This window comes from Ixodes scapularis, unplaced genomic scaffold, assembly GCF_016920785.2.
Source record: "Ixodes scapularis isolate PalLabHiFi unplaced genomic scaffold, ASM1692078v2 PGA_scaffold2__306_contigs__length_199485367, whole genome shotgun sequence".
NCBI lineage: Eukaryota > Metazoa > Arthropoda > Arachnida > Ixodida > Ixodidae > Ixodes > Ixodes scapularis.
The window spans coordinates 119,363,962-119,436,050 of record NW_024609857.1 but is presented as its reverse complement, the minus strand read 5'-3'; the positions used below and the strand labels follow the sequence as shown (position 1 = coordinate 119,436,050).

The window sequence follows — 72,089 nt, the reverse complement described above, 5'->3', positions numbered from 1 at the left end:
CAGTAAGTGGTTCGAACACATTTTATTGGATCACATTCATGTATACATGATTTACTTCAGAGGCTCTGCAAAAATACTCCAAAAGCCGGGAGACGTCATAACTAAAACAAGAACACCGACTTGACATAACAGAAAAAACAACTTCATTAGACGTTTCGCCTCCCATGCGGGAGGCATCATCAGTAGTTACACAGCAAATGCAGGGTTCAACCTAAACTCAACGCTATTTATCACGAATGTCCGTGTAAGCTTCGTGGAGAGGGCCGCGGTTTTTGTTGCACACGGATGTGTCCCTGCGAAGAAACCACGGTTCTATAGAAGCTTTCGGGGCCCCCATCTGTCCTCTCTCGCCAAGGTCGTCGCGGCCGGAAAATAGAAAGAATGCCCCATTGTCCACGGATGGTCCACCAGTTCAGTCTTCAGTCGCGTCGCGTGGGATGCGTACGTGACGGCACGCTTGTGTTCTTTGAGTCTGGTATCTCTCCTCCGTCCGGTTTCACCAATGTAGGACGCTGGGCAGTCACTGCAGGGGATCTTGTAGATAACGCCTCTTTGGACGTTCGCCGGGGTTGGGTCCTTTGGTTTGGAAACGGAATTTCCAATAGTTCTGTATGGCTTGAAAACAGTTCGGATGCCAAGGGGCCTCAAAGCGCGACTAAGAGGTTCGGAGACTCCTTTGACATAGGGGATGCACACTACCATCTTATCTCTTTCCCTTTCGCACGGTTCCACATTTTGTTTCATTTTGTTTTTGACCTCGTCAACAAAACGCCTCGGGTAGTGACGTTTCACCAAAGCTCTCTGTAAATGAGTCATCTCATTTGCGCCATGGAGCTCATTAGATGACACGGTATTTGATCTCTGTACAGACGATCGCACTACTGATTTCTTGTGTTGCACTGGGTGACGGGACAAAAAATCCAAAAAATTATCTGTTTCACATGGTTTGCGGTACACCCCCGTTTCAATCCTGTGGTTCGGCTCGCCTGTCCTTATTACAGATACATCTAGGAAGGGAAATTTGCCCTGCTGTTCTGCCTCGCAAGAAAACTGTATCGCGGGGTGAACACTGTTTAGCTCCCGGTGGAAATCATTAGCATGACTTTTATCTAAAATGACGAAAGTGTCATCCACATATCGGCGGTAAAATTTGACCGGGAACAGAACTTTTTTCAGCACTTTCTCCTCAATATGCTCCATAACGAGATTGGCAACACTGACGGATACCGGGCTCCCCATCGGACACCCGTTCACCTGATGATACGTCTCCCCACGGAAGGCGAAAAAACATTGGTTTAAGCAAAAACGCCAAAGTAAAATTATATCATCAACGTGAAGTGACGTGCGTGCTCTTAGGCTTTGATCATCAAGTAGACGCTCGCGTGCGACATCAATGGCAACATCGTTAGGAACATTAGTGAAAAGGGAAACTACATCAAAAGAAAACATGCCTTCATTCGGAAGGAGGGTCTGGGCGCGGACTAACTGAACGAATTCTTGGGAGTTCTGCACACAAAGACCATTTTTCCCTGTCACCGGCGCCAGTAGCTCTACCAAATATTTTGACACTTCGTACGTGGGGCTACCGTCCCATCACCCAGTGCAACACAAGAAATCAGTAGTGCGATCGTTTGTACAGAGATCAAATACCGTGTCATCTAATGAGCTCCATGGCGCAAATGAGATGACTCATTTACAGAGAGCTTTGGTGAAACGTCACTACCCGAGGCGTTTTGTTGACGAGGTCAAAAACAAAATGAAACAAAATGTGGAACCGTGCGAAAGGGAAAGAGATAAGAATGTAGTGTGCATCTCCTATGCCAAAGGAGTCTCCGAACCTCTTAGTCGCGCTTTGAGGCCCCTTGGCATCCGAACTGTTTTCAAGCCATACAGAACTATTCGAAATTCCGTTTCGAAACCAAAGGACCCAACCCCGGCGAACGTCCAAAGAGGCGTTATCTACAAGATCCCCTGCAGTGACTGCCCAGCGTCCTACATTGGTGAAACAGGACGGAGGAGAGATACCAGACTCAAAGAACACAAGCGTGACGTCACGTACGCATCCCACGCGACGCGACTGAAGACTGAACTGGTGGACCATGCGTGGACAATGGGGCATTCTTTCTACTTTCCGGCCGCGACGACCTTGGCGAGAGAGGACAGATGGGGGCCCCGAAAGCTTCTAGAATCGTGGTTTCTTCGCAGGGACACATCCGTGTGCAACAAAAACCGCGGCCCTCTCCACGAAGCTTACACGGACATTCGTGATAAATAGCGTTGAGTTTAAGTTGAACCCTGCATTTGCTGTGTAACTACTGATGATGCCTCCCGCATGGGAGGTGAAACGTCTAATGAAGTTGTTTTTTCTGTTATGTCGAGTCGGTGTTCTTGTTTTAATTATTCAGAAGCTCTGTATGTTTTATACGAAAGAGATCGATACTCACAAAAATAAATGAATATGAAGGACTTCGGCATATCGTACGCTTCGTAATAGATTCTTAGCGGAACCAAGTTAACAAAACCTTTCCAAGGAGAACATACATTCACTTTCACGCCGACTCGGGTACGGGAAGTAAGTGAAAAAATAAATAAGACGTCGCTATCATTACCAGTCATAAGAGTATAATAACAGTGCGAAGCACACGCCGGATAGTACGAATTCCCGATTTCCGGCAAATATAAAAAAAAACACCAATTTGCATAGCCTCAAATTCACTGCGGGCGAGCCATTACCAAACAATGAGAACTCTATTCGAAATCTGACAAGATTCAACGTCCCTAAACATTCCCCAAAATCGTTCAGAAAAGAAATATGGCTTAAAAAAAAGCGGCTAAAAAACTATGGACAGTGGATACAAAAGTGGGTTCCCGGACATTTCATCGAACGCCGTTTCGTCGAACACCGTTTCATCGAAAAAATGGACGTTTCATCGAACGCCGTTTCATCGAAAGCCGTTTCATCGAATCGCTGTCGGCCGTTTCATCGAATGTCTTTTACATAAAAAATGCGAAAGATGCTCTTTTCTGCACGGATCGAGTGCATTTTCGTGTCATTCTCCCATTTCATCTGCAGGTTTTTTGATGTCCAAACTTATAGCTGTTGCAATTTATTTTGATGCAAGTAACCTATGAGGATATTTGTACCGATTTTTATGTTTGTTTCGCATATTGTGCTTATCTGTTCACCCCTTCTGTATTACTCGATGAGCCTTGAGGGTGTTGTAACAAATGAATAAAAAGTCGCACTCCCGGTAAGAGCGCACTCCAACTCATGGAGGCCAGAAAGCGACCTAGGTTTTGTGCAGGCGCAACAACTTAAGCCATGTGAGCCTCCTAGCCTCTCATGTCTTGCTATTGATACTTTTTTACTTCCCGAAGCTTGCAGTAGCTAAAGCTGAGGTGCTATTTATGAAACTACAACGAAACACTTTTTTTAAGACTCAATGAAGTCAAAAATAAGTACGTCACTTCAAATTTTATTTTAAAACTTTAAGGGGGTCATGTGTTCGTGCGACAGCCATTCACCGTTTCAAATAATGAGCAATTGCTCTCAAAAAGTCCCCCACAGCCATGCTCCGTCGGTTCTCATAAAAAAGGCGGACCTTCTAATTTCCTGCCGCTATGGCCTTCTTCTGGCGAGGAGGCTCTTGGGAACTCAGCATCGCGTCCAGCTTGTCTTCCGTCAGTTGATGTTCTGCGGCAATGCAAGCCAAAAACTTCCAGAACCCCGGATGGGCACCTCCGACCAGCTTCAGGAAGCGGGAATGTCACCCTGGCGTTAGATAAGACGGCGTTCAATAAAACGGCATTCGATGAAACGGCTTCGATGAAACGGTGTTCGATGAAACGGCGTTCGATGAAACGGCATTCGATGAAACGGCTTCGATGAAACGGCGTTCGACGAAACGGCGTTCGATGAAATGTCCGGTCCCAACAAAGGTGGATACATTTTCTTTCAAATATTTTTTACCTCTATACACTATTTTCTATCGAAATTTTGTAGAAGGTGGACAAATATTTTTGTTAGGAAGCCGTGATAAACATTCGCTGGAAAAAGGGGAAACAAATGTTTGGATAGCAAGCTGCACCGCCCACTTAATAAGCACTTTTTGTTTTTGGTTTGTCAACCGCCTCTGCTTGTTAATACACTATTAAGAGTTAAACCTGTCTCGTTCTTACTAGCCACTGAAGAGTGCAACCGAACTTTGTCCAAATTCCGGTTAAGAAATCAAACATGTCAACACAAGCGTATTCTGCAAAACAATTTTAAAAACCCTTTGTGATACTCCTTTAGGCAAAGGCTAAAAACACCCAGACCGCGAAGTGTGCTATACAAGGCGGCACACACTCCTCTAACATGTGTCACACTCTCTGTTATGGGAAGAAAGTGATTTTCTAGTTGCTGAATGAAATGAAAGGCAGCCTGTGATGGTACTACTAAGTTCCCGAAGAATTTTCCAGGCACGTGGTATGCTTTAGGAACAAGACAATGCTGGTGAGGCCTGGTCAAGTTATTACACTCATCCGATAGTAGCTGAGAACAGCCACAGCTGTAAGTTGTCTGTTCAAGCAAAAGCTTGATCAAATAGCCCCAAACGTAATAAAAAAGTGGACGAGTCATCAATTATGTTAGACCTGATGTTTGATGCCAGCTCAGAAATATCCTCTAGTGGCGGGAAGTTATCAATTGGAAGATATTCCACAATGTCTGAAATTAAACTTTCATGGTGCGAAGATATTTGCAACTCCTTTAGGAGGTCAGCCTTGTCATCCTCTACGTTTTCATTGTCCGACAGTTTGAACAGTTTCTTTATCCAGAGGTGTTTTAGTCCTGAGGCGAACTGATGCACATTTGGGTTTGTGTTGCAGCCCAGCATTTGTCGTATATAGCTCCAAAAGCATTCTCAAGTGTGTCTTGCTGCAGGCGTCTTGTAAGTAAGAACTTAAAGTCATGGCTGCTTGAAAGCTCATCCCAGAGCATGAGGACACTTTTTATAGTAACTTGCCACCCAATGATGGCTTATAGCTGCCTCCTACTTTGGAACTGCCATGCTGAAATCCATCGGAGTTACTGGCGGAGAAAATCAAGTATTTCAGATTCCCCCTTCAGAATGGCATGACGCAACTTCTGCCCTGTCTTCTTGAATTTTTTAGCTATTTAGACAGTCAAAAAGTATGCACATCCTATCACAGAAATAGGCTGTAGCCATGGCTGCCTCAGGAAGTTCCTTGGCATAAACAAGGGATATGATTGCAAGAAAGAGTGAGGCACTCAGTACCTGTTGGGCACAATTTTCTTCCATTTTACAGAAAGGTTCTTGAAAACATGTGTCTCTCAGTAAGCTTCCGAGCCAATTGCAAGCTCATCTCATGGATAGAACAATAAAATTCAACAATAGAACACCACTCAATGACCTCATTTCCAATGCAAAGTTTGTGGGCTTCGAGATTGCTCTTGGTTGTTTTGGGAGGTGCGGAACATCAAAGACAAAGTAAACGTGTTCGTTGTCAACTTCAACAAATGGCTTATCCCCACACACACCAAGCTTACGTTTGAAGCCCCCTAACCACAGACCACAGCCTTTACTGTGAAGCCAACAGTCTTAAAGGGGCGATGCAAATCTGTTTCTCGCTACCACCGCTAGGGGATTCTTTTCAGATTCTAGTTGGCCAAGAGACCATGCCAAGCCCACTTTCTGCGTCTGGTGGACGCCCTGGCTCTGCCCGCGCCTCCCATTGACCAAAATTTGTCTATACACGGCTCTGGGGCTTTTGCATAACCACTGCGATTGTATATATGGTTTTCCCCTAGGATTAATTTAAATATTAAGTGTAAAACTATAGAAACAAAATGTGTTTGTGGAAATATTTAAAGCAGATAAAATAGTCCTCGCTGTTATTGTATCTTTCAGTTAAATATAAAAAAAAAACACGTGCAATTAGATTTGTAATTGAATATATTTTTTGATGCACTTTGCATTTGCATTTCAATACATCTTTTTATGTATTTTGCCCATCCCTGAAAACGCGTAACGCTATTTGGTGACTCGTTTTCTGCACTGAGATCAACATAAGTATAGACATTTGCAGTGTTTATGATGGTAACAAGCCAAAAAGCAAGCATTGGTTTACCGAAAGTGAGATTGGAGTCCTTCTGGAGTGGCAGAAGCTCTCCCAAGAGCGGGCCTGCATGTAATCAGTTATAAATAACGCAGTTGCTTGTTCTGCCGTATATTTAATCTTAAACTAGCAACAAAATGGATTACATATTTCTAGAGTAATTCTAGTTGATCTTTTTTTACTTATTTAGCTCACGAATTTATTGTAAAATCACTTCTAAAAAAACTACAAAGACATTTAAGATTGCTAGCGTGTCAAAATGCGAAAGCATTCGTATACGTAGTGTATCGCTCTAAGCCGCGCGCCGCGCCAGGCCCTGCCGGGCGGCCTGTACAGATGCTGCCCAGAGAGAAGGTGGCTAGGCGGGTGGCCAGGCGGGCTCTGCGCCCGGCCACCCGTCTCTCTCTTTCCGGCGGCCCGGTCGTTGCGCCATGGCAGTGGGGTGGCGTTCTTTGGAATTATGCCGCGTACCAGCCAATGCGAGTCTATCCATCAATTCGCTGCTATAGACCACAGGCTTCGCGCCATTGGACAGGGGGATTTAGGGGCCATTTGGCAAGGCTTCAAAAGCTGATAACGCCGGTCCGCTCCACGGGACTGTTAATTATTTTGCATTAAAAAGGTCTTATTCGGTTAAGATCGACCTCAATCACTCTATCACGCAGAATCACAAACGCAAAAAGAGCCCTGGCATTCATCAGACGCTCAAAACCTTTCTTCACGTCGCCTGGCGCCCTAGCCTCTCAAATTGTTTTTCTTTCTGTTTCGTAGCTTTCGATGTTTGCAAACATCCAAATGTAAAAAAAAAAAAAAAGTGATAGTCAAAGTGTAGGCAATATGTGTAGCGGATCTATGCCGCTCTTTTTCTTTGTCTGCTCTGCCACTGCTATCGCAAACGGGGAGAAGGGGACACCGGGAGATTGTACGCCCTCCCAAAGCTCGAGTTTCTAAACCGGCAGATAAAAAATGTAACAACCTTTTCCTCTGTTTTAGTCAGTATAGGACAATACACTTTTGATAATGTCACAAGAGGAGTAATTGTTTCTCGTCTTCCGCTGTATTAAAGTTCAACCAAAAAATCGACTAAACGCGATATGCGAATGACTGGATCTGTTATCATGACGAGCATCCTCGGTCGTTGCTCCTCGAAAGATGTTGGAGCACTTCTGATCTTCTTTTAAAGAAGTGGATATTTTGTGCGTGCGTGCGTGCGTGCGTGCGTGCGTGCGTGCGTGTTTTTCGCTGTTCTTAAAATAATATTTTAAAAGCTGCTAGGTTTTATGTGTTGTCGGTTTCACTTTAATTCTGAACACAGCCGGCTATAGTTTTTGATACAGTTGATCCAGCAGCGCCAAAAGCAAATCTACACTGCGCTCGCCGAACTTGTGGTTTTGTTTTCACCGGTTAAACAAATCACGCGCATAAAATTCAAACAAGGATCACGTTTCATTTGCTCTTTGTGATTGGTTTATTGGGTGATTGCGAACGCACAAAAACGACAGAGCGCCGTGACGATGTTCTTGTGGCGCCACTGGACAGGCTTCATTAAAGTCGCCAGATAAGAGCTTGCTACAAGTAGCGACATTCTTTAAAGCGCCGACCGCGTGACGGTGGAGGTCTTAGAAAGCGAATGGCGGCGCGCAGCAGAAATCTGTAATTAATGACGCCCTTTTGTCCCAGCGGAATGTGCTTTGTCATTTGTATTGGTTGTCGTTACTTGCAAAATAAGTATCGAGGGACTTTAGGCTTCATCGGAGCGTTGCGGCGGCTGCGGTCAGACTTGGAGTGAAACAGAGTAGAGCGAAAACCTAAAAGCGGACCTTACCTCATTTGTGAATGGCCACGCACGCTTTAAACTCGTTAAACACGAAGCATGGACCGAAGTTGACGAAGCGCACCGATTGGCGTATCATGACGATGACTTCGCGCTTTTGTCGCCAGCGTCCAATCGGCGCTGCGCGAACTTTCGGCTCCATCTTTGTGTTTGACGAGTTTAGGGACCCTGATCGTTCCAACTTAACTACACTGTCTGTATCACCCTTTTTGTGCGTCAGCTTTTTTGCGAACGCTTTGGAGAATATAATGATCTTTCCTCTTTTTTTACCGTAAAAGGCGCATGTTCACTCGAAGGCAGATTTTCGACGCAAAAGGTATTGAGTCTCGTTTTGGACTTTGTAAACCAACTTATTAAAAAAAGTTAACCGACGTGGATCAGAAACAATGTTACGATCCAGCATTTTTAGAATTTCCGATTTGCATTTGCACTTCAAAGTACTTGAAGCACAAAGTAAATTAGAGGCTGTGTCCCTCAGGTAGAGTAGTAGGCATACGCCGGGCGCAATGTAGTACTTGAAGTAAATCACTATAAATACAATGCAATTTGAAAGTGAAGTAAAGGTACATTTAACGCTATCTTTCATGGTGCCCTTTCATTCCTCAATACAGTGTCTTTCTGAAGCTGCTACGCATTGCCCCTGGGGTAATTGGGGGTGCATCAGTTATTTTCGGAAGTGTCGGCGAATATTGGATAAAGTCAAGACCACAATCAACTTCTAAGGAACGTATCAGTGTCTGTTTCATAGCCGCATGTATTTCGCTCAGAGAAATGACCAGATGACGTTCGGAAAGACTATAACGCACTTTCACGTAACAATACTTCTTTTTTTTTTTTTGATAGAGTGATTGAGAAATAGCGAGAGTTCAACATGCTGCAGGAAATACGCTCCAGTACAAATGGAGCGATGCGTGGTCTGCTGGCATTTTTGTTGAGAGTAGACTATCCTTCTCAGTATTTCCTCAGAGTTAACAATGCATCATTTTGTTATACAAACTTAAGAAAACCAAATTTGGGGAATTCACTTCGAAGCGGTAAAGTACGAGAAAAAATACTTTAAGTAAAGTATATGTACATACTCAAATAATGTACTTCAAGTAATATACAAGTTTTCTAAACCTACCTTAAGTAGTACTTTAAGTAGAATGTACCTAATGTACACCCGCCGGCGATATGAAGGTGAACGTCGGACCGTCGACCGGTGAGTGCTATCAGCGCCATGACGCGGCTGCCGTGGCGGCTCGCTTTCTTATCACTCGCTTCGCTTGGATCGAGCGCTGTTCTCAGCTCTGCTGCTACTCCCCGTAGAAAGCCTTCAGTGGGTTTCGATATCGGCATCGCTTTTTGTGCGCGCCGTGCCCACGTCATTGCCGGCAAATGATTTGCTCATTGCACGTGAACTAGAGCGGACGTTGTTCGGCATAGTTTATCAGTGACTCAACCGCTTTTTTCATTCATAAGCGAACGCTAATAACTGTTCTTAAGAAACGGAAGGTATAAGTTATTTTTTTATTTGTTCTGCAGCCTTCCGGCTTAGCACAAATCACAACGAAAAAAGAACTACTAAATCACATTGTCTACCGATGGCGTCTGAAAGGCTCCTTCCACAATCATTGCGCTTTCTGCGGGGAGTATAGCAGAAGAGCTGAGAACGGCGCGCGATCCAAGCGCTTAATCTCGGCGAAGCGCGCGATAAGAAAGCGAGCCGCCATGGCAGCCGCGTCATGGCGCTGATAGCACGGACCGGGAGCCAGAGTTGCGCGTTCATGCATAGCATGTGGATACAGCTCCTCACGTGACTGAATTCGGCGAATAGCAGCGCCGCGCGTTCGAGGCGCGCGGCGAGCTCAAAAGCCGGGGAACGTACGCCGGGGCGCGTGCAACGTCTACTTTGCTGCACGACACTTGATACGGCTCCTCACGTGATCGGATATCGGCGAATAGCGGCGAGGGCGGCACGCGGCACGTGGAATCAAACGCGCAACTCTGGCTCCCGTAGGGAGCCTATACAGGGACTCTAGGACCGGTTAAAGTTCCTCGATATGCTCCCCCAAAGGGGGAGCAGAGTTGCGCATTTGTTTTCCCCGCGCCGCCACGCCACTATTCGCCGAGATCCATCACGTGAGGAGCAAAGCATCCGGCGCCGTGGAAGAAAGCCACTTTTACGGTCGTTCCGCCGACGTTCCTCGCGCCCCGGCCTATGTTCCCCTGCTTTCCGCCTCCTTTTCCTCCTCTCCTGTTTTCCATGCGCGGCGGTGCGCGCGGCGCCGCTATTCGCCAAATTTTGTCACGTGATGAGCAAAGCATCCAGGGCGTGCAGGAAAGCCGGCGCTAAGGCCACCCGCTGAGGCTGAATGCGCAACTCTGCTACCGTACAGGAACTCTAGGACCGGTCGACGGTCCGGCGTTCAACTTCGTATCGCCGGCGGGTGTACTTCCCAAGACTGCTGGTTCATTCTTTCAAGTGATGACGCTAGGTAGGTCCTGTTGGCTCCATTAAGATACGGTGACTTAGACTGAGCTCCCGAAACGTCGCTTTCGTGACCTTTGTGGCTTATCAAGTCCATAAAAAAAAAAAAAAATTATATTATCTTTATTGAGCCTTTGTTTAGTCGAGTTTCTTGCGGAGACATCCTCGAACCAAGTCTCCGACAGTGGGCCTCTGTTCTGCCGAAAGAGGTGAAATGGAGATTCTGTACTTGGGGACGGAGTTCTACTGATTCTACTCTAAGCTGGAGGGACTTTAGTTCATTGTCGTTCGCTTTTGCTATGGAGAAACTCCGACCGGTTCCACAACTGATATCTACCTAGAGAGACACTGGGGTGAAACACCGCCGAGCCGAGCCCCGTGCGTTCTGGAATGGCATAAAGAAAATATAGGGGAGAGTAGGGAGGAATGGGAAAGTTTTTCTACTATATTATTGTGTAGTTTAATGGACCCATAAAAATAAGTATCATGGGCCTAAAGGAAGGATGAAAAATTGTTGACATCAGCTGAACGCACATTGTACTAACTCTTCTAAAAATGTAAAAAAAAAAAAAAAAAAAAAACAGGGTGGAATGGGACACATGCAAGATTGCGGTAAAATTGTACTGCTGAATATCATAAGCAGGCTGGCCTTCATTAGACATGAATCCCGATTGCAGTCATCTTTTTTCCTGCAGTTGTCTGTGGTTTTCGAACGAGGATTAAGAGTGCGGTAACATTTCACACAAAACGAATAAGTGTTGGCCTGATTGCAATATGAACTAAAATCACGTGATTCACCATTATTACCGGTGAACCTCAGCGTTGCTCTACCAGTCAAAGCACCAATATTTATAAAGAAAAAACTGAGCCACTGTCCCATTCTTCTCATCATCTCACTGTCCACCCATACCTCCCAAACTACCTCTCAGACGGTAAGTTGGCAGTTGTGGCAATAGGTGCGATGTAAAGCTTAATATAGCGGTAGTTAAAAGCAACTTATTAACAGATCCTTTTAATGTTAATTTTCTGCAGTCGTTGACTAAACCGTTTTGGTTAAATTATCGAGCAAAACGAATGTTTTCTACTTACGTTTTAGTGTCGAAGAAGCAACCACTGACTCAAGTCGTGTACACCACGCCAAGCTGGGACTCCGTTAGTGTTGAAAGTACCGCTACCAGGGCGTCGTCAATCTAGCAGATTATTCATTGAGTTCTTCAAAATACCCCTGAAAACCCTCTGTAGGAGGGCATTACATAAAGGGGGGGGGGGGGGGGGGGGGGCAAGCAAATATATTATAGTACACACAAAAAAGCACAAAAAGCATACAAAGACAATATAATAAGAATAAAAAATAGTGCTAAGTATTAGTATACTGGCGCACGAGCACTTGGAAGTTACACATATCTAGATGCAGTTGAATGTGAGCCGGTAGGTTGATCCGGTCGATTATGGTTTTGTGGTTGAATGATCGTGCATAACTAGATGAGTGTAATGTGATGTGCGTTAATTTGAATGAATGATCGCGACGTGGAAAGATAATGGGCGGTGTTTTAAAAAAAACATCATCGTGAAGCGATGCACGATGAGAGAGCTTGTCAAGTAATGACTGACGAGCATGTTTACGGCGGTGTGATAGGTCTTGCAACTTTGCAGCTTGATTTCTTGATTCGATGACACTGGAAAATGGAGAGTAGTCAGAACGAATGAAACGAGCAGCATGGTTCTGAAGGGACTGGACGTTACTTATAATGTAGGCTTGCTTGGATCCCACATGAGAAGCATATTCAATTTTTGGGCGGATTAGAGTGAGATAAGCAAGTATTCGTTCATCAACTTCATAGAATTATTCACTGAAGAGATATGTTGACTGTTTCACTCCTCACGCCGTCCTATTGCTCCCCACTCTCCCCTATGTACTGCATACTCGCGTCTAATTTTCCTTGTTTAAACCGTAATTCATTGTTTTGCTGGAGCGCCATGATATTTTTATCGGTTGAATCTAAAAAGTTTCATCCTTTTATTCATCAACGTCTCGACTGGTGTTTTAGGTGTGTTCAAAGCCAAGAGAAGATTAATATTAAAACTTCATTCATATTTGAATTGGCATACGTAATTACAGTCCCTTACGGCTTTTATATACAGTCACGAACGATATGACAAAGCCCAAGCGAGCCTGTGGCTCCGTATCTAGCGGAACACAACTTTGAAATCGCGTTTTACGGGATTTCAAAAAACAAGACTGAGATTGCTCGCAACGATGAGTTTACGACCCAGATGGTGGCAGTGTCGTTACCCCGAAGCTTGCTTACTAGCAGCGCCCGTGAAGAGACATCTCCAACGTACATGCGTCGGTGCTCGCGTGTGACGGTGCACGCAGCCCAGCGTCCGGGATCACTATACATACGCTACGCTTCAGATCAACTACACTTTGGCTATCTTGGCAGTAAAAATAATCGATGCCAGTTATCTGGAAGCTTATCTGAAACAGCGGGAAGTGGTGCTCCGTCCTTCACGAGTGTTAAAACGGTCCGCGACAGAGATAAACCATATCGCCCCAGCTTCTTGAAACCGCATCTATAAGAAGAGGTCACATTTTCAAATCGCGACTATCGCCCCTGGGATTATTATAATGTAAGCTATAGAGGGGGTTGGTTAATGGTGAATTCCGCTCGCAGATCTCGAGCGCTCCAAAAGCGCTCCATTTGGAGCGCGCATATTCCGCTCGCAGATCTGGCTCAAGTTGGTCATCTTCCGCTCGTAGATCTCTGGCAGCGCCCGCTCCACGGAGCGCCCCAAACTCCGCCGAACTTGCTCTGCGGGATTTCACAGATCTCTCCGGAACTTGACAGAGCGGCCCACGTGATTTCCGTCTAAATCGGCGGTGCGCATGCGCGGCGAGGTTGGAGAGATCGGCGGGCCGGTCGGCGGTCGGGCTGGTCGGGGCACGGTCGGGTGGTCGGGTCGTGGAGTTGGATCTGTTCGGGTGCGTCGGTTGTTTACTCTAGATTGTGACGGCTCGAACGCTTCTACCTCGCGTAGATCAGGGATACAAAGCCGGGACTGTGGAGCGTGGCAAATCGTAAGCGCTGACATCTGTGATCGTGAGAGGAAGAACGACAGAAAAGCCGGAGGCAGACGCAAGGTTAGGCCTATTCATTCTGCAGCCAGTGATTGTTTACCTTTTTACATTGCTATCCGTCGGCGTTTTCCCGTGAAATAAAGCAAGAAGTGGTTAGGCAACGACCGCGCAAGTGATGGCTTGTTACCTCTGTGTTATTAAAGTCGTAGTAGAAATCTGAACTCCACCGCTGGCAATCGCTGTCCGTGCACCGCCGCTTCGAGGCGGCCGAAATGTATGTGACGGTGCCGAACGCGGACGTCTTCGTTATTTGTGACATGGGCGCCGTGGTACGTATAATTTCGCCCGGCCTGTGTCGCGTGTTACTACTGGAGCTAAGCAGTGACAGTCGTCACTGGTCGTCGGAAAGATCAGCCGGCTGAGGCGTTGATGGGCTGGTCAAGTTCCAGCAGCGGCCATTTTGTACGGCGGAGGGAGAAGGGGTGAGGAGGGGTGTGGGGGAGATCGCTCCAAAAATGCAAGTTTATCTTCCCCTCGTCGATTCGGAGCGGGTCCCACGGAGCGGAATTTTGCCACCCCCGCGGATTTCGGAAAGCGCTCCAGATCTACGAGTGGAATTCACCATAAGAAAAGTTTTCTGGCAGGGGAGGAGGAAGCAGACGGAATGCTGAAGAGAGGAGGAGGTTTCCTCATCTCCTTTCCAGCATTCCGTCTGCTTCCTCCTCCCCTGCCAGAAAATTTTTCTTAACGGGACTTTCAGTTTCAGGATTGAAGCAGACACCAAGCAGTTCATTTTCGTGGTGGAAAACGAGCCTGCAATTGTTTTTCTTTTTTTTTTTTTTTCCTTGCCGGAGAATAACAGGAATTAGCTTTGTTATTCGGGTCGCAGAGAATGGTAGGTCACTTTACTAACACTATAAAAGTGAAATTTTTTTTAGTCGCAGTGTTTTTCCGATCAGAGAGCGATGGTTCGACTTCTCAATGTTCCGGATCCAGTCCTATTTCACGGCAAGTGTGTAAAGACAAACGGCAAATCTAAACAGAAATAACACCATAAAAAAAAAAAAAAACGTAGGTTTTCTTTAAAGGGGCCCTGCAAGGAGTTTTTAGAGCGCAGCTCTTAGGCGCCCGTCTCCGGCTTGAGCGGCGTCGCCGTCGGCGTCGGCGTCGCCGTCGGCGTAACCGCGCGGTGCATTATGGGTAAATTTCCCCGCTAAATTTAGCGGAAAAATTTTACTACTAAATCTAGCGGAAAAATTTCCCCGCTAAATCTAGCGGAAACATTTCCCCGCTAGATCTAACGGGAAAATTTCCCCACTAAATCTAGCGGAAAAATTTCCCCGCTAAATCTAGCGGAAACATTTCCCCGCTAAATCTAGCAGAAACGTTTCTCCGCCAAATCTAGCGGAAAATTTCCCTGTTAGATTTAGCGGAAAAATTTCCCCGCTAAGTCTAGCGGAAACATTTCCCCGCTAAATCTAACGGAAAAGTTTCTCCGCCAAATCTAGCGGAAAATTTCCCGGTTAGATTTAGCGGAAAAATTTTCCCACTAAATCTAGCGGAAAAATTTCCCCGCTAAATCTAGCGGAAACATTTCCCCGCTAAATCTAGCGGAAAAGTTTCTCCGCCAAATCTAGCGGAAAAATTTCCCTGTTAGATTTAGCGGAAAAATTTCCCCGCTAAATCTAGCGGAAATATTTCCCCACTAAATCTAGCGAAAAAATTTCTCTGGGGGTTCACGTGACCCATTCCCCTCCCCGAGGTCACGTGATACCCCCAAGGTCACGTGACACCCCCCCCCCCCCCCACCCGAGAACACGTGACGCTCAGTACCCTTCCCCCTTCCTCCTCAAGAGCTGCGCTCTAATTCGGCGTTACAGGGAGTTGTAAACGGCTTTCATTTTTTTTTACTGGTATTTAATTTGCACCGAACCTGAGCGCACTGAACGTAGTAACTTAATGAAACTTTTTTTTTCTCAAATTACGCTTTATTTTAAAAGTTATAGGCAAATCAGAATTACAAAAACAAGCAAAAAATAACCCCCTTGATGACGTCCTTGGTTGCTTGGGTGGCCGTGAACTAGACAAGAGGTAGTGAGCTCAGCGAGCGGTCACGGCTGCCGCACTCCTTGTCGACGGCTCGAGAGGGTGACTAAAGCGTGTTTTGGATAGGCTGTATGAAGCGGGCAGCCAAAGCGGCTCACATTGCATTTGCTGCGCGATTAAACACTGATTCGGCATGACCCTTCATTGGCCACAAACGACAGCAAACACGGGCTAAAGATCAGTTGAGAACGGGAGCCACTTCGCGCTGCCATACCGCTAAAAGGCCAAACCGCAAGCCAAAGCTGCTTGCCGAAGGCCTTAGGAACGCTCGAAACCGGTCGGATCCTCTAGTCCGTACGACCGCAGCGCCACCGCGTACATCAGGAACCTTTCTACGATCGCCGTTCGTAGGTGCCTAATCCCACTACACCTATCTAGTATGCGCCGCCTTTTCCATCGCTTGGTGGCAGGTAAGTGGACGGGTCATTTCTTCTTTCTGTACTTTATAACCTTCATTTGTTTATTTTCTGATCAAAAATAGTGAACAAAAGCTGCTTTTATAAATAATACAATATTCATAGCCCCTAATTTTAATAAAGCACTTGATGATCATCCTTTTTAGGTATTGCCATTGTGCTCTTGTGTTGTGAACCTTTTTGAACATATGTTGTACAAACTTTTTTCCCCGTTGATTGTTAGTTATGAGAGTGTTAATTACTAAACATTATGAAAGCCATGTGTAATGATGGTTTACAAGTCTTTTGTACCCCACACCTGCAAGGGCCTATCTAAAGGCCTGCAGTATGTAATAAATAAAATAAATAAATTGAAACGGTTCGCGCCACTTAAATTTTGTATTTCGACAAAAAAGAAGCTTTTAGCGGCTCTGACCAGTAGTAAGCCCAGGACCTAAAACGTCACATATCGCGCGCTTTCGGCACCGCGGGGCGCGGGTTGCCTTCATAGGTGGAGGAGGTTTCCCCGTCGTCCGGTTAAAATATGACGCACTAATATTTAGTCACTCTCTCCGTGCCCGCTGGCTTGCCCGAACCCCGAGGGACGTGGAAACCGCAAAAAGGGTAGACGCTTAAATATGATTGCTGAGCCCCTTTAAGAAAATCAAAATACCTCATCTTTCTCCCAAAGCAAGTCTCGTCGAATTCAAATGAAGAACTTACCTTTGTTCCCTGCATGAATGACCGAGCGAATAAAACGGATCTGATTTATTGCAACTTGCAGTTTTATTACTTGCCTTTAGTTTATTTTGGTCTCCTACGTGAGTAGCTAGCTACTGACTCAGTGTTAATGTACTAAAACTCCGCACTGTCCTAAAAAGTCTCCTCCGAGCACGCATCTCATGCGCTCAAACAGTGATTCCCACACAAAGGTGAAAAAAAACGGTGCACTTTGCAAATCTCACTTTGTGACCACGGTCTGCTGCGTCGCATAAGCCACCGCGTGCGGCGTGAAGAAAACCGAGGAACAGCTGGTGGCAGCGTATCAACGTCTTTATTCGGTTGTGTTCCGCTATATATAGTTTTCTGAGTGGGAGGAGGATACTGATAGGGGGAGGGAAAGGGGGGAGGAGGAACGACGGGGTACCGACTATCTCTTGTGTCGGCTAAAGTCACTGGATCCTTTAGTGTCGGCGAACGGAAGAAACGAAGTCAGCATGCGCGGGAGTGACAATGCAGAAATAAAAAGCTAGTGACAATACAACAATTCCCACTTGGGCCAGATGCCATGTGGCTGAAAAAAAAAAAACAACAAACAGCATTGTGTACAAAAGCCCGAGGAGACAGAGGCATCTGCCTACCGTGCCACTCTACCCGCTTATTCACACTGGAAGCGGATCCGCGTTCGCGAACCGGTTGCGAACGCGGTTGTATAAAGATCCAATACAATTGCACGGGCACTCGATGACATCGAGTGCGCGTGAAATTGCACTGGATCTTTATACAACCGCGTTCGCAACCGCTTTGCGAACGAGGATCCGCTTCCAGTGGGAATGAGCGGTAATACTTTGACATTTAGACGGTTCAGGTCAATTCCACCACGTCCCGTGCTGAGACGCTCAGGGTTCAAATTCACGCCTAATAGTTTGTGACAGTGTCCGCAAAACTTCTACCAAGAAATTGTTCCGCCTTAGAGTCCCATACGCCGAGCCACGCTTCCTTTGACTGCCCAGCGTTCATTTGGGCACCGGAGGCAGTGCAGAAGGCGCCGATATGTTGTACCGCCGCCTGCCCTTGACTTCTCGAAGAGCACAGCACTGTTAAATCGTCCGCATACGCAAGTACCTCTACGGCAACGTTACTGGAGCAAGCTCAGTTTCACAGCTCCGCCTGAGACGTGGGCTCAGTGGTGGTCACGAGGAGTAGCAGTGCTGCAGTCGAGCCTTGCTTCCGGATTGTCTAGCCCGCCAAGTTTGAATAGCAATACTTGAGCTTGGGCGAATTGTTGATTCATACTAACACTTCACAGCGCAAGAAAACAGACGCAGACAAAACTAAATTTCAAACACTCAAACAAAGAACACTCACAATGCGCTGACTTTGATCTCTGTGGTGTATTACACTCCACCTTCCTCATCTTTTTTCTTTGTTGCTATTATACACATGGAAGAAAAAAAGGAAGAAAAGAAAAAGAAAAGGAAGCTCTCAACGCGGTGTTAGTAGACGACGTGCGAGACAGGGAAGCAAGATCCGACTGCAGTGCCGCTAGTTCTCGTGACCGCCACCACTCGCCTCTGCAGGCGAGTGGTGGCTGCGAAACTGAGCTTGCTCCAGTAACGTTGCTTTACGGCGCCTCCCGGCAGAGTTAGTCCACAGATGTTCACGTCACCCGCGATAGCTCTGCACAGAAATTCGAGGTAGACTCGGCCACTTCCTCCCCGTAAGTACCAATTCGTGATATTTGCTCTTATAATGAAGCTCAGGGAAAAAAAAATGCACTCACTTTTTTCCATAGAAATGCGCATTACCGGAAGTCAAATTCAGGCTGGTTACCATATGCTTCAATTTGAAACTGCACACTAGCGCCAGTTGAACCTCTAGCGTACATTATAATAACTGTATGCTACCGCCAATATACCTTTCTCAAAAGCCCATCAAGCAACACTGATGGTCGTAATATATTGGCTAGGTGGCGCAAGCTACCGCCCGTTGCAAAGGGTATTAGCGGCGAGATGTTTCGGTGGCGCCCTCCTATGGTTCCCCCTTATGACGTCATTACCTTGCGAACAACAAGTTCGATGGTGTTTGTAAATAGCATGGTAGAAGGCTGAAATCATTGCGCTCTCAAAGCAACACTGCCAACACCGTCAAAATTAGAGTTCTTTCATTCCTCTTATTTCCGTCGATGGTATACCCTTTCCGACGTCATAGTCAGCTTTTGGGCCAATCGTGGAAGGCCGACCACAGCGATGCTTTCGGTCGCGCACGTCGCCAATAGCTATTAACATTCATCCTTGGGAATCGCATCCAGCGCGAAGCGCGTGATTGTATCCCCGTTCATGCCAAGCGCTGAGGCAGCGCTCGTGCCCAATACATTGGGACCCGACTATACTCACCGAATGCTGACGTCGTACTCATGTTCAATGCTTACTCAATGTGCATGCCCAAAATATGGCGATCTCGGACAATCGACGCAGCACCTTACGGAGGGTGCGCCCTCCTGAAAAGGGTCTATTACAGGGGTGGTGAGGCTGACCCGGCTTGAGAGCCGCAAACAAAACCAAGTAACCTTTTAGAGCCGCGGGGGGGGGGGGGGGGGGGGGGGGGGGGCAATAAACGAAACTCGAACTAATTTCAATCTATCCGAGTGAAAAACAGTCCAACTGCACGTAAGGTAGCAGTAGCACAAGAGTACCACACCACTACCTGTCTTTCGATTAAAAACGCGTTCCATTTCTCTTTTGGGAGAAGTGCTCGTGTGACCGGGAAAGGGGGGTGGGGGGGGGGGGGGGGGGGGGGGAATCCGCGAGCCGCACTTTGACACGCGAAGAGCTGCAGCTTGGCCACCCCTGGTCTATTGCCACCGCTGTTTGCGCAGTGCTTCCAATAGAAACGGAATAATTTCAGTGGAGATCGAACAAAGAATGGCTGGTCGACCTTTTTAATTCGCATGCTTCTGTTAATGGCATTGCTCAAGGTACACTAAAAAGGAATTCGAATTGATGCAATAGATTAAAAAAAAAGTTAGAATACAGCAATATTGCCGCGCGCATGATCGAAAAGATAGCTTCTCCGTTCCTCTGGGGGCTTCGCGTACACTCTTACCCCGAGCTTAAAAGATAAGGAGGCCAGAATGATGCCTAGTCAGTCTCGACCTAGCTCTTCCCCGAACATTCTGGGTCGTAGGTCGAATACTCCGGATGACCAGGATAGTAGATATGGAGCCGTGCGCCGCATTGACGATTCATTCACCGATCATCTCTCGCGATAGCCAGCTGTTACGCCGACGGACCTTCGCTTACTGCTGCCACCGCCAACGCTCGCTGCTGCTTTCTCGACGTGTGTTGTTCTTTATTTCGTTTCTGGCACAAGCTCGATCGCATTAAAACTTTAGTTCTTTCCGTTTTCTTCTGCCTCGTCGTCTGTTATTCGTGACAATACTTTCGCCCTAAAACAAATCTCGAAAAAAAAAAAACATTAGTTGGTTCGGAAGCGGTGGTCACCAAGGAGGTTATATTATAACTTCTGGAGTGGCAGTCTCCCACACTCACCCATAGAAACCGTGAGCATCTAATTCGGATGGGTGGATGGATGAATACGGCTGAGCCCTTTGGATCGGGCGGTAGCTTACGCCACCTAGCCATTTTGTTTTTTCAAGCCCCAACCAGGGCGCCCCTAGCGGCAAACGAGTCCATTGCATCGGGAAGCTTCAACCAGTCGCTGCGTTGGTTGTGCGTTGTAGTGGGTTAGCGCTGTAATTTCTGAGATGGCTATTCCGCACCAAGAAAGCCGCAAAAATTGCTGCGTGGTCGGCTGCAACAGTACGTCGAAGATCGCGCACGGCACACTACATCGTCCCTTCGAAGCCGTACGAGGCGGAGTACTGCGCGATCTGGGTGCGACTTGTGCGTCCACAGGTTAGTGGCGTTTCTTACCTTCCAGTTCGCGCTTTGTTTAAGCTGCTGACGAATAATACAATTAACTTTTTTTCTATTCTAGGGGGGGGGGGGGGGGGGTGGCATTGGCACATAAACATTCGGAATTTATCGGATAAATCCAAATTAACGAAATATTTACCGGCGGGTGTTTTTCGGAGTTCTTCAGATTTATCCGAAAACACGGAGCCCTAATGATTACGTATTGGCGTGAGTCGTGACCATCTTGCAGGCACAACGCCGCCGCTTTTTGCGCGTTAATGAGACAAATAAGATTTTTGCCCTAATAACTTCCACTTCTAATTGCGCACAACTTCGGTCGCTTTTAGACATACGCGTTAAGTATTATTTTCAGGTAATTAACTATGTCAATGCCACAATATTGCCCAGAATATTGCCTAAGTGAGAGCTCTGTCACAACGCACTACAGGTGAGTTTCAAGTTTCAATTGCAGTCACACAATCCAAACACTATATATCAGTGGTGGCCAGGCTGACCCGGCCTTAGAGCCGCAAACAAAACCACGAAACTTCCAAGAGCCGCGGGAAGGGGGGGGGGGGGGGGGGGGGGGGAGGAGTGCAGGCCGAAGAGCCGCAGCTTGGCCACCCCTCATATATATGTTCTATTTACATTTTCTGATACAACACGATCATACGTTGTTACTAGTAAAACACGAAGCAAATAAAAGAGGTGTTCTTTTAAGAAAATAGGTTTTAAATTTGCTAGGTTTTTGAAACGTTTGCTCATTCAAATATACACCGTGAGCCCCCCAAATATTTACTTCTTTATCGCTAAAATGAACTACGTGTTGCCGAAAGCTTATTCTCCGCCCAAATGTAGCGCTAGCGCTCCTACCAGGCGCCAAAGTTTCAGCACTAACCGTTATCTTATTCAGAGATTAAAATTGTTTTTCTGAAAACTTTAATGGGAACATATATGGGGCCTATTTCCGCCCGTTTTCGGTAACTGGCGCCATAAGATGTATTCGAGAGCTCTGTCGGTCGGTATTTTTCCATTAAAAATTATAGCAATTACGTAATTATAGTACCTTTATTTTTTCCGACAAAAACAATGTTGAAAAGGTGACACGGGAAAAAACCTGTAAAAACAGTTTAACGAGCCCCGAGCCACCTAAGCCAGGAGTCGCGATGCACGCACCAAATAAATTATACAAAAATAAAACATGACATGTGCACAACATGTGTGAGAAACTTAAAAAAAAAAAAAAAAACTAACGCTATGCAAGATAAGTAGTATATTGATACAATTTACACAATAGTGAAAACTTACACAAAACTTAGAGCATCACCGACATAAACGCGAAAGAAAACACCGATTCCAGAGATTTTGGCGCTTATTGCGGACAATTTGGCCCGTAGAACTGTCGAATAAAGTAACTGCCTCTTCTGGAACTTTGGCATCTGGTTCGGATCGCTAGCGCTACATTTGAGCGCAAATTAGCATTCGGCAATGCTAAGTGTATTTTTGCGGTGCAGAAACCCTGCTAATCTTTTTTGGGGATACCCTGTATATATAAAATTTTCTTTTGTGCATATATTACCGAATTTATATGCACTTAAAGAGCTAAGTTTAAATCTTTTGGTGATATCAAGTTTCTTAAAATACTTTATGTAGGTCACATGTAAGAACTTGTCAAACTTTGCCGAAATTCATCAAAGGGAGAAAGTTCGACTTTTCTTTTTCAAATTTATTATACAATACTAGCTGTATAAATTTATTTTAATGCTGTTTACTTGTAATGCTGAGAGTCAGGTCCATCAAGCCCCTGCTGGCTCGGATCTGACTCGATAATCAACTTGGAGATCGATGCCATTGTCAATAAATTATTATAATTATTATTATTATTATTATTTGATATGACTATGAACTTACCCAGAGAACGCTGCGAGAAGCAAAGAAGAATTGCAATCGTTGGCTCACGTCACCTTGATAGACTAATTGCAGCTTATGACTGGATTTCATTTCTGGAGAATACAAACTACCAGGATACCTACTCTAAACCTGTCGCTATTTTAAACACTTCAGAAGAGCGTATACGAAAGTGATTCAAGTAAAAAAGCACAAACCAAATCAGCCTTGGCTCACGGCGGATGTTCTTTCGGCCATTAAAGAAAAAGAACTTGTGGGCTCGATGTCGTCGACACCCAAAAGATAAAGAGTTAAAAATAGACTTTCAAAGTAAATGAAATTACGTCAATTCACTTGCTCAGTGTAAGAGGCGCCAACACATCCAGGAATAATTTTATAAGTCACGTTTTGAAATGTCAAATACATGGGCTTAGTGAAAGATGGGAAGGGATGAGCTTCCATACAATCTCTCGATGACGCTATCCTACAAAATGTTGGGTTTGATTCTAAATCAATTGCCGAAAGCGTCAATTGATTTTGTGCTTCGGTCTCAGGCATTTCACGTGATGAGAATATCATTCCCACTAATCTTGAACATCCTTGTGAGCACTCCGCGTTTTTTCCCAATATGACTCTCGAAGATATTCGTATATTGCTATTCGGTTTCGAGTTGAACAAGGCAATAGGGGCGGACAACATCCATTTGTGCGACTTACGCCGAAATTTCACTACTTTGAGTATTGCAGTGCATCATATATTTAATGCAATTATGAGAACTGGGGTTATTCCTGACGGCCTGAAAAGCGCCATAGTCAGACCACTCTCCAAAGGTGTAATGTAGTTGAAGGTTATAAGCCGATGTCCATTCTACCACGCTTAGCCCTAATTCCAGGAAAACACATCCCAAGGACAATGACGTCTTTTCTTGATAGGTTTGATCTCTTTTCTTCGTCTCAGTATGGGTTTATCACGGGGCGCGGCACCGATTGTTTACTTGGAAATATTGAAGACACGTTGAATTCTTCTTTTGAGATGAACAAATTTGCATGCACACTGTCTTTAGATGTGGCAAAAAAGTTTGACTCTATCTCACATAAAATACAGTTGACGAAAATGTACAGCTACGGTTTTAGAGGCCCCTTTTTCCGGTTAATCCAAAGTTTTCTATCAAATCGTACACAACAAGTTTCTACTCGTAGTATCTGTAGCACGGCAGTGAATTTGAAAGCTGGTAGTCCTCAGGGTTCTGTGTTGTCGTCGCTTTTATTTAATCTGTATGCAAATGATATGGTGAAAATATGTTCTGGATGTGACTTATATCAGTACGCTGATGATACGTTGTTAGCGTCATATCACATAAATTTGCGCAGTGCAATTATTTAATTGCGATCTACTGCTGCCAATGTGATGAATTGGTTAGATGCCATTCTCATCAAAATTAACACCAAGAAAACAAAGCTGTATGTTTCAGAAATCCTTTGAAACATAAATGTCTGGATATTTCATTTTCGCTTCATTCGTCAAATGGTGTTGATTGCCGTCGTACACCCATTGAGTATATTAATGCAATGAAATACTTAGGTACACCTTTGGAGAGTGATCGATCTTGGTACTCCCATCTTACCTACATTGCTAAAAAAACTCAGAAGTGTATCCTGCCTTTTATATTCCGCGAAAATGTTTCTGCTTCTCTGAGTACAAAGAATGGTTGCCTATGCTTTGGCATAATATGGTGTACTGCGTTATGGTATCGCTGTATATGCAAATTGTTCGCACATGTGGAAAACCAAAATTGACAATATTCTAAAAGTAATTTTACGTGGAGTTGGGTACACCACCAATGATGCACCCAACGAGGATTTATTCCAGTGGTTAGATCTCCCGCGTTTTTTTACCCTTTTTGAAAGATGTGTGATAACGAAACACTATTGGGCTAGCTCTCTTAAAATAAATCGTTTGTTCAGCGCTCGCGAAGAAACGGCGAGCATTTTTTAATGCCTCGAATGGATACCAAATATGGAAAGAGAAGGCGATATTTTTATGTTCCGGACATTTTTAATAGATTTCCATAGTCGTTCCTTGGGCTGGACTCCAAACGAAAGATGAAGAGAAGCTTGCAAACGTTGCGCTAAATCTCTTTGCTTTTTGATCTATTACTGAACTACTTCTGTTGTGAATGTTTGTACGGTATATCTTTTTTTTTTTGTATCTGGCGTGTGTCGTGCTTGTAGTGGTTACAGCAAGTTTTCTGCTATCCTAAGTTGTGCTACGCCTACTAGTACTTTCTCTCAGCAAGACAAACAAGCTTTTACTTCGCAATTCACTTTGACTGTGTACTGTTGGTAACTTTGTAGTTATATTTTTGCTTGCATTTTTTTGTTTTGATAGTAGATTTATGTGTACTTGCGTTTTGTTTTCTTCGTCTTTCTTTCAGTGTGTTGTCTGCGGTTCGCACGTTTCTCTTGTGTGATTTATATATATTGTGCGGCCTCTTCATTTCTCTGACTCGCTGTTCATTGTTAATGTCATCACTATCTGTCATCATATTGGGATTACTTAATTCATTTGCGGGGTCCAACTCCCACAAGCCATTAGAGGCTTTGATGGACACGTAAAACCTTTTCAGCACTAAACACATGTCAAAAAATTACTACTATTATTATTATCATTATTATCATTCATAGTAATATTAATGATATTATTAAGCGACATAAACTCTTTTTGAGAGTGTCACAAAAGGGTTTTAGTGCAGCAGTGTGAGAGGTGGAAGCACAGCGAGCGGTCAAACATGCGATTTCTAACAGGTGGAAGAAAGGTCAGTTTTCGCCTTGATTGTTGCATTAATCAATAACTTAATAAAAGAAAAAATCAACCAAGCTTGATCTTTGCGCTGTATTTTATCTCCAAATTACCCTGAAAACCCTAAAACCTTTTTAAATAAAAATGTACCCCGAATTCGGGTTTGCACTGAGATAAACAAAAAAAATCATCTTCTGAAGTTGTTTTATGACGATAAATATTTATAAATATTCCTCTCTGAAAGTGTTATGCGGGATATAAGGGCGCTTGGGACAAACAAGTTATTATCGACGCGAAGAAAAACCTAGCTCAGAATTTCGCACTTTTCCAGCTGCCCCATCTCCAGGCACGCTAAGGCTAATGGCTTGTTTAAGACTTCTTAAATTTGTTTCATTTTTTTTTGTAAATAAAAACATGCATGGACCCTGGGAAAGCACAGTGCTCGCTTAATTTAACGCCGACACAAGATGGTTCAGTTTTGGTACTTGTTTGTGCTATTCCTGGGCCCATACTGATCGAATTGCGTGGTGAAGACTTGGCTCATCGATCACAACCCAGCCTGTGACCTGTCGAGTTATCTATGCCTAACATCCCTGAAAGAAAGACAACTTTTTTCCGAACAATGTCGGCGTGTGAATGCGGTAGGTTTGGGCGGATACACGCTAAATCTTAACAACACTGAAGTTAGTTTTATGCAGCACTGCATGCGAGAACCGTCTTCCTCTCGCCGCCATGTAGCTCTCATGGTGAAGCTTCTAGTTGTGTATTCACACGACGGAGATTTGTCCCATAGAGAAGCAAACATCACCGCACTTCGAGGTCACGTGTGTTACATCACGGATGCTTACTCATCCCCGTACTTCGCTGAGAGGCGAGTATTGCACCATCGTTCCGGCAAGAAAAGAAGATGACGAGTTCGATTGCGCATGTAAAAAGCATGTGGGAAGCTTGAAGTCGTCGCGTTCTTACACCAACAGCCTCAAAGTTGACAGTCTCATATTGCTATTGAGGTGTAATCATACGGCGCATATTTTCTTCAAATAGAGGAATATACATCACCACGTTTTGAAGTTACGTGGATCTCGTCGCCGACGCTTGTTAATTCCCGTACACTGCAGGGAGCCGAGGAAAACTGTTCCTTTTCTACAAATTGTTCCATCGCTCCGGTGAGATAGGAAGATGGCGTCGAACGACAAGTTCAATGGCGTGTACAAAAATAACGTGAGAAGCTTGAAGTCGTCGCATACTTACACCAACAGCGTCAAAGTGGACAGCATAGGCGTAGACTACGGGGGGAGGCATCGGGGCTCGTGCCCCCCCCCCCTAATAATATCCGAAGGGAGGGGCACAGCCCCCTCCCCCCCCCCCTCCCCACTTCCCCCCCACGGGCCATGATCCTTACCGAGACGCTAGTTGTTAACGTAAATTACTGCTTCAGAAGCGCAGGGGCCTGGGTTCTATCCCCACAACTTTGAAGCTGGCACAAGCATTTTGTTTTTCAGCTTTGTGCTCGCCGGTGCATGCACCGTGGTACCGGCGAGGAACACACGGCAACGCTTGCGCGGGGATTGACATTGACACACAGCGACGGACACATTTCGGTATACATACGATGCAAAATGTACTCCCTATAATAAACTACTGATAATTGCCGGCGTAAAAAAACTTCCGCGGAAAAGCACCCCCCCGGGAGAATGGAAAGTCTACGCCGCTGGTTGACAGTGACATATTGCTCTTGTGGTGTACTCAAACGACGTAGATGTTCTCCAGGTAGAGTAATGTACATTACCGTCTTTTGACGTTACGTGGCTCACGTCACCGACGCTTGGTAATACCGGTACTCTGCAGGGAGGCCAAGGACAAGCTGTTTATTCATACAGATTGTCCCATCGCTTCGGCGAGAAAGGAAGATGGCGTCGAACGTTGCGTTTGATTAGTTGTTATTGTTTCTGAAAAGCATGGTGGATGCATGAAGTCGCTGCATTCTCAACAAACAACGTCAAAGTTTACAGCTGGACGGTGCTCGTATTAACGTCGATTAAAGAAAAATTAATCCCAATATCAGACTGTCAACTTTAGCGCGCGGGGACTGTCCACCATGTGTTTTACACACTTGATCGAACTTGTTCGACGCGCTATTATTTTCTCGCCGGAACGGTGGGACAATCCCCAGCTCTCGGCGGAGTGACGTAGTACGAGGATTAGCAAGCATTTGTGACGTGGCGCACGCGACCTCGAAACACAACGATGTCTGCTCCTTTCTTTGCAAAGAAAACCACCTTTGTGCGAATACATGTTAAGTAATTTGTTAGTTGTTTAGGCATCACAAAGCTAAACTACCCCAAAAGCTGTACTTGGGCGAGAAGTTTAGCACGCCGGTAAGATGCTCATCGAGATCGAAACGGGTGGTGGCGTGGTTCGTGTCGATGATTCCATGGTTCTGCGGCGCAAGCTTTCGCTCCGCGTTATTGTCCTGCGGATTTTAGGTTTGAAGCCAGGTGTGCTAATAAACAAACGCTTTCCTCGTTCAGCAGTTGGAAGAACCATGGCCGGGCTAGAGCGAGCAAGCGCGATCTTTTATGGCCTTTGCACGGAAAGTAGTTACTCCCAGCAGCGGCAGCTCGAGGGTGTCGCTGTAACCCTACCGCTCCTACAGCGCTTTAATTCCTTCTGAGAGGCACCTCCTTCCCACCTTGTTGTCCTCTTTGCTGCAGAGTTGAGTTGGAGATGAGTAATTAGACCCACAGGTCATGGGACCGGCTGTCTGCAGGGACTTTTGCGGAAGACCCCTTTCTCTTCGTCTTCTCAAGAACTGAGTTTGTATTGACAAGCATCTAATTATAGTAAGCCGAAACTTCTTTCAGTCGGCTCGAGACAGTTATTATTTCCAACAAGAATAATGGCACACATTTTTAATCGCAGTGGTCGGGGAGCAGTTTTTCAGGGTTGCTCAGGCAGTGTTGGTCATGGTAGTGTGGCCGCATCCCCACGCGGCTGAAGAAGTTCCATTGCACCTAGGTGAGAGTGAAGGCCGCAAGGGAAACCGAGCACGGTCATAGAAGATCATGGCAGTGCAGCACTGAGCATTTCGCTCGATTTTATTTTCGCAACACTGATTGCGGGAGCTTGCAAGAACTAAAGAGAAGTGCGAGGAAACTTCACGAGTTGTGATCCTGGGCCGGCTTGCTAGAACAGCGTCTCAGCTGAGTCTGGGTGAAAAAAAGCAGTGCAAAGAGTGGGGCGTGCGAGCGTCTTGAGACGCGGCTTGATCACTCTCACCTCGTGTGCTGGCTTTGACAATGCTTTCTTTCCCACAGTCTCAGCTCAGACGCTTTTTCTAGCAAGTCGGCCCCGGCTGCTTACCATTAGTTGCAAAGAACAAGATTCATGGTTTGTGTAAAGCGCAAAGTGGAAGCTTGGAGTCTCTGCATTATTAAACCAACAGTTTAAAAGTTAATAGTTTTACATTAATATTATTTCAATAAATGAAATAAAAGTTAATCCAAAGAAAGGCGACCTAGGGAGGGCTTTGCCCATGTGCAACGCGTTTGATAGCGCACTTCGGGGGAAGGGGTTTATTAGACCCTTTTCCTGAGCCTCAGATTTGAGTTACGATGACTGGCTGTTTGTTGCCTTACCATAAAAAAATTAGGTTATGTGTATGTTTATACAGCGTAGAACTTGGTCTGCCTCAACGGGCGACGAGTCACCCAGCTGTGAGACATTTATTTATCCAGTGCATGCAGTACAACCGCTAGCCTGGTGTTTTTAACGTACACCTCATATATACACGACCGCACGCCGGTACGATGCTCATCCAGATCGAAACGGGTAGGAGTGAGGATTGAATCCTTGCCTTACCGTGAAGCCCAGTCACAGCGTTTTGGACATAACACTCTACGCAAGTTGTCTACGAGTAAAGTAACATTAAAACTGAGAATCTCAAATCCCTGCACGAGGGCGGACTGGACAGAGCCGGCGCGGTTAGAAAGCTGGGGGGTTATGTTGCACGTTTTGGACTCCCAAGCGACTAGGGAGAAGGAAGTGACGTCAACAACGCTCTTTGGATGTTGATTGGTGAAGTCGCTGATGACGCGATGCGTGGTGCTGCTAAGATGCGTTCATTCACACCTACGTCACTTCCTTCTTCCTAGTCGCCTGGGAGTCCAAAACGTGCAACATAGCCCCCTGGAACCTTAAAAAAATGTTTGTTTGTTTGTTCATTCATTCATTCATTCATTTGCTGTATTTTCAGTGCCACACAAACAGCTATACGCCTTCTTAGTGGTGCACTATGTCTATATAAAGAGAATTCGCATCTCAAGAACAAATGTCGACATGTCAGAACGAAAGGAAGACATCGAAGAACTTTCTAAATGTTCGTTGGCATCCAAAAATCGTAATACCAAGTTCATCTAAGTTGGATTCGAATTTGTTAAAAACCAGTTGCAGTCGGGTAATAGGGACAGCGCTGTGTAAAATGGAAGGATGGAACAATGAGCGTACGCGAATAGACCGTTGAGGAACACGCAAGTATACACTGTTCAGTAACGCTGTGCAGTCAACAACACCATTAACAACTTTATGCAAGAACATAAAATCACGCGTCATTCGCCTATTACACAAGGAGCGTAAGCCAATTTGTTTACATATTCTCTGAGACATAAAATACCTTGGACTGCAAGTAACGATCATAAAAAACACGTATAAATTTTCTTTGCACTCGCTCAATACTAGATGAATTAGATTCTCTAATGCTGTTCCATACAACTGAAGAAAACTCGAGGCGGCTCAGCAGAAGAGAGAGAAATAACATTAAAAAAACACTGTGGATTTCTAAAATTTCTTGATATACGCGTTATGATACCAAAAACATTTAGAGACGAGATTACAATATTCATAACCTAATTATTAAACGAAATTTTAGTGTCTAAATATACAGCCAAATTCTTAATCAGAGACACACGGCTGATAACAGTTGTGTCTAAAGAATAGCAAGATTGCAAAACGTCACGTTTCCTGCTGAGAGAAATCATATTTGTTTTCGATTCGTTTAATACAAGGTCATTGGTCAAGCACCACAAAGAAATAGAGCATACGTCACGCTGAAGCAAAACACAGTCCTCCACAGTATTTGTCCGTCGATACAATTTTATGTCGTCGGCAAATAACAACATTTTTGAGTATTTTACACAAGAAGTGAGGTCATTTACGAAAATTAAAAAAAGAAGAGGCCCAAGATTGCTTCCCTGTGGAACGCCCGACGTAGCCAAGAAAGGATTCGATGAGCAACTGGACACACGTACCAAGTTCTCGCGTTTAGACGAGTAACTCTCAAAAAGCTTGCAATACTTGGGGCATAAATCATACATATCTAACTTCGCCAATAAATGCCGGTGATCGACTTTGTCAAATGCCTTCGTCATGTCCAAGTAGACCAGATCAACTTGCTCCCGGTTATGAACAATGGGCACAACATCATGCAGAAAAGAACACAAATTCGTCTCCACCGAACGACCTTTCGAAAATCCGTGCTGTTCGGGTACAATTTTCTGACGAAAATACGCACGTTGGAATGAAGAGTAATAAATCTCACTTCGTCGTCGCAATCATATGTAGTTCAATATTTGCACTTTTCGTGATGTCAGAATATGGCGGGAAGCATTGAATTGCTTATTTTTAGGCACTAGATGTTTTCGAGAACTTGCTCGTAACCCCATTGTGACGCGCTTCTCGCTTTTTTTTTTTTTTTTTTCACAAGGCTAACTGTGATTTACTGCAAGAACGAGGAAGAAGCGGGGGGATCGGTGGCCGAATGGCCAAGCGCACACCAGTTCGGAGCACGTGGAGCGAAAGCTCGCGCTGCAGAACCCAGGAACCCTGGGTTCAATCCCCACCCCTGCCCACTTCGATCTGGATAAGCATCGTACCGGCGTGCGGTCGTGTATCACTACTACGCGGTGCACGTTAAATGCCCCGGGCTAGCGGTTGTACCGCACTGGCTAAATTTTTCATTTACAGCTGGAGACACCAGACGCCCATTATAGGCAAACTAATTTCTGGCTGTATAAATATACACACGACAATTTCTTTTGAGTAAGAAGCGCGAGAAAATATTTGAGACAAGAATTTTCAGCGTCAGGGACCAGAATAAGCGCCCCTTTTCCTAAACTTCTCGACCTCGAATTTCAGTCGCCTTTTAAAAGATGTCGCAAGTGCGCGCCGTCTGCTACGACATTAGTAATTTTAAATATTTAGGACAATTAGCACGCTTTATGAAAATTACATTAATAAAAAGTGATTTTAATTAGAAAGACCGAGAAATTGTATAAATAAAGAATCGTTGTTTAAATAGCTGCTTTCTTCTCTGAAACCGGTTTCTTGCGTATAGAGTCGGGCTTCGAAATGGTCCAATAATTTAAAATAATCTTAAACAAATCTGAATTTGAATACAACCAAACCAGCCCTAGAGAAAACCAGCCTGGTTCTTCTAGTGCACAATTAAAAAAAAACATATAAAATGCTATAATGCACTTTGAGAAAACCAGGAACGCGTGAAGGAAATTCTTTGAAATTTTGTCATAATCAAGTGATGTTTACGAAAAAAAAAATGCTGGCGTTTCATTTTTAATATTTTTATGCTGAGTTCCTATGTTTACCAGGATCATGCCCTTAAATGTCGTTGCTGCTTTATGATGTGAACCTGAGTTACGAAACTTCAAAATCGTATAATAAAACCACCTTTTGAAGAAATATAAAAAAAATATGAGTGCACTAATTAAAAACAAAAAAAAAAGTCAGTATGCAAGCACACGAGTCATTTACCTAGTAAAAAAAATACGAACGCGACTTGGATGCGTTACAAGTCTAGAAACTTGGAATGGGTAGAGGCATGTCTTTGAAAATATCAAACTTTGCACTTTTTATCTTTATTGTTCGATAAGTTTTGAAAAATTCAAATCACTTTCTGCACTAAGACACTGATGATGAATTGGCCATTTATTTGCAAAGAATGTGAACGCGCACAGAGGCGGTATTTGAACTACAAACAGGAGCGTTAGCACTGGTGCCACCCGTATTATTATCGTTGGGGCCGTGGGACTGCCGCCTTAAAGGGGCGATGCAACGATATTCTATACAAATGTTTTTCACTCTACACGAGCTTACTGGCACTAGTGGGACACATGGATACTCGCACGCAACGCCACTGGCCAAGAAACTCCTTTGTTGCGGTGTAATTTCAAGGACAAAAGCAATCATTTTCATTTAATCTCTCCTTTGCAAAATTTCATGACGTAACGTGGGAATAGCAGTACACCCAATGACGATATTTGAATGCGGCTCATAGATTGGACCCGAGCATTGCGTGGGCAGTCGATTTGGGCTCGTGATAATTACCAGCTCGAGAACCATTCGGGTAGTGGCCCGTGTCCAATCGCTGCAACGACGACAATAGCCGAGCCATAACAATGTCCGGAACTCAGCGCGTGTCCTGTGCTTTGCCAACCCCGGCGCGTGGCTATGATCAACATTGGCGGCATATAATCGGCTCCAGATCACGTGGCCGCTTGTTCTGGCTGCGAGTTGAAAAGGTGAACGCTGCTCGTTTTTTTTTTTTTAATTTTTTTCTGGGACTTCTATTGCGTGGGGTGAAAAACGAACGCGTGTTTCATAGGTCATTAGCGTCAGGGATCCGTTCTTAACGGTATTTGCACAAAGTACAAAAATTGTTGCATCGCCCCTTTAAAAAAAACCTGAGAAAAAAATTAACAAACTGGTTGGCACACGCGTGTCAAAAACATAATTTTACACGAAAAAAAAAATATGTAGAGCATTACTGACGGTGCGAGACGCAATTTGGTCGGTAGTCACCTCCTTTCCACTTGTTTTTCTCTCGAAATTTCGGGCGCGTGGAGGGGAGGTTTATCGGCCTGAGGCTTCACGTTGAAGTGGTAAGAGCGAATGACCACTCCGTGACGTCATGAACTTTGCGCGCAAAATTTCAAAGAAATCTCTCGCCGTCAATATTGCTCTCAATTTTTTTTCGCGTGAAATTTGCTTTTTAACTCGCGTGTCCCAACCAAACTGTTTAAAAAACATTTTATTTTTATTTTCAGGAGCCTTTTATTAAGTTCAAAGCTGCACTGCAGTGACTAAAAAAACAATGACCTCGTAAAAAAAAAAAAAAAAGATAAGACAAGGCCTCATAGAGAAGCTATAACCGGAGTGCGAATAAGTTTTAATCACATTTGTAGTTCAAGCATGTGCATAAAAAATACAGTAAATTAAACATTTCCAAGTGTCAACGTGCTCACAATCTTTCTTTTTAGAAATCACCGTTTTTTAACGCAACGGAGCTGTACGTTGTATTAAAATTTTGTATTTATTTTTTTTTACTTTTCCAATGGCAATTAAGTATTTATTTGGCTATGAACAACTTCGATAAAATAAGAGTTTAATAGAATAAAACGTGTACTAATGGGATATAACTATAGAAGTTCCGATTCCTTCCTGTGTTGGTCACTGCCATGAGCACACTAAAAAGAAACGGCTCCGTAAAGGGCCGGCCCTGCGTCCCCTGCATGCACTAAGCACATGCGATATGTTTCGAGCGTGAATGAACGTCCCTACAAAAATAGAATAAAAAAACTGTGTACAAGAAATTTATTTCTTTTGTCTGCGTATTAAATAATTATTTTTCGGTGTTGAACCTTGTGTTTGCGTGCTATTATCATGGCAGCCTGAGCATGCCAATATTTGCGTTTTTTTTATGCATTTGTGTAGAAACAGTACACTTTAAATATATTGCATATTGTCGCGAAGTTGTGATCGCCCGCGTGTTTAGTCCAACTTTACTTTATGTTTTTATCTCCCTCTAGGATTCGCTCGTCTCCACTGCATGGCTCGTGATTTCTGCCGGAGTCGGGAGGCCCCAAGTGGGGGCGAACGTGAACTGTAAAAGGTACGCTTAGATTATAGAACCCTGCGTCGCAGTTGTTTTGTCTTGTGCACATCTGCTTTTAGGATCTTCACTTCGGAGGCGCTTTTGCTCCTTTTATAACTTCTCTGTCTACGAATGTGCTTCTTATTGTTCATGGCTGCTCTTTTGAGCTTCGTTCGGAATGTGTTCTTACTTGGTTATGCACTTGTTTTGGGGACGTTAATATTTGCTCTGGTCTCCGAGCCTTTTGATTGGCTCTAAGAAACCCTTCTGTGATTGGATGCCAAGGTGGCGCCAAAATGCTGCTAAAACGCAACATAAGCCGCCGCCAAAGGCCCGCAGTCACCCTGCCTCTGGAGGCCAACCTGCACGTCCATGGAAAACTCCCTAACCCTTCGGCTGTAGAGTATTCCGCCCGCTAACTTGCCAACTTGGGAGCCCTTGCGGCTGCGGAGCAGTTCGGCTCGCACGCCTTCGTGTTGATTTTTGTTTGTTGAATTCGGCTGTGGTCGGGGCACCCGCTGAAGGTCTGGTTGAGGAGGACGGCAGGGGAAGTCACCAGAGGTTAGGAGCCATGCCCCCAAATGTTTTGTCTCAAATTATATAATGTGCAAATTGATGTAAAAGAGTAATTTGCCTCTTCTTCTTAAATAAAAAAGTTGCTAATTAGATATCAGAATCATCACCAAGAAAAAGTACCACTATTTTCTTCGTTACAAAATAATCCAGATATGATATAACATACAGAACTGCAAATTTCGCTATTAATAGCTCGAGCGCCACGTTTATATATTTTTAATAAAAATAGGCATGATACAACGAACATATAATATTCCTTTGTCGACTTAACTGAACACATACATCATGATAAAAAAATTACTGCACTTCTTCCAATATTATTTTTTAAGTTATTTACAGCAAAATATGATCACTTCGACGGTGCGCGTAAATTCGAGCATTGACGTTTTCACGATCTGCAATTTTTCTGCACACCGAGGTTGTTCTTTTAACAGAAAGGGCAGATTTGTTGGAACTATATATTAAGGAATGAGATATGGAAATAGCATGTGAATTTTAAAATCTAGTCCAGTCATCCGTTCTTTTTATCTCCTTCGAAATCTCGCAGCGAATGCCGCGACAGCCTCGACGATTGAGAGAGGCGTGGGAGGCGAATTCGGGGAAGGCGTCCTCGTGCAAATGGCGGCCTCAATCACAAGCCTGTGGAGAAGAGGCGCGCGTCGGTCTCCGGGTTCATATCGCCTTTCGAGCCGCACCGCAACAAGCAAAGTCTCTCGAGTCGTGGCGCGGGTCACGTTGCAGCCATGAGGAGTCCCCGCGGCAGTTCTGCCATCTTGGAAACCGAAGCGGTGCGACCGTCATTGGCCGGACGCAGAAGGTCGTCCTTCCCCCTCGCCATCTTGATCGGGGCGCTCATAAAGCGCGCCAGGAAGGCCGTCGACGTGTTTGTCTCGAGCGCAGTCGCCAAGTTCGCACACGCCGCGTCCCGATCTCGCCACAGTCGCCGTCCACCCTCGCCCACAGACCGTGCCAGCCGTGCCCGCTTCCGAGCGCCCAGAGTCGTCGGGCAGCCCGCAGTACCCCCGAGCCCTTAGCCCAGCCCAGGCAGCCAGCCCAGAGTCTCGGCGTTCGGCGCTCCCACTGACCCAACGAAGCCCACCAAGGTTCGGATGCGCAGCAAGGCCGTCGCCTTTGCAGTCATTGACCAGCTGTTCGAAACCATTCTCACCCGGCGAGGAAGCCGTCTGGGTAACAGTGGAAACGTCCTGGAGCTACAGGTGCTCACGCAGTTGCACCACGTTCCTTGAGGTGAGTTGCTCGGACCCGGCCAGTCCTCAGGGTGGGGATCCCGCTGTCGCGCGGTTCGCAACAGCACCATGCTGGCATCGTGAGTTCACGACGACAGAGACGTTGATGACGACTGGGAGTTGAATTCCTCTAGTGGAGCAGCCAGATTTGTTTTTCGGAAGGGGGCTTGGGATGGGTGGGGTCTTTATGAGTTGGGAAGTTGCATATGCATATTCTATGGTCGGCTCCGTTATGTGTGAGTGTCGGGGGCGGGGGGTGGGGGGGGGGGGGGAGGAAAAAAGGGTTAGGTTTACGCCACTGGTATCTCCGCGATCTGTTCCCAAATATTCTTACTGTGTGACCAAGCGACATCTTAGTGGTCGACCATAACGAGAGGATCGTATTAGTCATCCTTCTCGATTAGTGGTTTATCCTGGATTGGCAGTTTCAGGGGTGGGAGGGGCTCTGAGGTGTGTATACCATAAATTTGTGTACTTTGGCAAAAAAAAAAAAGAAATATATATATATATATTTTTGGGTGTCCAACTTAGCCTGGGAGTGTGTTAGGCCGAAAGGGTTGGGGAGTTGGAATCATTGTCTCGAGCTCTCCGTGATTCGAACCCCCTGGGGATTCCGGAACTCTTTTCAGCCGGTCTCGGAGAAGCGGGTGCCAGGCGGTTCGGTTGCCTGCTCTCGCAGCCTTCGTGCTCGTTCGCGTTACCGGGCTGCGAAAAACAGGTTTGCTTCTCCTCCAGACGGACGTGCAATAAACCGCTCGCTCCTCTATATATACCTGCCCGAAGCGAGACGAGGGCACCAGCCTCCGTCCCCGTGCCTCGCCACGACGATATGGAGACTCGTTTCAAAAGACTTCCCAGCTGGTAGAGGAAACGTGTGTCGAAAGGTAGCCATCACGTGCCTTGCTCGTGGGGGGCAACGCCCCAACGAGTTGGAAAATTCCTGTTGCAACCTTGATTGGGAACCGGCGTCCTCTCTCGCTTCAAGATATTCAACTTACCCTACCACATTGCGTATCATGTGACCTTTTTTTTCTTTTTATTCTTTTTATGGGTCCCTTCTTGGCCTCAGTCTAAGCGAAGAACGATTCATTGCCATCTACCTTTTATTCGAAAATGCGCAGACGACGCGCCAGTGTTGGAGAGCGCGTTATAAAGACATGCACGCCCTTGTGCGCGTGCTGCACGAGATCCTCGATAGCGTATCCCTCTCGGTCGCGCTAGGTCGTGCTAGCCAAGCGCGTCGAACCAAGCCCACTCCGAGGCTACCTCCAGCAACGTTAGTCTCCAGCACGACCTGATCCTTGTCGGTGCTGCGAGCGGACTGTGAACTGTGAGGCCGCTGGCTCCCAAGATTATAATCTTCAAAAATCCAAAAATAGCTCCTTCTTTTCTTTTTTTCTTGCGCCGAGCTTTTGTTTGAGCCAAACCGTTCAGCAACAAGAAAGAGGAAAGCCAACCTCTGCAAGATGTTAAAGGAAGGATAGTGCCACTAAATATGCTGTGCTTCGGAGTAACGACCCTTACCCATTTTGTGGCTTAAAATTATAGTTTCCAGATATCTCAAGCTTTGTCCAAAATCACAGGAAACACTTTTCGTGCTCCATAAATGTCCAAAAATGTTCAGACACTTCGCGACAGAGCAAGGCAATATTACTTGAGCTTCCTATCACCGAATCTAAGACTGAGGAAGTCGCACTTTTGAATCATGACGATCGGAAGTTGCGTCTCCTCTGCACAAGCACCTAGATGGCGGCGCACACAACAATATCGGGGAAAACAGTGCCGATACACTAGGCGTAGCACATTTGGTGTCTCTAAGGAAGACAATATTTCGCTTACCTTATAGAATGGATTAACTGCAAAGGCTCTGCAAGCGTGAACGGGTAGGTTTGATTGCCGTGACTGGAGCACTCTCTGCACGAGCGCTCGTGCATCCGCCGAGGCTTCGAGGACAAAGCTAATGGCTGGCACTTTTATCATGCGCGGCTAACAATAGTCCATTCTAAAGTGAGACAAAATATAGGAGGCACTTAAGTATGTCAACAAGACGAAACGTACTAACTTTTTCAGATTTTCAACATCTTCAATTATTTTGGCATACAAATGAATCTGAATCCCGAGAGTGCAAAATGGCAGTAACACGTTTGAAATACCGAACACCTCGCCTGGTCCTTTACATTGCCACCCTCCGTCATGCGTTTACCGTTCGGAATTTGAATCCACAGAGCATTTCTCCCTACCTCGTCCAAGGTATGCGGACCTACGCCAGCGGCTGCTGGAGCCGCCCCTCTCGCAGATCGCTGTTCCCTTCACTGTTACAAGCCTACTTTTTTTTTATTGAGAAATTCCTTTGGATTATGCTCACACTGGTACACGTAACCTTGTGCACAAATTAAGTACAAGATCAACGGGATTACTTTGCTTAGCCTTTCCGAACTCATTAATAAAATACAACGGGTTCACGAAAACAATGGAACTTTTTTCCCATAACGAGCGTTGTCTAGTGGTTTTTCGGAGAACTACAATCCCATGGCACTGAGGGCAGCTGTGGATGTGATCCGAAGGCTTTCAGCCGGGGTGCTGAGCACGTGAATCTCCTTCTTGGCGCTCCGATTATCCAATCGCCCTGGCAAGTCGCAAGCGCTTGCACACCTCGGGTTTCTCAGAATAAGTAGCTAAACTGCACGTGACATGGTAATAACCCCAGTGCAATACGAGCGAATTGAAGAAACCTCGAGCCGTAATCAAGTCTCATTACCAAAACAGACTAGCTTTCGAACGACGTTGAACTCCTTCAAATTGTTTTAGGTGTTCGGATAAGACATATAGGTCAAAAAACGCAGTTTTTCCGGAAAGGAAAAAAAAAAGTTTTACCGCAATATTTAAGTCGCAATAATCATTTCAGCGATTCCGTGACGTGCCTCTGTATCGCGATCAACATCTCGATATGGAAGAGTGCTTCGGAAGCACCCCCGAATCAAAATTAGTGTTGCAACGCAAGCAATACGCCATTTTTCTTCCTTTCGGAGAGAGCTTATTTAGTGACTAATGTGTTATTGCCAGGCATGTGAGAAATGTTCGAGGCAGTTCTTCCAAAACATGCTATTTTTTTTTTTGCTGTGTGTGTGTGTGTGTGGGGGGGGGGGGGGGGGTGACGTCTCCAAATGAAAGCGTTTTTGATTCAGTCGTATCTAAAACCGGGTCTCGCGACGCGAAATACTTCACTATATCTTCTGGTGACTGACGAGGCGGGAACTGCAGAGCTTCAGTTGTCCCACCTCCAGCGCGAGCTTTTTACCTTCGACAACGCTTCGGCATATCGTGCACCCGAAACGCGCGCTCGGAGCCAAGGCTCGGCGGAAGGCGTGGAGCGCGCGCAGGAGACCCGGTGTCCGATGGACACGGCATGTCGTTCTCACTCTGTCAGTGAGTATAGTAAGATCATGTTATGACATCTTTGTCCTGTTCAAGCATTTAAAACCCCTTTTTTTCGCGATTTTGTCTCTTTACGCACTTCATAACCCCCCCCCCCCCCCCCCCCCGGGTCACACAAGCACAAAGCAAATGGTTACTGTTTTTCTGGCATTTTTGTTTTGTTTTTTACAGTAAACGTTACTATGAATAATGGACATGATCGAGCTTCTCTTTTCATAGCCGGAATCACACTGCTTATATATCCTACAAAACACAGTCTTCATGCAGAACGCGAGTCACCGCGAGATCCGTGCTTCGAATACCGCATGGCAATGAGTTCAAATAGAAAACTTGGCACGCGGCATTCGAACCACGGATATTGCGGGGACTCGTGTTTGCGGATTGTCCTTGGTATTATGTATGAGCATGGTGACCCTGGAGTAAATACTGCATAAGGGACATACACATGCCAATAATGGCAGTACTCAAAAAATGACATTCTATCGGTGAATAGCACCAAAAGTATATCCAACATCTAAGGCTGCCATCTATCAGAAACGGCGCGCTTAATTTTTTTTTCATATTCTTAAACTTATATTGGTCAACCCCCCCCCCCCCCCCCCCCCCCAAAAGAGCGAAGAAGCTGGACTTAGACTTAGTGGCTCCAATAAAAGAAAGGTGCCAGCATGACAGAAATTATAAACATTAATTTAAAAAAAAAAGAAGAAAACACTTTAGTGCGGATATTTGATCATACTGAGATACGCGTTTGTCGATGCGCCAAAAACGCCAATTTCTCAAAACCATGGCTATGAGGCTGTTCTAATGAACAGAAACTCTTCTGCCGCCTCCATGAACGGCAGAAAGGCAATCTACATAATCTGATTTCGTTCCAAGATCTCAAGGCCAGCCGGCCATAGTTATCAAACTACACGCTGGCACTCACGCTGGTGTTGTTTGTGCCATCGTGCAAAGTGGTAGCATCAATATGAGCAGGAAGTGATATACGTTGGGAAGCAAGTTATCACACCTGATGCCACAGCCTACCAGAATTTCGACAGCCTCCCAATTATTCGATGGGAAATGGTCGTATAAGTACCTCACCATCGAATCAACGGCAACCAAGACACTAGGCACGGTGACACAAGGCAATGCCGGAGGTCTGACCGTGCTCTTGCATCAAGGTTTAGACAACTCAAAACATTCAATATAGAAACATTCTTAGGCTGAAGGTATGAGGTTTAAAGGACCTCTGACACGCCAAAAAAAAAATTCAAAGTGCCCGCCAGTGCCCTGTGATGTAACATTGTAGCGCAAGGTGTCAGGGCGGTCAGAAGGAAGGCATAGACATACGTCACTGAAAGTGGGTTTGCCGGAAGTCACGTGAGTTTCACTCCTCGTGCTCTCCACGACCGTGCCTAAGACTTTTTTTTATTGTTGTCTTCTTTACGAGCGATCGTAGAAAACTAAGTTTCAGTTCCACTAGCTTTTTATCGCTGCACCGTTGGTTAGTTTGCGTGCCGTAAAAGTTGAGGACGGAGAGTCAGTGGATCGACGTGATGGAGGTCAATGATGAAAGCGTTGCGAGTACAATCCAGTGTACGAGTGCATGCCATTAGTCCGATTGTACAGAGCCATACTGGGCACAAAACAAGCTATCGAGTTTTGAAAAAAATAAAAAAAATTAGAACACTCGTGGAAATCAGGATTGCTAGCATACGACACGCCCGATCGCATTGCTGAAGGTTCAGACAGCGAGGTCGTCGAATCATCGGATACTCTCCAGGCTGAAGATGCCTGCCCTCTAGAGAATACGAACTCGTCAGTTTACCAAGTACAAGTAAACGTCGAGCATAAAGTACGTGTTTTATCTAGAACGTGAGTTGCGCGTTCATCTCCGTAACGCCGTCTTTCCTGCACGGCATGTTGATCCCGCTCGTCACGTGACTGAATTCAGCGAATAGCGGCGCCACGCGTTCGAGGCGCGCGGCGCGCTCAAAAGCAAGGCACTTGATCCGGCTCCTCACGTGATCGGATCTCGGCGAATAGCGGCGCGGCGGCACGCTTTACAGCAATATTAGGGGATGAAAAGCAAATAAAAGAAACCTTTTCTGCTTGGATTGCTCGCGGAGGTGCGGAGAATCACAAAAATATATTTAAAAAAATATGACTCGCGGTCGCCGTAAGCATGAGGAGTGATACAACTCACGTGACTTCCGGCGATGCCTCCCTTCTGACCGCCCCGACATCTTGCAGTACATTGTTACGTCACAGGGCACTGGCGGGCACTTTGAATTGGGCTTCGTATTTCTTTATTTTGTTTTTATTAAAAAAACTACGAAACTCTAAAGTGAAACAATTTTTGGCTGATGTCCTGATACACCATTTTAACGCCTAGCATGAAAAAAAAATAATTTGGGGGGGGGGGGGGGGGGGTGTCAGAGGCTTTGTAAAGGGATACTGAACCGAACAATTTAGTGTCCATAATAAATGGCCACGATCTTTTCACGAGCCAGGGGCCGCCGGTGTGCGCGAGCACACGCAATGAAATTGACGTCATAGTATGGGCTTCTGGCCAAAGGACAATAAAGAGAGGCTTTGCATCTCCACAAGTGAAAGCTACGGGCTTGTTAGACCAATTGATCGCTTACCGTTTACACCGGACCCCAGTGTGGAGATGAAAAGCTTGTCATTATTCTCCTTTTCCCTGGACCCACACATTTCACTCTCATCGTAAGCGCGAATGGGGGATTATGACGTCAATTTCGTTGCGCGTGCTCGCGCACACCGGCGGCTGCTGGCTCGTGGAAAGATCGTGCGCCACTTATTATAGACCCTGAAATGAACAATAATAATTGGTATTGTGTGGATATTTATACAGCGTGTAGTTGGTCAGCCATTTCAAAGTTGCGACGAGTCACTCTCTGTAGATGAGCAATTTAGCCAGTGCAGTACAACCACTAGCCTGGGGTCTTTAACGAGCACCACGCAGTAGTGATACACGACCGCACGCCGGTACGATGCTCATCCAGATCGAAACGAGCAGAAATGGGGATTGAACCAAGGGTCCCTGAGTTCTGCAGCGCGAGCTTTTGCTCCACGTGCTCCGAGCTGGTGTGCGCTAGTACGTGTGCGTTAGCCCACTCGTCCACTGATCTCCCACACTGAAATGTTTGGTTCAGCTACAGTGTTCGTTCAGCATCCCTTTAATGTGGCGACTACGCGCGTTGACGTTCAGATTCAAACTGATCCACTCAGCTCGCGCAAGGCGTGATAATAACGCTGGTGGTGTTGATGGTTGCGTGGTTCATGGAGGATGTTATTTTCCGCGTAAGAATTTTTACAAGAACACTTGACACCACTGGCGGCGTGCGCGAACTACAGGGGTGCTTCGCTGGCTATCAGAATCATCGTTTGTGACCGGGTACAAGAAACTGAGCATGCGGCTCAGATTCGTCGGCTCGTCAGCTCTCTTCGTGCGTTGTGTGGGTAACGTGTCGACACTTGTTTCACGAATTGTGCTTATTTTGGATGTGATATTCCTGGTATGAAATGTTGCCATGCGTGGCACGCGTCGTCATGCTAAGCAAGCACTTATTTTGCTAACGTGTAGAAGCGACAGGATGGTGGCAAACTCTTCACCAGTACTAAAGCGCTCGATAATAAAAATAGAATATCCAACGTTTTACTTCATTACAACCACTACCAGGGTGAACAGGCTGGCTGTAATTTTTAGTATTTTCTGCGCTAGAAAAACTGAAGAGGCTCATCAAGTTGAAAATGGACAATCAGAAGTGCAGCCCCTCTCGCGTGTGTATTTAACACTTAAATGAAAGTTATTTTGTGTAGCCTGTTGGTTGCATTTTGCTTGGTAAGTAGTGGTCACTTAGTACTTCCAAGTTGATGCCTTTTCGGATTTTGCAGAGCAGTCAGCAAATGGTTCTCAGGAAAAACTTGATAAAAGGGGCGGCTGCTGGCTCCCGATGTCGTTTTAACTAAATGAGTGCTTAATCGCTAGTCCGCCCGAAAAGTGCAAAATCACCTCCGCGATCAAGACCAGTAATACCTAGAAAGTCGTTGACACATCAACGTCAGCGAAGCATAAATTTCTATGCTATGAATTACGACCGTTTATGTGTGTTTGTTTTTGCTGACTCCAAGAATTTTGAAAAATCTGTGGTGCACTTCGCAGCGAGAGTATTCAAATATGTCATCAATCCTTCGTAAAGACTGGATAAAACAAATTAATCAATTAACTTTGTCTGTCAGGCCAAGCTCGGCAATTTATGAAATTATATAAATTTCAGCTGTTCCTTTGAGCAGAAGTCGCAATGTGGCAAACTACTTTGCCACACATTTGGTGCGAGGGACCAAAAGCGCCACTGCTAAAGTAAAATCACTTAGTCTTGGCCCCCACGGTGACGTGCGAATTCCATCCAACAACTGCCGAACCGCAATAGGGCGGAAGCGTCGGTATCTGCAAGCTTCATTAGCAAAAGTAAATGTGTGGCGCCAAGAAATGCAACACCACTCAAGTGCACTCGTAAGATGAGAGCACGTGCTACACTCTTATGATTGCAAACCAATTTTTACTACAGAAGCCTCCGTACATTCAACAGAACAAGGGTTAAAAAAGGCCGTGGCGCAAGCCCTCGCAAAAGCTGTCGTGTCACGTTCCAGGCTTGTTTTTGAACAGTTTAAAGATTGTGCACGTCAGAAGTGGCTTGGAGACGCAGTAACTCAGTAAAAAAAAAAAAAAAGTTTATGAAGACGTGATTCTTTTTTGTTTGTGTTCACTATATCAACACTTATCAATTGTCACAAATTCGAACTAACATCTTCACTGCACGCGATTGCTTAGCGCGTCGCCTGTTCGAATCACCCTCGCTACGTCACATGAGAGCGCCCGCGAAGTAGCGCCACCGAAACATCTCGTCGCCCATAATATTCGTGTAAAGCAGTAAGCGAGGAAGAAACTGATAAGAGAACACCTCAGACAAGCGCCAAAATCGGTCAAATTAATCTGGCATAAAATTAGTCAGCAAGAGGGATCCGGAGAGGGCAGCACATAGCACAATGGCCGCCAAGAACTTGGCAGAACCAGAGCCTTTTATAAAAGGCTCTGGGCAGAACTATAGGAGACCAAACCGGAAGTCGATTTCCGCGTGACCATAGCCGAGAAGCCCCGGGGAGGTGGGGTAACACATATATTCCGAGAACAAAATACGCGTGTGGATGAAACGCGGGAGCATGTAGACGCTATCAATAACGTTTTGCCTAGTCACAAAACGATGACGTAGGAATCCAGCCCTCGGACATCAATGTTCTCGCCCTGAATCTAGCACTTTTCCTGCAGCCGGCAACCATAAAGCAGACTTCATCGAGCGCATAAAACGTCGAACTGTTTACAGACAAGCATGATGTTTACAAACAAGTTCGGGTTGGTCCACACCGGCTGTAGGCGCTGCGCAAGCGCAACCCCCCCCCCCCCCCCTCGCCTCCCACCCAAACTAAAAAAAATAAACAGAAAAAAACCCGGAAGTCTAAAGAAGCAGACTGAAGAGACAGAGAGCTTTATAAAAGCATTTTTTTAAATGCCAAAGTTAAACAAATAAGGACAAAAAAAAAAAAAAGCTTTTTCTGGAAACGCATAGAAAAAAACCGACACCAACATTAACGGGATGGTTAGGTAGCGAGACACATTTTCAGTAAGTCGCGACTCTGAAATATGCATCTATTTTGAGACGTCGACCCCGAAATAGAAGCGTGTTTCCAAATCGCTCCTGAAACAGCGAACTTCAATGCCGAGCGCAAGGTGGTCTGTTTTTTGCGCAGGGGTTGCGGTGACTTCAGAACGTCGAGGTCCGATTAGTTCCGATTGGAAAGGTAGTGGGTAGACCTGAGGGAAGCTAGCATTGAGCTCTACCTTGTCCCTGCCTAACCTCTCTCTCCGACGAAAAGTTGCTCGTTTATGTCTTTTTCACAAGATCTATCATGCTAACCCGTACTTAAAGCAACGTCTTTTCATCCACCGTTCTCCATTTCACCTCGCGTCGATCATCACCTCAAAGTTGGAATTTGTACTATTATTCGTCCCTAAAACTTCTTTGGAATGGAATCACCTTCCGACTTCCGTAATTTATATTATTGATACCCAAATGTTTAAAAATGCTGTAAACACTCTTTACTGTCCTGAGCCGCCATGATATGTTATGTACTCTGCCCTTTTGTTTCTTTTTGTGTGTTATTTTGTTACTCCCACTCCCCTCTTTAATGCCGATTGACCTTGAGAGCATTTAAATAAATAAATCAGAGCCAATCAGAGAGCCAATCAGAGCTCGTCATTCTGACGTCACCGCCACCCCTGTGCAAAAAGCAGACGAACTTTCGCGTGCACGAAGCCGCCGTCACATTGCTCCTACATTATACAGAAGAGGGCACGGTGCTCGCTGCAGGCAAAATGACAAAACTCTCTGCAGACGAGCTGGTTCGAAGAGATGTTTGCTCGATACATCTTCGAACACGTTTTCAGACGGGTTTTGTACGACTAGTGTGACGGAACCACCGAACATAGAAAAATCAAAGTTCGTCTGGTCTTCCGGATTGAAAATGTTTGCCCGAAAGAAGGAGGCAGTGAGCGTTTTCAACATCTCTGTCATGTCTGTTGCGACAGAATAACAAGCTGGCAAACGTAACTAATCTCACAGATAACACACACACACACACAAAAAAACACGATGATGGAAGACGTAGAGCTAGAGTGTGACTATTTCCATTGTCAGGCATTCAGTAAAAAGTATATTTTTTGTGTATAAGTACACGTAGCAGAGCGCGTTGGATAAACTCTAGTTCACACTAAAAGAATAAAAACATTGAAATGGACGAAGGACAGACACTCACAGTTGTTTCAACGAGCAACGACATATTTATATGATGCTCATCGCGCTACGAAAACCACTTTCGTCACAGAGGAAATCAAGAAAAACGAAAATAGTAGAAAAAAGATACTACGTAGAAAAAGATAAAGGTAAAGATAGCTGAATTTAATTCCCTCTAGAGGGAGAAGAAAAGTGAAGGAGGCTTTTTTTGTGATAACTCTGGCGCCTGGAATTCCAGCTCCGTTGTCGATAACGACTGCGAAGACTCTGAAACTCGTCCATTTCAGTGTTTTTATTCCTTCTGTGTGAGCTATATGATGTATACAGGCGCTTTACTTTTCGTGTATATTTTTTTTCATTGGTTTGTTGATGTTGAAGTGTGACAGATTCTCTCTTTTTTGTTCCTTTTATTTAAAAGGCCACTGTCTTGTGGATGATTTTAATGTTGTAGCATACTCGCATTTATTATATTGCTCAACGGAGACATGTTTTGTAGTTTTCAATGTGCAGTTTCTTTATATATATATATATATATTTAATGATACGTGTGTAATTAATGTTGAGCAAATATTCTGTTCATTGACTTGTTTTGAATCGCTTTGGTGGACCGCCTTTAAAATTCCGCGAATCATATAAAGGAGAAAATTACTCCTCAGAAAGTGTCCGTGGACTGTGTTTCGTATGGCGCGTTAGAACTGTGATCACAGCCTGAGAGAAGTGCAGACGTACGGTGCAAAAGAGAGTGATCTTGCTGGCTCGCATCAGTCACATTGTTTCCCGACGCAGAGTGGCGCGTTGGGAGCTGACCCGTAGCCCCTTTTCCCCGTCTCTCGCAGAATCGGCCCCGGCTAGTCAACTAGCTTCCGAGGAACATCTGCCTTCTGTGAAGGTGTGCGTCGAAGAGTCGTCCTCAGCCGTGCTGCAGCAGTGAGCCTCTCCCTAGGAGTGGTGCGAAGCTTTCGTCCATTTGGTCGTCCGTTCCAAATTCCCCTCATCATGCGCCCCGGCGAATCTCCTGCCATTCCCCAACGGTAAGCGGTTTTTCTGCCCAAATGTCTCGTTTGCGTCTTTTTTTTTTTTTTGGAGACTGGAGCGCGTTTGCGATTGGTGTATTTTGCCGCGGTCTTAGATGTAGTCCTTTTTTTGCCCAATGACGTCATAAAAACTTCCCGCTGTTGCCGTCCGCGATTCCTCTGCTGTGCCACACAGCAGAGGAAGTGGACTTAAGACGCGTGTTCAGCTGCAGGTCGCTCTCTACCCTGGCAGTCCACGGAAGCTTCAGCAGCCGGGATTTTGAACGCCACCGACAGCGAAACTCGCATCCTCTTCTGCTTATTTTGTTTCCAAAACTTCTACGCCCAACCGCCAGGATCGCGACATCCGACAGCATGACACTCCGGCTTTTGTGACGTCATTTGTCGCCACTTCGGGTCGGGATTATATATCGAAGCATTGGCGATCAAGGGCGCTAAACACATTGGTCCGAGACGCGTTCAGGGCACCGTATACCTTCGCTCGTACGTTCCGCGTAAAACCACTATGCGGATCTGATATCGCGAAAAAACCTTTTTCCAGTCCTTCAGAGATGCCAGAACAACCCTAGTGTAGGGATGGCCGAAGGGGCTAGCCGAAAGAGCTCAGGGAATTGGCGGCGCGGTCACCCGAAGCGTCCTTCGGAGGCGCCCGATGTCTTGTCTTTCCCTTTGGCGGCAAGCGGAGGCCAGCTCCCGAAAGTGGAAGCAGATTTCCCCGCGTGGGAAGTAAACAAATCTCTGTTCGCGGGTGGCGGCGGTTCCATTTTTATCGTAACTGTCGCCAGGTGCGCCCACTCCGCGCTAAGCTCCAAAATGGCGGCGCCCGCAAGGTAATCCGAGAATGGGCTGCTGAATACTTCGAGCGTAGCACATTTATTATTTTTGGTTGAGCCTATTTGCATTTTTTTTCTCAATTTCTCAGACGTACACTTAGGTGTCTTGAGAACACAATTTTTTCATATAAGAGAGACAGAGAGAGAGAGGGAGAGAGAAGAGAGAGAAAAAAGGGGTGCTACTAATGCGCGAGCTCCACGTTTATTAAAAGACGAAATCTAAAATTTGGAAAATTTTTTCTTTATTCTGTTCAATGAAAGTTTGGGGCAAATAAAACTTCATTATATTGGTTCGTGGATATTGTTCTTAAGAATTCATCATCTCACGAAGGACGCTGCGTCATAATAGAGCAATGCAAAACACACGGTCGTTGGATGGGACCGTGTTATTTGCAGATTTAAATTCTAGTTTTGTTTATAATATATTAATCTTGAAGTACAATAGTAAAATAAAACGAATAAAAAATTTTAAAATGTCAATAAAATTAAAAATGGCAACGAGTTTTTACATTGTCTTAAAAGCTTACGTTCATTAGTCGCCGCTGAAAAGGAAGGATCTTGGGAATATTCGTGGCTTCAAAATGTACATTTCCGCCACTTCTACTCTAACGTACATCCAGGAGATAATTAAAAAAATTATTTGCTTATCTTTATTTTTCACTTTTCGTGACACAATCTCGGGCTCTAGATGAATCCGTTTATTCATGTTTCCACCATAACCACCGAGCAATGAAGATCTGTTGAACAGGTAGCGCCATCTTACGCAGAATAGCTTTTAATTTTGAATGTCGGTTCAGACATACATAGCAGCAGTATATATACTCCGCCGCACCTTACAATGGACCGCAGTGGACGGTACGTGCCATCATAGCTAGGGTGTGTATTTTCCGGTTTTAACCGAAAAACACCGATAATCATCCGTCGGTGACGAAAATATAAAATCGGTTAAAACCGAAAAACACCGGTGGTTGGCTTTTTTCGTTCTGGTTAAAACCGAAAAACACCGGTCGTGGCATGATTCCGACCTAGCGAAACCTTTTCCCCGTAGAGCAGAAGGGTTTGGATTTGGGCTAGTTGGTTGACTAGTTGGAAAAACCACACGGTACCGTGTGGTTTTTCCAATAATAAACCAGTTACAAGTAGCGCTCTGTGGTGTGTGTCTCTCCAACTCGTCCGTCGTTTTTAGCGCTTTTAACCCCTAAACATCCCCGTAGAGGTTCGTCAAACGTCTTATCTCGTGGATCCTGCATCCCTCCAGTGTTTATAGACCTTTCCAGCGGCAGTCTCGAACGAAGCGATTTACAGCGCGCGTCCCTGGTTTTGAGAGTATACGTCAGCGTTGCCCGACTGCGCTGAGCTGTGGAGTTTCTCGTCAGTGAGCTGTGGCAGCCTGCGTAGGCGCAATTCCGGACGCCGGTAGCGGCTGAATTGACGCGTTTTCTTTTTTATTTTGTGTTCTGTGGCGAACATAATTTATAGAGGTCTTCAAGGAAGCAGTGCTCTATTTTTGGGAACCAAAACAAAGATATGAAAGCTGTTTTGGTGAGTCCGTGCGCGACAGAACAAATGCAACTGGAATCTTTGTTTCATTTTATGTTCATCGTTTTACGACACCGTACACTCAGCCGTGTCAATTTATATAGGTCAAAATATTTGACCACACAGGATATCCGAACTGCATGGATATTCCCCGCCCACAACATGAAATTCAATGAGTCTCATCAATCGAACAACATATATTGTACGTACCCCACGGTGCCGCGTTATCCGAACAGGATTTGAGAAAGGTCTCAAATAACACAGCATATCCAATATACAGTGTCGACGATAGACACTTCACGAGAATCGGACGGAACCCGGCGTGTTTTGGGGAACATGTAGAAGAGAGCAGCTTTTTGCACAGCTTCGTCAAAGCAAATGAATGAACGTGTCTATTCTGTCCCCACACCCCGGACCCGACCCTATCAGCTATTTTTCGCGAAGACCCGGAACACAGCCGGGAAGGCTTTTTGGAGATTATCTCAAGGGAAATAATCCTCCAAGAACGTCGAACTGCCTGCGTCGCAGGCTGCTTGACGTTCGCTTTCTTGGTTCGTTTCCTGCGAAGGCCGAGCAGGCTACGAGCCCTGGTATTCTCTGGTTCTCACAGTGGAAGATAACATACAAAGGGTAAGCATCCTAAACAGGCGAATAAAGTAAAAACTTCCAAGAAAAGCCGGCGAACTCCGAATGCAAAATGCAAGTGGGGAGTCACGCTGACCGGGTTTCCACAGCTCAGGCGGGTGCCAGAAATTTCTGGCTGATAGGGGTCGCTCGATTCGCAAAATGGCGGCGGCCAGAGAGCTCTTTTTGCAAAGGTCTATACATGGCTTGCACATGGCGTCAGTCCGCCCTCCTTTCTGGGAGTCAAAAGCGTTTAGTGAACGCAGTGGAAGCTAAGCTCTCACACGCCTTTCCCCTATTGTGTCTCCCATGGCCCCCTTTTGTGGAACAATTAACGCGGTGGAGGGTAGGCTCTCTCGTGCCCTTTCCCATTGTGTCTGGCCAAGTGATGTCGGTGCAAGCCATGCATTCAGAGGTTGCTGTGGTTCCTGGAAAACACTGCCAACGTCTGTGTCATAGAGGAGCGTGCGTTTTCATAATTGTGGGTTGTGAACCGCAAGGAACCTGCTGCCATGACGGGTGCAAGCCTCTCAAAGTATGCTTGCATCTACTATAATAACCAAGTGTGAGAAATAGATTCTCCCTAAAAAAGAAGTGTATGAAATATGTGAATAAAATTGGAACTCTCTGCCTGTGATCAATCGCATTTTTTTTCCACCGATAATCACCGATTTTAGCCTTGTCGTGAGACGTTCCACCGAAATACACCGGTGTTTTGAAAATAAATAAACACCGAAAAACATCCGCCGATTTTTCTCACAAATAAACACCGGAAAGTACACACCCTAATCATAGCCAATCTAGCGCTGTGAGCGTGTCACGTGACTTCGCAGCCCGCGCTTGTACCTGTGCTCCTCCCAAAGGTCATGTGACTCGCGTGCGACTTTTGATTGACTTTGGTAGTTCGTAGCGTCTTCACGCTGTCGATCCTAAGAGGAAACGAAGTTTAGGCACAGCTCTCATGCAGTGCTAACTTTAAAGTAACTTTGCACTTATGCAGCGTTGCGTTAGCGTTCTATCCCTTATTTAGAGCTAGGTAGTGCCATTTCCAGCTCTGACTAATAGGGCCTAGGAAGTCCCGGAAGCAGCCATTCGACCCGATCTCGTGCTTAAACGCCCGAGCTCCGTTCCCAACTCTGACGCAGCGCTTGTGTCCAGCCGTTCGGTGGCGTGACCTTTCCTTACCACCAGCTGCGCGTATTTGCAGCCAACCTAGAGTAACTGAACGGAACATGTACAATTTCTTCAGTCAACCGAGGCACCTCCTGTTCACTGCTGTGGGGCTATACATCCATATTAAGATGTTTCTCCCCTTCTTTTCCTTCTGATTTCAGAAAGGCGAATTTCGAAGCCGAAAGCCGCAAGATGTCCGGCTTCAAGTCGTTCTCCAAGGACCCCCAGTCCCCTTTCAAGAACAACAGCTCCACCGACCAGAAGAAGACCGACCAACCACGGAACCCCTGGGGTCCCACCTTCAAGGACCGCCAGCACTTCGTGGACATGCATTTCAACTGAACTGAATCTTCGGGGCAGGGGCCCAACACCTCCTATATAACAAGGCCTTAGTGCTGCCCTCACTACGTCATCCATAGTAAGCCAACGCGGAGCACTGATTAGACACAAGTGTTATGTCTCCGTCCGGCTGAGTCTCGTGTCCTCAATGGTACACTGGTCCCTGCCGAACACTGACCCAGCACTCACGTTCAATCTGTACTCCGCCCTGGCCTCCGTTTGGTGACGAAATTCAGCACCAAGGCCTCGTTACCTAGGACGCGATGGCGGGAGACGCTTCCCGAGCCCCGCACCCCTCTTCCGACTTCCGTTAGGGGCTTCGCAAATGAGACGCATCGCTTTCGCAGCACCTGTAGGGAGGTGCCTTCTGTACCCGTATTTGCTACGAGCTTGCCGCACTGGTGACGATGATTACTTTGATGTCATATTTACAAGTTATACTTGTGTCTGTAGAATCTCTGTGTAGGTGTTTTCTTAACAAATATATGGTACTTATATACCGTTAATGAACAAAGATATTTTATATCCTAACTTTTTTTTTCGTTTCTACTTCTGTTTAATCTACAATAAACTCGGCCTAGTGCCTTCACTGCCATATTCATTGGCGCCGACTCCTTTGGGAATCGCAGTCCGCAGGATACGCCCCCTCCTCCCCCCCCCCCCCCCCCCCCTCCTCTTCCTTTTTTTTTTTCCAACAAGTTTGGTCATGCTATTAATCGGACAGTGCTGGCACACTTCCGGTCTGCGTATATTTAATAATATGATAAGCATCATTCTTTCAACCTAGGTGTGAAACAGTTCTGGCAATATTATATGCGACAATTTCTCGAATATAGGACATGCCAGGTTCCGTCAAAATGTTCCAAAACTAGTTTACTCAGCTATGGGAATATGTCCAGCCTTCGGCCCTTCTCTCAGTGTTACATGGGTAGTGACTTTCATTTGTCATAGCACCAGGGGGCGTCGTTCTGTGTATATTTGGAGCCGCGCTGCACGAATCTTCGTGACCACGGGCACGAGCATATTGAGGATTTTAGCGTGGATCGGAAACCAGAGCAAATAAGTAAAGAGCAAACATGTGATTCTGCGCTGAACATGGAAAATCTAAAAAAAATATCTTTGAAATAATTCGGAAAGCTTTTGATCAAAAAGCAATGAGTCGTGCGAAGGGTTTTGAGTGGCACTCGTCCCTCAAGAACGGCATAACACCATCAGAAGACGAAGGAAGATCGGGGAAAGCTCCTGGAAACACAACCTTTAAAACGTTTCGCATAATTTGGAAACTGATTATGCAAAAGAATCGTCGGGTTACTATTCAGGAGGTTGTTAACTTCGCCGAACAGGGCAGGGCAGGGCACGGCTCATACGGAACAGAGCAGGCAATTCTCACGTATGAACGGTCGCCGTTTTGAAACCGCGAACGCAACCTAGTGCGAATCGCAGAACATGGTAGGCACGCTTAGAAAATGTCTGTCGAGGAGCTTTCTAATGGTAGCAAAAGAGCTGAAGCGCTGTAGTGCTACACAAGGGGTTCTCTTTGAATGAAATATACATTACTTATTTATTTATTTATTGTAGAGTTGGCTTTTGAAATTTTGAGATAGCACCTTGTAGATTTCATGTAGCGAATACTGCAAAATATTGTCTAGCTCAAAACCGGAAGTGTGTGATGGGAGCTGCGGGGGTTCTATAATGGTCGCCGATTTACTTCAGAATTCAATCACCACACCAATAGACACACCTGAGCTGGTAATCTCCACAATTAAGTCGCCTAAATTTTTAATTTTGTTCTCACCGCATTTTTTTATAAAACTATTTCACTGGACGCACAGGGGATGTGAAAAGAGATATTGGCACATGTTTGTTAATACGGAAGTACACCTTGTTCCCGAAAATTTACGGGAACATTATTTGTGTGAGTTGAATGCCGCGGAAGCATTCAAGCTTCCTCAGCGTTGAACACTTCCGCAGTATTCAACTCCAGCACTTCCTCGTAAACAAAAAAAAAAACAAAAAAAAAAAAACGCAACGTACTTTGTTTTATACTGCCTGCGCTTTCAGCTTACGGGAACGAGCTCTCAGCAAGCCTTAGAGTAGCGTATACGCAAAAGCTTTGCGCACGCAAAAAATTAGTGTCGTCCCCAATATTTATTTGCGTACGCAAATCTTCTCGCTCGCTATTCTTAAACACGTTAATGTTCCTTAAAACCACAAAAAAAAAAAAAATTACGAGCTTCGGTTTCCGTTTATTGCAACACCAGCTAGACGGGAGGTCTGTGCTCTCAAATGTTGACGACATCGCACTGCGATTCAGCGCGGGCTGTGATTGGACACGAATGATGCGTCATCGTTCGGCTAAGATCCGTGTCCACTCAGCGGATAAAAGCACACTCGCCGTCGGGCTCGAGTTCAATCGCCGAGTTGGTGCCGTGGTGATGCGATGGAAGGATGTATACACAATCACTTTCTTGCTACGTATGATATAGCTACACCTCCTGCACCAACAGCACCGGCCTCACATCTCCATATTAAATTTACGAGTGTAGCATACCTTACAACATTTACAAAAAGTACAATCCTCTGCACTTTTCATACCGCGATACCTTTTTTTTTCTTCGCCGGTGTAAGTTGGTGCAGAGAAACCGAATGACCCTACTGCTGCCCCTTAAAAAGTTTAATTTTTCAGAGTTCCTCATACGGAGCATTTGGAAAGCCAATCGGTTTGCTCTACAGGTGGCAAGTACAAGAAAAATTCCTTCACATATAGCATGTGGCGCCACCGAACTTCCCGTCATTACGCCGAAACACCTCTACAGCGACTGGGATCTCCAAACACTGTGTTAAAGGTAGCTTTGTGTCGGTGGTCTTCGGAGAGTTTACAAGCGACGAAGCACTAAATACGCTTGAACCGAGAAATATGACTCCCTCTAGGAAACTTCACAGGCGAAACATCATGCCCAATGGAGATCGCAATTTTTGAGACGAACGAAAGATAGGTTATCTTACCCAATTAAAAAAAATTAAAAACACTACATGCTATCAATAAAAGAACTTGGTTCAATCAGAAGTATACAATTGCACACCATACTAATGTTCTGAATATTACAACCCAGCGAGCAATCTTCGCAGCCCAGCAGGCGCATGTTCCTCGTTTTGGAAAGTGAGAAAAAGTTTGAAAATGTCACCGACTAGAAGTTTTATTTTGGCTACGGTGCATACTACGGCCCGAAATAGAGTTAAGCCTCATTTATGACTATCTAAAGAAACGTTGTGGGCGATGAGGACGTTAAAGATTATGGCAGGAAACCACATTCACTGCTGTCGTTCCTTGTTTCATTCAATCAAATGGTCCCCAACGGCGTTTGAAGAAGCGCCCTAAATAATTTGAAATTAAAAACTTGGAGGAAGTTCAAGTTGTAAGTCGGGTCCTCGTGAGCTTGGGCAAGGGAAGACGCCCTGACTTTTCCGAAAATAAGCAGTGTGTGGCAAGCGCACTGGACCAGAGGAAGAATACGGGAGCTGTGTGTTCGATGTGGGAAAAGGGCAAGCTTTCAACATGGAGTCAGGCACGCAAAAAGCCCTTTATTCACCTCTTCCTCTTCCCTCGTGTCGGCCAAACCGATACGAGAGGTGAATTACCTCACACATCTCCCCTACCCCCCTCACACATCTCCCCTACCCAACCCGAGAATGTGCAAGAAGACGGTGCTGATTCACCAGAGGCTGGACCTCATTGCGCCGATGGCGGCCACGCTCACACAAAAAGTGGAAGATGTGTTCGAGCACCAAAGAGGTATCAAGAACAATGAACGATGCAGGTGTGACTTAGAGGGAGAAAAGTGTGAGTGTTTGTTTTGAGACTTAGGAGGGGAGCTGTGTGATTGGTTGTTGGTGTGAGACTTAGTAGGGGAGATGTGTGAGGTAATTCACCTCTCGTATCGGTTTGGCCGACACGAGGGAAGAGGAAGAAGTGAATAAAGGGCTTTTTGCGTGCCTGACTCCATGTTGAAAGCTTGCCCTTTTCCCACATCGAACACTGTGAAGCTGCGATAGACGTGGATACCTGTTTATCCCAGACAACAAAACTTCTAGATAATTCCTAAACGGCATAGTTTAACTGTAAGCTAGCCCATTCATTCTTTGTGTGAAGCACTTTTTTTTTTTGTGAGTTTAGTGAGCTACAGGGAAGTTTAAATGGGTCCTCCGATCGCATAGCAACCATCACCGAGCACCGATCTTCGGAACGAACCCACACGTAAATGCATCTTGCTTTCACCGCCATGGCAGTTTTAATTAATACAAGTATTAATTATTATTGACAACATGCATCAGAAAGTACGAATACACACCTTCAAGGAAACTGTATTTTTCATTTCGTCGACGCTGAAGTTGGATTATTTCGAACGCCTCCACCACCGTTTGTAAATGTAAATGAAACGCCAAAGTGTATTTCCCCTATGCCGATCTAATTGAATGCTGTATCGGTTTCAAAGCAAAATAGTTATTTATCTCAAAAACTAGACCAGGTAGATTCGTATTTCTTACAATTTTTTCTCCAAATATTAAGAAAAAATAAAGAATACATAGTTTTGAGTATATTCTTACTTGTTTTATTTTTGACGAGGCATTAAATCCCATCCTAAAAAAAACTACCCGACATTGCATGTATCTTGCGTTTGTTTGCAATATCGATAGAGTAATCGTGTAAGTAACAATAAATTATTAGATTCCTTCTTACGGCTAGCGACTTGCAACGGTAGGCCATAACGTTTTCGGTAAAATAATTGTAATTATTGACTTTTCTTTTTTTCTTTTTTTTTTGGGGGGGGGGGGGGCACATGCATTTTACTACAATTACCGACAGGATAGAAACTGCAGGGCGTGGCCCGATATATACATCCCCGTTCCCTATCGAACTCGATTCATTGTCTCACTTTACAACCAACGGACCTGCGCAGTGGTTTTATTAACAAAAACTAAATGCCCCACCCAGCACGCCTGATGACGCCCCGTTTCGATGACATAAGTCCTCTGCCGGTAGGACTGGCAGAAATGTCGTTGTCGCCATAATAAATTATAAATCATAAAATCATAATCAATAATCATAAAATGCTTAGCCAAAGGATATGTGTTCGTCCGTCCGTGCGCCTCCCCGCTGTTTTTAGCGAGGACGTTAACGTCACTGATGCAACGTCACTGATTTATGTGGTCATGTGACACCACAACTTCACACAGTGACGTCAGATGGCGGGTCGTAAATTTATCCCCTAAATTGAAAGGGAAAATTGAAGCCACGTGACGTCATGGCATGACGCCACACAACGACTTGAGACTGCGATGTCGATTTCACCGCTGAACTTAACGGGGATATTTGTCACGTGACCACATCATGGTTTAGGGGGGCCACGTCATGCTTACACTTACAAAACGCGGGGCCTGGCAGCCTTTAGATGCTCAAAACCTTTTCTCACGTCGCCTGACACCTCTACTAATGGTGTGTGTTTGTGTGTGTGTGCGTTGTAGGTGAAAACGGGGGAGGGGGGAATGGAGAGTCAATCGTGTATGCGCAAGCGGCGCTTTTGTCACTGACTCTACTACTAATGGCGTCTGTGTGTGTGCGTGTATGTGTCATTAGGTTGTTTACAACCTGCAGCTTGGTCGCCCACAACGAATGAGGAAGCACATTGATATAAAGAAGCGGACTGTCTGTTCAAACAATATTAGGGAAACCCCGAAGACAAAATGTATACTTCTAACAAATGTATAATTTTTTTTTTAATTATTGAAGACGCGGAGAGGGGGGGGGGGGGGGGGGGGGGAGAACAAACGATTGCGCGCCTTCCAAAAGCTCGAGGCAATTAACAATGTCCTCTACGGTTATAGAAGATTGCAAGCGGGGCTACTGGTCGTTCCCATGCCTCTGCTCGCGCGGGCACGCCCGTCCAATAGACCTATAGACCATTTGCTATATTACCCAAGCATCAAGGAGAATGCAGGGACTGGTGTTCCACGCGCCAGACGCGCGCGCCTTTCCCGTATAAAAGATTCGAAGTAAATAACCGATGTAAATCGTTGACGAACGCGCGTGCAAAAAGCCATTTGTTTTAGGCTTTTGCATTAGAAAATTTACTAATGCTGAGGCCAGCACGTGCGTTGCGTGGAACACCAATCCATGCATTATCCTTGATGCTTGGGTAATATAGCAACAGGTCTATGGGGGGGTATTCACTGGACGCCATATTTGAGGGCGATGTTTAGAGCGCATGCTCAGAACGAGCTCACATTAATAGCCTGCTAGGACCGGCAACCTTGATGGTGCGGAATGCACGTCGCAAAAAAACTGCGGAAGCTCGCCGTCAGCACGCGCCCATGCAGCAGCCGCGCACACAGATATGGCCGCCAGTGAATACTCCCTATTGCAAACTGTTCCAAAACACGTTCACGCGCACGCTGCATGTGCTTGCGTGCATGGGGCACCAGTCGAGGCTCCCCGCTTGCAATCGTCAAAGCAGTATATGTAAAGAGTTTTGTTATTCGTTGGGTAGTATAAGAGACAAATCAGAAGGCCCCATTGGCCGAAAGCGGGCTGGGCGTGTTCTATGGCGTCTTCAGAAACACGAATGTGGCCAATCAGAAGCCAGAAATAATACCCTGGCGGTGGTCGCGAGAAACAAACTTAATAACTGCGTCGGAGTAACTCTCGCTGACTGAAAATTGTGCGCACGTGATGTTTCAATCACGGTCGTGCAAAATCACGGTGGAAGGGTGCGACTAGCGGAACGATCGACATAATGCGTACGCCAGGCGCCGAGGGCCGGGAATCTGCCGTCCGAGCGGTCACGCCCTGTCCGAGCACAACAGAGTTGAGCAGCGCATTCGTTTCTTACATCATTCTGCATGATCATGATCGAAACATTACGCGCACCCTATTTTCAACCATGAAGAGTTACTACACTTCACTCTTACGCGCTTATTAAAACTGTATAACTTTGATTAAAACAGTTTCTCCCTACCAACGCTATGGGATTTTTTTAGGCTTCTCGTTGGCCAAGAGAGCATGCCAAGCCCTCTTTCTGCGTCTGGTGCATGTCCTGGCTCTGGCCGTTCCTCCCATTGACCAAACTTTTTCTATACAACGCTCTGGCAATCGTCTATACTATCTATAGTCACTACGACAGTTAGTATAATGTCACAACAGGAGCGAACGGCTCCATATTCCGCTGAAATAAAATTCGACAGCGAAATCCACTCGAAACGATGTGCCAGTAACTAACACTCTTCCCAAAATATATTATTATTTTATTTATCTAACTTTGTTTTAAATAAGAACGTTCATTTTATTTTGTGCTGTTTTTAACCTTGATAAAGGGATGCTAACTGCTGTACCCTTTTTAACGGGCGGTAGTCCGTTATAAAGAATACAGCCGTTGCCCAGAAATCGCCCACATCCCTGTCACCTTTTTCGCACGACAACTTTTTCTGACCCAGATAAAAATTGTAATGTTTTTGTAGGTGTTTTTCTACAATATTAGGGCACTTTGTCGGCAGAACGCGTATATTTTGACGAGTAACCGATCTTGTTGTTTTAGTCTTCTTAAACCATGTAATAAAAAATAATAGCTGATGTCAGCTTTCTTAATTTTTAGTAACAATGGTACGCGGAAGGTTTCTGGCTTTCCTGTCGTTGGCTGTCGCAGTGGAGGGACGCTGCGCCGCAGTTGCCGCAATTGACATCGATAAAAAAACACAGAGGTGTGGTACGTGTTTTGGACTGCGTATTGACATTCTATTATTTCTTTACCCTAGGACGTAAAGTTAAAGTAACTCCTCCAAAGTAACGACTTTCTTTTTAAAGTAGCGGTCAATAACTTTTACATAAGACTAATTGTAACAGTAATTAGTTTCAATTTAACCCTGGATAATTGTAAATGCAATCCCTTACTCTACTTTTAAGTGACGAGTAGAAGTCTGGTCGCTGTATCGAGTGACACAATGACTTTGCAACGTGACGTCAATCTCACCGCTAAATTTAGCGGAGAAATGTATGTATAGTGTCCTTTCGTTTTGGGACGTCAAATCACGCGACACCATGGCGTCACGTCACTTGATCACGACATGCGATTTCAGATCTCTTGACATCAGTTTGGGAAATTTAAAGGTGCACTAAATGTTTCTGAGATCGTCTGTTCCTGGTGATAACTCATTATACGAGACATTAACATCCCAGAAACCTAAAAGTTATGCTCGTGCGACGTTTATTTCTATACTAAAATGTGAACGAAGTTTGTGATACGCCCCTTTGTGAGCAGAAATATCTGGAGTACAGAATTCAGCGGAGGGGCCGGCAGCGGAGGCGCCGCCGGCGCCTCCACCAAATTTTGTTTCAGATTTTTCCGCTCAAAAAGGGGCGTGGCACACACTTCGATCACATTTTTAGACGGGAAATAGAAGTGTCAAAATCATAATATTTGGATTTCAAGTATGTTTGATAAGTTATCCTAAGTTGATAAGTTATCCTAAGTTATCCCTGAAGATAAGTTATCACCGAGTACAGACGATGTAAACGTTTTTAGTGCACCTTTAAGTCCCGTGACGTTATGATATTACGTGACACCGTGAAGACAACTTCTGCAAAATTTTACGGGTAAACGGACGTCGCGGCGTCTTCCTGGTGTAACGTGAAGTAAGGCATCAATTTTCCCGCTACATGAAAGGGGCCGAGAAATGAGTTTTGGGCTGGGAGGGATGATTTTAAATAGGAATTTTACTAATCGCGTATCGTTTAGTGGACGGCTAAAAGAAAACTGGTACACGAGAGTAGAAAGTCAAGGAGCCTGCCTTGCGGTACGAAACTTTTGAAGATATAGCTGACTGTTGCATGCTTACCCCCTTTCCTCAAAAGGCTCTCTGCCTCTTTAGTGTCATGCATCCGCGGTGCCCAAGTACGCCAGCCAATCCTAGCTGGACACGAGCACGTTCGTGGCCAGCCACTGCCTGTCAGGTTCTTGGGAATTTTTAGCGAACCGTTACCATGTTGCGTGTACCCCACTACTGGAGCCTTCGAAGCATGTTGTTAAGCGCGCACTCCCCGCGATCACGGAACTTCGGGCACGCGCTTAAAAGCATGCTTCAAAGGCTCCAGTTGTGCGGTGCGCGGAACAACCTCATGGTTTGACATAAGTCCCTATTATTTCGAAGTTCTAAACGAAGTACTCAAATATCCATTTGACGTGTTTCTTGTCACTCTCATGTCCAAACAAGGGGAAAAAGCTTGATGGATATTAAATGAAAGAAAAGTCATTTTGTACGGAGGTCGACTTGCCGGGGCAGGTATCTGGCCGAAGTTGCAGAGTGGCGCTCTCATGACCGCTGGAGTCTGTTCTTTGGGGCGTCCCGACTGCTCCAGGGTATTGGGGTGGATCGTAGAGCTGGCTCTCCTATCAAAATCGGGCATCGCCGGTATTTCACGGCACCAAGCTTGCCTTCGGGCCTTTTTTCCTCGAACCGCTCTGTGCACTTACTTCTATTCGCTACTCTACATTTCTGTGGATCTTCCAGTTCTTTTTCTTTTTTCTGCCGACTGTCGTCTATGTTTTTTTTTTTCGTTTATTAAACATGCCTCAAGTCGCCTGGTTCAGGCATTAACTAAGGGGGGGGGGGGGGGGGGGGGGTTAAAAATGTATTGACACGAAATATGTTTCCATAACGAACTTCTTAAAAAAAAAAGAACCATAACAATCTAGGGATGTAGATAAATACAATACAAAGAAAATCACACGCACAGAAGCATCATTCATGAGTACCGCAAAGTGATAATTCGCACGATGTTTTGAATTTTGCTCTATCTGTAATTTCTACAATATTATCAGGCAGAGAGTTCCGCTCGGAAATGGCAAGCTGCAACAGGGAGTTGAGAAATTGGCTCGTACGACATAATTGTGGGCGAAATTTATGAAAATGATTTTTCTCCAGAAAAAAAAATGCGATAAGTGTAATAACCGCTTCTTGACTGGAACATTAAAATAGTAAATGTTGTGGATGAACGCAAGACTGAAAACGTCTGGTGTCTGATAAAGGCAAATTCGCTTAATGTTTTAGAACCTATAGTCTCGTAAATGGTGAATAGTCTAAATATAAAACGTGCTCCCTTGCTTTGAATTCTTTCTATTTTATTAATAAGATAATTCTGATAAGGAGCCCTTATGATTCTAGCACACTCAAGCTGGGACCCGACAAATGACGAATGACAAAATCATTACGGTGTCATGACGGCACTTACCACTTGCGAATCGCAAGTTCCACACTGTGTTAAAAATGCACAATAGAAGCTTGGAATCATCGGCTCCGGTGAAATATGACGTTACAAAAACGTGATTTCTTATATCACATTTGAGTTGATGATCAAATCTAAGGAGAGGGCGAAGTTGAAAAATAATGTTATGGTTCCTTTAATACACAATCTTCTTCATTCCTCGAAACGACTGCTTCAAGTTTCCTCAGTAAATGTAAGTGATCGCTTCAAAAAAGCAAAGGTTCGAATCCTTTAGCGGGCTCGCCAAACTGTCTTTTCTTAAATAATTATCAAATATATAAAAGAAAAAAAAAAAGGAAAAACGAAAGGAAATAAAAATCATGAAAGGGAAAAGGAAAGAGCAGGTAGTAGGGAGAAATGTGATAAATTGCACTGGGAGGAGAGGGAAACTTCAAAGGTCTATCCTCGAGGCCAGCGTACTCGAAGAACTCCAGTAGAGCAATGAATTTTCCGGCAACGGCGGTTGGTGCCAGAAGAGAAAATGATGGTCCCTTCTGTAGGATTGCCAATTTTAATTGTGAAGAGCTTGGCGAGCAGGGCGACGAATGAAGCCCTCCTTATGATTTGTTTGTTTGTTTATTGGTGTAACCCGGGAGGGTATGGCAACTGTGAGCGGGCATTACGCCCATACCAAGGGGTCCACAGTGCGTCTGGCAGTAAAAGAAAAGAAAAATAATAAATAACTAGAATCGGTACATAGATGAAAAGGTAAGTTCCGTGGGAGAATACAAATTGAGTTAGATGCTCCGCAGGTGGGCTGTGACGCCCTTCGTAAATGTTCGTAGTGAGGTACTGTCAACTGGTGGTGAATTGGTGATTGCCTGGGGAGGGACCTCCAAAGTTGCACCGCACGGGGTGCGAAGAAGTGCGAGTGATGGAGCGTTCGGGTCAAAAGGGGCTGCAGACCACCGGTGGGGGTCCGCCGCAGGGAAGAGCCAAAAGGAGGGAGGAGTACGGTAGCAGGAAAGTGGCTAGGACCCGCGTGGTTGCTGCTTGACACCGAAGTTGAAGCGGGTCCCAGCCAACTGAACGGAGGAGATCTCTAGTGTTCTGTTCTAGATAGGGTGGTGTTCGGGGGCCAAGTTGGCGTCTCATAATAAGGTAGGCAGCGCGACTTTGTACCGATTCCAGGGAGGCAACAAGTTGCCTGGTTGCCGGGTCCCAGACCGAGCAGCAAAACTCCAGGATGGGCAACACCAGCTCTGTGAAAAGCAATCTGGGCACATCGGGACTGGCTCCTCTTGTTGACCGGATGACGAAGCTAAGGAGTTGTCTGGCCCTGGACACGACGTTTTGGACGTGGTGACGGAAATCGAGATGCTGGTAGAGGACGACCCCTACGTGGCGGATGTACGTGTTCCTTGTGATCTCCACTCGTCTCAGGAAAAGTGTTGGAGGGGTCGAGGATTTACGCGAGGCAGTGATGCGCATGATAGTGCATTTGGTTAAGTTCAGGGGAGTTTATTATCTTTCGACCAGAGAAGATTGCTATCTAGGTCGGCTTGTAAGCGTGCGTAATCTGAGGGGGATGATCGGGGTGGATAAGGGTGAGGTCATTGGCGTATAAGAATGGGGTGGAAAAGAGGGAAGATGTGATGTCGTTAATGAAAATGTTGAACAGGGTGGGACAGAGTACGTTGCCTTGGGGTACGCCCTGGCGTACAGGTGTCGTGGTAGAGTGGGTGTTCTGATAGAACACATGCTGGCTGCGTCCTGGGAGAAAATCCTGCAGCCAGGCATACAGGGAGCCAGATATTCCCATCTGTTTGAGCTTAGGTAGGAGCAGGTTGTGGTTAATGGAATTGAACGCCTTTCTGAAGTCCAGTTGCACAACTTTGCAAGGGAGGTGGCTGTCGAGGCTGGCACTAAGCGTACGTATTGCTGACAGATGCAATGGCCGTCTCACAACCCCTGCCAGGGCAAAAACCATACTGATGTGGACTGAGGAGGTTCGACTGGGCCAGAAGATGTTCATTGACTACCCGTTCCATTCTCCGGCACATTAGAGATGTAGAGGAGATTGGCCAGTAGGAAGTGATTTCAGACTTGTGGGCTTCATGTCCTTTCTACAAAGGTGTTACTGGCGCAACTGTTGAAGAACTAGGCACTGAACAATTTGTGAGGAAATCATTGAAGTGACGAGTAAGAACGGGGGAGATGCGGACAGCGCAGGCTTTGAGAAAAGCAGGATGAATGCCATCTGGCCCGGGGCGTTGTGAGGGGTTGAGGCGGGACAGGGCTTCGTAGGTTTCGTTTGGTAGGATGTCTATGGAGGACAGCACGGTTTCTGGGACAGTTCGGGCGGGCAAAATCTTGGGATGTGCGGGGAAGGCGTCCGGTGTAGCAGGGTCAGTTAGTGGGGGAGCCAGGGAAAATTGGTGGGAGAAGAGTTCCGCTATGTCGTTGGGTTTGGAGTAGGGTATACCATGATGTATGAAGACGGGGGCTTGGGACATTTTCTGTTGGCGGTGAAAGTAGGTCCAGAAAAGTTTGGGTTGACTGGCAGCTTTTCCTGCTGATTGTTGCAGGTAGTTGTTGTGGGAGATGTGGGTAAGACGCTTGACATCCCTGCGAGCCTCGTGGGCTCGGGCAAGATGGGCAGGATTTTGGCTTTTCTGTGCTTTCTTGAATAGGCGGTGCTTGTGCCTGATCAGAGCTTAAATCTCCTTTGTCATCCACGGGAGGTTAGCTCGCTTCCGACTAGCCCGGACAAAACACACATTCGCGCTGGATGGCTGACATTATGTCGAGCCAGAGGTCGTAGGCATCATCAGTGGAAGGATTGTCAAACACCATCGACCAGGGAGATGCTCGCACCATGTTTTAGACAGGTCAACAATGTAAGTACTTCCAACCGGTATTTTGTCTTACTTGCGCTCTTGCTGCAATAAATTCTGCATCTTCAGCACAAAGACCCTGGGTTGGAACCTGTGGCAACTCGCGACGGACGTAGGGAACAGTGGTGCCATGTGAAGAAAAAGGAAATATAGAGCTTGTGCATGAATGTAGAATGACCTTGCTGTGGTCCAGCTTCATAAATAAAGTTGGACAAAAACGATGGTGATCTAATTAAAATGCTTAAACATCTTAAGACTGCTAAAGCAGTGGGGCTGCACCAAATAAGAACTTGATATATTACATAATATGCCAATATATTAAGATACGCACCACCACAGTTATAAAATTGCATATTTTCTTGTGGCAATACTACTAAGAAGCTCAAAACATAGATTTTTCAGACGAAATATGAAATAAAATTAATTATAAACCACACTGTATGCACACTGTACGCACACTGTCTGTGATCAATTATATAATGGCAACAATATATTATTAAAATACTTCGGAACTATATTCTGAAATATGATCTATTAACTCGCACGGAATATGAATTCAAGGTGAATAGAACCACTGACTTGTTAGAAGACTTTTACTATGTAAATAAGTAAAAAAAAAACGAACAGTTGTAAATAGGCTCTTGTTTTATTCATATACTTTAGTAATTCCTTTAAAACAATGAACCACAATAAGTTACTAGATATACTACACAGTATTGGCATTCAAGCAAGATGCATGACTTATTCCGGACTTATTTTAATGACCGGTATCACATAGACCGACTAGGCTAAAAATAGGGAGTTTTCGTAGACCGCGCTGCCCCCTCCGCTAAGCGTTCCGCAACGAAGAAATTGCTACTGCGCCTGCGTGCCGATAGCCTTGACTGTGAAGTTCCCGCTATCGTAGCGGGTTACGGAGGGCCTTGCGGTACGACGAAAACGATCTACGAGAACTCCCTAATATAGCAGAGAAGTCAGTCAAGCAGGGAGTACCGCAAGGCACAGTACTGGGTCCACCACTTTTTAGTGTATACGTTATCAAGATAGGCCAAGTCAAATTAAAAAAAAAAAATTATCTCTTTCAATTCGCAGACGGTCCAGTAATTGCATCAGCACAGAAAAATTCCGAAGTCGCTATAAAGAAGATACAAGAATACATTTATAAATTAACAAAATGGTACCGCAAAAATCAAATGGTTGTAAACGTTCCTAGAACACAAGAATTATAAAACTCGAGCAAGCAAATTCTAACTAAATTACTAGTAAGAATGCACGAGCAGAATTGCAATAGTTCCTCATACGATCCGTTGAAAGACGCCGAAAATGTCTACTACCTAGGGATGGACAAAGAAAAATATATTAAGTGGAATGTTCACGGAAAGCAAGTTTGTAGAAATTTAGGATATTATGGCGCCGCTGTATCACATACAAAATCTGGTTTCTCGATCCATACTAAGAAAGATGCAATTCACTAGGAAAATCCACACTTCAATTTAGCAAACATGTCGGCGGACACTGTGCCAAATATCTGCAACTAAAAATATAACCAATAAAAAAAAAGTATAGTCAGATATATGGGCTAAATAAGTGAAAAAACTGATCTGCAAAACTATATGTATGAAAGAAGTAGGAATGTTAAGTTTTTGAAACCAGATAATGTATATAATTATTATAAAACAATCAACAAGCAACATAAAGTGGAAAATGCCAAAGGAAGAACGTTAGAGCCAATTGAAAGTTTATTGAATCACTTATTTATCCCAAATAAGTAGAGTCAACAAAAATTATTATGTACCCAATATTTTTAAGGAATTACCCGAAGAGTTACTCAAGATAAAATCCCCCAAGATAAAAAAAGATATCAAAACGTGGATACTTGAACAGAGTACAAATAACCTCTAGAAAATTAGTTCCCGTCGATAAGTTGATTTGTAGTAAACGACGTGACGTAAGTAATGTCAAGACACAACATATCTTATATACTACTGCTGTCCATTCAGTTAGTGTAGGGCTCCAAACACGCGGTCATCGCATGAGGCCCGCAACTCGCTGGGACAAGGCCCGCAAGCATCTCGTGGCTGCGAGCTGCGAGTTTCTGTTCCCACGTCTTGAGCGCTACATGCGCCATAAATAATAGTTTCATATCGTCGATTTATTTCCGCTCTAAAAGAAGGTTCGCTCGTATAATGTGTTTATATATTATAAAATATTCTGTTTTCATTTGCTTTGGCGCTGCTGCTTTGCGCCGCTTTGCTTCTCAGCCCTTTCTCATGTAAATGAACCGGAACGAAAATACCGCTATACTAGGCTACAAGCGCGAGCTTTGCACAAAGAGACACCTCGGCTGCATGAACCCTCGATCAGCAGAAGCCACTGCCGAAGATAGGGTTATGTGCTCGGGCTTCTGGTCGCCATAAAATGCCTTTAAAATACAAGCCTTTTCCTACAATGCTGATATAAAAATGCCCTGAGGTGTCGCTGTTAGAGTCGACTGCTCTCCGAAATTATACAGCATTGCTGTATTTTGTGACACCGTGACGCCCCCCAGCGCTCCGGGGGGTGTTGCGGCGGGCGGCGAGTGGTGGGTGTCGCGGACCAACGCAACAAGTGTCACGCCTCCACTTGTTTGTGCTTACTTTCGAGAGCTCCGGACAGCGCGTGCAGGAAGCATTCGAACCCATTTATATAAGTTAACATGGTCCACCGGCTCCCTCGATCACATTCAGACCAAAACAATTCAAATCTAAACAACGCTACTCCTCTCCGTGGCAACTTGTTCTTAGAATGAAACGCGTGATACGTAGGGCATATGTATCGCTTACTTGCTTATTCCTTTCGATGTACTGTTTACTTTTGTTTATGCCGGGTTGTCAAGTTTAAAGGGTGACCCCCGCAGTGCATTCTTCTAAGCGAGCTACTCTAATAAATTTGTCGAAGAAAGCGTCAGAGCTAGTTTTTTGCGTGTGCTGGGCCGACCCATTTTAGGCAGTACCCAGTTGCGACTAACGAAGGGTTTGTCTCCGTACCCGGGTGGCCTGTTCAAAACGGTGCCTACATAAAACGGGTGCGCGCATCAAACGGGCGCCTCTATCAAACGGCTACCCCTATCAGACGGGTACTCCTACAAAACGTGTAGCCCTAGCTATCAAACGAATACCCGTATCTAACGGGTACCCGTATCTAACGGGTACCCGTATAAAAAGACTAACCATATCAAATGGGTACCCGTGCATCCTGTAATTTTACTTGGTGAACATATCATCGCTCCATTTGAGAGCGTCATCAACTTTGTGCAGACAAGTGGTTTTTTGCACAAATTTTAGGTTGCACATTTTAGTTGACTATACGTTTGATCCCTTAATTACTATTACTTTGAGTTGCACAAGTAATTAGTCTGGCGCTGTATGGACTTCGTCTCTTTTGCGCCAATAAACCCTTAAAAAGCGTCATCATCAGACGGGTACCCGTATCCCATACTGGGAGATTTAGCTAGTCGTTTCTACACGAACGGTTCGTCCTCGAACGCATCACCGTCGCTGCTGCTCATGCGCGAGCGAGTAGTTGGGGGCATCTGGATCATTGCCAGATTAAGGCATCTGGGGGCCCTGGGCAAAGACTGTTAATGAGGCCTCTGATGATGATGATAATTCTGACTATGAGGATGATGGGGGTACTGGTAACGACAATGACGGCAATATGTATATTTCACCACCTCATGAAATACAAATACCGTTCGTTTTATGATACATCTTAGAACGTTTCTGCATCGGTAGATTCGATGAATAGGAAATTCAGCTTTCACTGGGAGGAAATGAAGCAGATGCGATTGTGAATTAGAGGCTGTTTAAAAAAAGTCAAACGCTTACTAAGAGGTGTAAAACACGAAGTAATGAACGATGGGGAAAATGCTAAGAAGTATCGCGCCCAATGAGAAGCTCCATAGATCCTCGTAGCTTGTGAGGTTTTATATGGAGTTTGCTCTACTAATAATTGCCGCCACCCAACCGGTATGCGCTTCGCTCGCTACCCAGGGGGTGGCATCCCATACGAAAACGGCATATCTGGACTTATATAAAAAATGTTCATAAAAATTGGGCATATCTGGCCATATCAAGCACATCAGTTTATATAAGCCATATCCAGCCAGATATGCCAATTTTTTTATATATCCATATCTGGGTCTGCCAAATAGGGGTATATCTGCCTCCCATATAAGGCCGGATATGTCCCAATCAAATAAGGCAACCTTTATATATATATATTGTTGTTTTTTTACAAATACCTACCAAAAGTGACTTTTTTTACGTGAGTTATGCTTTACACCACTTCTGATTTCGCTCAACTTAAATTCCAGGGAAAGCAGGATTATCGACATTCGCTTAACGAATGTCGATTAAACGAAAATGTCGACGAAACGTGTGTCCATGAAACGTGTATCCACGAGAAGGTGGCCGTGGAACGTGTTATCACGAAACGCAGGGAGAATAAAAAAATCAGTATTCTACCTGCAGTTGTGACATGATTGTAGAATTTCGGTGAAATTATTCTCCCGGCTGCCAGGAGATAGACACAGCCTAATTCTAGAGGTAATCTGGAAGAGTACCTTTAGGAAAACGATCAGTTGTCGCGAAGTAGGTTGCAGTGCACTTACGTTGACGAGACGGGACTTAAAAGGTGAAATCCGAGATTAATGCCGACACGACCGCGGCAGAACCGCCACTCAAACACAAAAACGAGAAGGAAGGTGTCCGTGAAGATCCAACACGATGTAGCACAAGTTGTCATGTGTAAAACGGAACGCTAAACTCATCAGAAAAAAATCTTGGGTCTCTTTGAAAAAATCGCTTGCGGTCGATATACAGGTAGGACTCTTCGCATTTACTGCAGAAGCAGTAATCCGCAGCAGCCACGCAGGGCGCAACACACGCCAAACTAGGGCCGGCAGAACGCATTCCGAGATTGGCAACGACTAATGCGTCATTCGTGACACCACGCAACCACGCTTCTGATATCCCCCGCAGGGGGCACCTGTGAAAGCAGGTGTTTGGAGAGTGGCGTCTCCACGGACCCCGAGCCATGTGGGTTCGCGCGCCCACGTCTGGCTGTGCGTGGCTTTCCCGTGTCCGGGGAAAAGGGCAACCTAGTGGTTGAGCCGAGCCCGGGGTAGGTTGGACCCTTCGGGGCCCCCCGGGTGAGGCAATACACCGCTTCGGCCCCCACTTCTCGTAGACGGGTGTCCTGGCTTGGCCCGACCAGGATGATTCAGTCACTCGCCACTACTACTATCCCCTCTGATCTTTCGCTTTTATCTTTCCTTGTTTCTCTCACTTCCGTCTCACATCTCATACTCGTATTTCACCTCCTTTTGCGGCAAGGGCTAACCTTGGGTGGTAACGGATTTCCTTCTCCAGACCCACTCTTGGTTATAGTCACTGGATAGCACTGGTAGTGTAGCATACCCAGCAAAGCCATATTTAATATGGGGTGCTACCTAGCCCCTTGTTGGGCTCGGTGGTGGGCGGTGCATCACAGTTTCCGAACACCTTTCCCCTCTTATGGGTTCCAAGCTAAAACAACCTGATCGGCCTCCTAAAAGAGTCCAAACCGAAGCCCTTTCCACGTTCCTGAACACGATTGATTTTTTGTTTTAGATGTATGATATCACGAGTTATTCATGGATTATGTTTTCTGGTAACTGATGCTCGTTGGAATAAATCTTCGTAAACATTCAAGCAAGGTTTCTTTAAAATAATTCCAAATGATATTGTATCGTTCTTGCGTAAGCTGGTAAGAATAGACAACTCGGGTGTCAGGATAACAATGCCTTAGTTTATTCCGTGTTGTTACTCATATAGCCGAAGTTGGAACGGGGTTAGTGTAGTAGAGGGCAAGGGAAAGGCACGTGGCAAAGGAGCATACAGAGAGCTTGTCCGCCTTGATCTAATACGATACATTCTCCTTCCCAACGGTCGTTCACCGCCGAGATCAGCACCTCTGGCTCGTTTGCTGGAAGCGCTCGCCATAACCCAATCGCTCCGGAGGCCTCTTCTGTCGTGTTGCCCTTCGCGGTAGCTGAACCGTTGGCTGCTGAGTTGCCGTTTGTAGAGCCGTCGTGGTGGTTGGCGCTGTGGATGTCATTCCGTGTGGCGAGGCCCGGTCGTCGTCCGAATCTTCGTCGTCTGACAAGTCGACCTCGCATTCTTCCTTCATCGCTAAAAGGTGTCGACGGTTGCGCCGAAGAACGGTATTATTCTCCGTACGCACGTAAAAGGACCGCGGCCCGGCTGATCCAACCATCTTAGCTTTCCGCACCCATGATGCTCCATTCAGGCGTACCACGTCGTCGTTTTTAAGGCGGGGCAGCACCCGCTCGTTGTGTCCTGTCTGTCGGTGTTTCTTGACCCGTATCGCAGGAAGGGTATCGAAGTCCGGCACGGGTGTGCGCAGCCGCCTTCCTTGCAGCAGCTCGCCTGGAGACCGACCATCTTCGACAGGACATGCCCTGTAATTTAATATGCCAAGCCAAAAGCATTCGTTTGCAGCTTTCGTTTTCTTTAGGATGCGTTTGATTATTTGTACACCCTTTTCCGCGAGCCCGTTAGATTGGGGGTATTGTGGGCTGGATTTCGCATGTTTGAAATAGTAATGCTTTGCAAACAGCGCTAACTCATGGCTGCTAAACTGTGGGCATACCTTCGTTGGGATGCCGTATCTCGAAAATATCAATAACCGAGCTGGCTGTTGTGTCGGGTAGCAGCTCCACCTCTGGGAAATTGGACATCGAATCGTAACACACAGTTAGTGTCTTCCGGAGTACTGAAAGAGATCGACACCGACACGGTACCATGGTTGAGCAGGCGTTGGTTATAGAATCAGAGGCTCTGATGGTTGCTTATAGGCATATATTCTGCAGGTCGGACAGCTTTGGATCAACGACTCGACGTCAGAGTTTATGTTCGGCCAGTAGACTAATTGCCTAGCGCTGGCTTTCCACTTTACCGTGCCAAGGTGG

At 45.5% G+C, this 72,089-nt stretch overlaps 1 protein-coding gene and 1 long non-coding RNA gene across 2 annotated transcripts; one reads left to right on the top strand and one right to left on the bottom strand.

Moving 5' to 3' along the window:
* The first annotated feature begins 35,436 nt into the window (after window positions 1-35,436).
* LOC115324939 lies at window positions 35,437-52,525 on the top strand. The gene is made up of 3 exons (XR_005716318.2): window positions 35,437-36,095; window positions 47,223-47,417; window positions 51,751-52,525. It is a non-coding gene; the product is annotated as an uncharacterized LOC115324939 (long non-coding RNA).
* Window positions 52,526-71,062: 18,537 nt separating this feature from the next.
* LOC121047538 lies at window positions 71,063-71,566 on the bottom strand (the record flags this gene model as incomplete). The annotated part of the gene is made up of 1 exon (XM_040502852.1): window positions 71,063-71,566. A coding segment is annotated over one exon (504 nt), but the record flags the coding sequence as incomplete, so codon positions are not given.
* Window positions 71,567-72,089: the final 523 nt, after the last annotated feature.